Source organism: Callorhinus ursinus, unplaced genomic scaffold, assembly GCF_003265705.2.
Source record: "Callorhinus ursinus isolate GAN/ISIS: 27379988/994484 unplaced genomic scaffold, GSC_fseal_2.0 scaffold41, whole genome shotgun sequence".
Classification (NCBI taxonomy): Eukaryota; Metazoa; Chordata; class Mammalia; order Carnivora; family Otariidae; genus Callorhinus; species Callorhinus ursinus.
In genome coordinates, this window is record NW_027397103.1 from 148,681 (window position 1) to 214,810 (window position 66,130).

General features: G+C 55.9%; 2 protein-coding genes across 5 annotated transcripts in view; both read left to right on the top strand.

Moving 5' to 3' along the window:
- Nucleotides 1-14,593, top strand: part of GLTP (glycolipid transfer protein) — a 20,922-nt gene extending 6,329 nt beyond the window's left edge. The window contains exons 2-5 of the mRNA XM_025889343.2: nucleotides 7,458-7,516; nucleotides 8,498-8,631; nucleotides 11,357-11,507; nucleotides 13,394-14,593. Coding sequence (XP_025745128.1) covers nucleotides 7,458-7,516; nucleotides 8,498-8,631; nucleotides 11,357-11,507; nucleotides 13,394-13,576 — 527 coding nt within the window. The 3' untranslated portion in view covers nucleotides 13,577-14,593. The remainder of the gene's footprint in view (nucleotides 1-7,457; nucleotides 7,517-8,497; nucleotides 8,632-11,356; nucleotides 11,508-13,393) is intronic.
- A 9,662-nt stretch (nucleotides 14,594-24,255) lies between these two features.
- On the top strand, nucleotides 24,256-60,568 carry TRPV4 (transient receptor potential cation channel subfamily V member 4). Of its 4 annotated transcripts, XM_073880966.1 has the most exons (17): nucleotides 24,288-24,327; nucleotides 35,051-35,152; nucleotides 38,971-39,387; nucleotides 43,029-43,201; nucleotides 47,274-47,426; nucleotides 48,121-48,261; nucleotides 48,811-49,109; nucleotides 50,591-50,770; nucleotides 52,033-52,191; nucleotides 52,456-52,548; nucleotides 52,976-53,049; nucleotides 53,764-53,929; nucleotides 54,204-54,270; nucleotides 56,522-56,838; nucleotides 57,887-58,014; nucleotides 59,274-59,395; nucleotides 59,856-60,568. In XM_073880966.1, the coding sequence occupies exons 3-17, from the start codon at nucleotides 39,002-39,004 to the stop codon at nucleotides 60,011-60,013; spliced, it is 2,616 nt and encodes an 871-aa protein (XP_073737067.1). In that variant the 5' UTR covers nucleotides 24,288-24,327; nucleotides 35,051-35,152; nucleotides 38,971-39,001; the 3' UTR covers nucleotides 60,014-60,568. The 4 variants fall into 4 exon arrangements, with proteins under 4 accessions (XP_025745161.1, XP_073737067.1, XP_073737066.1 ...); XM_025889376.2 differs by lacking the exon at nucleotides 35,051-35,152 and having other exon boundaries at nucleotides 24,256-24,327; XM_073880965.1 differs by lacking the exons at nucleotides 24,288-24,327; nucleotides 35,051-35,152 and adding an exon at nucleotides 32,058-32,157.
- The last annotated feature ends 5,562 nt before the right edge of the window (nucleotides 60,569-66,130 follow it).

Here is a 66,130-nt window from a genome sequence, read left to right on the forward strand (position 1 = left end):
AGTTAGCAAAACCCCCATTTTGAGTGGCTCCCATGGGCCGAGCTTTGAACTAGCCGCTCATCATGACCCCAGGAATGAGGAGCAGTTGGTGCCATTTTACAGAGGAAGACACTGAGGTTCAGAGTGGTGAAGGGATTTGACCAGGCGGTGCAGCTAGGAAGTGGGTCCCCGGGGCTTAGAAGTGGGCTGGCCCTGCAACAAGGGAGGGCAGTCTTATTCAGGGCAGAGACAAGGCTCTTTTTTTCTGGCCCTTCCTCCCAGTTTGTGAGGGAGTGGGGACGCTAGGATTGTCCCACCTGGCATTTCCCTGAGCCCTGGGTTGGCAATGCAGGGGTTCTGGTTTTAGGTTTCATTGTTTCAAAAACCGGCCTGGGTGGGTGTTAACTCCTGTTGTTACCTTCTTACAGTGTTACTTGTATCCGGGGCCTTTTTTCTCTGCTGCTGCTGCTGCTTCTTTTTTTTTTTTTTTATTGTTAGGGTGTTAACTGTAGCTGAGTTTTTAAGTCATTACAGCTGATAAGCCCTCTCCAGGGTCCTATAAAAACCAGCCAGCTCACACTTCCCTGTGCTCGGAAATGCTTCCTTTTCTGCCTTGCTGTTCCCCCCAGTTCCGTACTCCACTCCCTTCTGAGATCGTGGTTTTTAACCGTCTGGAATACATCTGAAGTCATGATTTTATGACTGGAGGTTTCCTGCTAATTGTACCCATACCCATCTGTGGAGACCCCTTTCCTCCTTCCCTCTCTTCCTCTCTTTGCCCTTTGATTTCTCAGTCATTGGGATCATTCTTTCGTGGATTTCCTGTGCCAGTTGAAAAAGATGGAAATGATGTTATCATTTATGATAGTAATAATAATAATAAGCATAAAGAATACTTCCTTTTTTCTGGAGCACTTACTAGGTGGCAGAGACCATGCAGATCCCTTCATACAACCTGATTTAAGCCTCACAGCGACCTGATGAGGTGGAGTCCATTACCACCCTTGTTTTACAAATGAGGAGGCTCAGAGAGGCTAACTGCTTTCTCCCAGGCCACACAGCAAGAACAACCCATTTCCCAACCACATTCCCACTTCAAGGCTGTGGACAAAGAGAGTTGGCATGTCATAGGGGTGATTTTTAAAAACAATGTTTTCGGATTGTTTTGTAAACATTCTTTCCTCCTTAGCCAGGATTTTTTTAAAAAATGGCAGTCCACAGAACAACAACAATAAAGTGCCTTATCTCAATAATAAGTTTTAATTTTAGGGCTCCTGGGTGGCTCAGATGGTTAACCATCTGCCTTTGGCTCAGGTCATAATCCCAGAGTCCTGGGATCGAGTCCCACATCGGGCTCCCTGCTCTGCAGGGAGCCTGCTTCTCCCTCTGCCTCTCTCTCTCTCTCTCTCTCATGAATAAATAAATAAAAAACATTAAAAAAATAAAAAATAAGTTTTAGTTTTAGGAAGGTGGGCATTCTCAGCGTTCTTATTCTCAAAATAGGCCTTGTTGCAAACTGAGCCATCACACACACACACACACACACACACACACACACACACACACACACACCACCCCACATACCTGTGGATTAATAAATGATTCATCTCCATCAGCTGTAATTTGAGTGCCTCTCATTATGGTCCTTGTAACCTAGGACCTGTAAAGTTAATCTGCCCCACGTCTTTAACAACAAAACCTTATTGTCTGGCTATTGGAAAAAAGAATTGAACTTGAACTAGAACCTTCCCAAACCAGGCTCCTAGCATCAAGGACACAGGCATCCTCTTTCCTTTCTGGAGTAAGTATTTATGGGTTGGGCTAGGTGTTTTCCGTCCTGAATCACGCAGGCTGAAAGTGAAGGCGCGTGTCTAAGAAATGGAAGGCTTTGCATTCCTGAGAGGCAATGAGAGGGTGGGCTAGGGAGGGCAGTCGGGTTACCCTGGTGTCCAGCGTCAGGCAGGTCTTGTGGGGCAGCATGCGTCGAGCATGCTGTGGTCTCGCTCAGAGCACAGCAACTGTTGCTTTCCAACCACGTTGAGGCCGGAGAAAGCAGAAATGCGTCTGACTCTGGGTGGCATAGGGTGACTGCTGGCTCATGGGGAATTCTGCTCTCTGGCAATCTCCCTCATCTGAACTATGTTGAAGACCCAGGAAGGAGGTGGTCCAGCCAGAATCGTCACAGAGGTCAGGTACAAACTGCTCACTTGGTACCCACATTTTGCAGGTGATGCTGACACAGTTGGCTATTTATTTTCCAAGTATCTAGCAGAATGAAAGCACTGCAGAGAAAGCAGGAGGAAGTGACCATCACCCCTCTAGACGAGTTTCTTTTAAACTGTGCAGAGCCATTTAGTGAAGGGTCGAGGGGGTCTGTGATGTTACTGGGTCACACCTTTATCATAATTCATATTTTCCATGATGACCCTGTTTAGAAAACCGTGCATGGTGTGCTGTTCAAAAGCAGGGACGTTTGTGTTACATTTTGATGAGTTCCATACAGAACGGTTGAACTAGAGGTCAGTGCGTTCATAAAACTTGGTAGAAAATATTTCATTGCTTTAATTTTATTCTCTTATTACTGAGATAAGGCATTTTATTGTTGTTCTGTGATTTGCCATTTTTCTGTTGAGTTGGGTTTTTTTATTGATTTGTTAGCGCTCTTTACATATTAGGGATAATAATCTTCAGTCCGTGGTTTGTTTCACTGATCAGCACCCCCAACCATCAGTTTGTTGTTGACCTGTGATCAGTGATGAATATCTCGTCATGCCCCATACAGGAGGTCTCTGGATTTTGTAATCAGATTTTTGGTATTTTCCTTCATGCCTCGTGGGTTGAGTAGCAGGCTTAGAAAAACCTTCCACACCAAACAGAAGGGGCCATTTGCCACATATTCCAGATAACCAAGGCTTATCTGTATTGAGAATCTGCACTCATTAGAGTTGGTCCCATGGAGTAAAATCGTGGAGTTATATCTGATTTTTCTTTTGGTTTTTTGTTTGGCTTTTGTTTTTTTAAGACTACTTCCTTTCTCCCTGGAGGTTGGAGGAGAAACCAGGAAGCCTTCCAAGCCCCCTCCCTCCCTCCTGGCAGAAGGGCTTCTGGATGGCATTTTAAAGAGCCTATTTGCTGACAACAATGAAAAACAACTTTGAGGTATCTGCCAAACTGGTAAAACAAGAAAGGTAATTTGGGGGCAGGGTTGCATACTATAGGAAAGGTAAGCTTGGATAGTGTCACGTTCTGTCTGGAGCAGGGGCAGGCCTGAGTTTAAACTATTCGAAAGGCCACCGTGTGCTTGGTGATTAAAATCATCTTCTGGTTTTCCTGTCGGAGTACTCCCCCTTTGGTTGAGTTCACACGGGATGGAAACATTCTAGAAAGAAAGGCGAGGGAGTGGTGGAACCAGCCTTGGTCCTGTAATTATGTCTGAGTGCCTGGCTTCCTGTGTGTGACCCTAGGCAGCTCTGTTGGCTTCTCTGGGCCTGGTGGCCTTGGGTGGGTCACGGTGAAGCAGGTGTCAAGGTGTCAGTTCAACTACACCCGGAGCACACCACCCCCCCCACCCCCGCCCCGCCGTTCACCTGGCTCCTGTGGGCTGTGGCCAGCAAGCAGGGGCCCGAGTCTGGCATGGCTGAGTCACTGATCCACAGTCACTCCAGACCTGAGAGCTGAACCCCAAGCGGCAGACTCCCGAGCTCCACACTGCTCCTTCCGTGAGCCCAGGTGGCCTGCTTCCAGGCGCTCCTAAACCCACCTCTGCTGTAGGGTCCACAGACATGCCTGCCCTGCTGGAAGTGGATTCTGGGGTCTGCCCCCCACCCTCCGCCTCCCCCACCCAGCTCCCGCTCGGCTCTCGGCCTGCATTCCTGCCCCCAGTGGAGCAGAAGCTCTGTCCCAGCGCACCGGCCAGGCCACACAAAACCGCTGCTGTCAGGGCCCGGCTCCTGCTGACCACGCGGCCTCGTGACCCGCAGAGCGCACTGGCAGGGGAACGGGGAACAAAAAGCCTTTCTCCGGCCACCAGGGCCGCCGGGCCGCTCCGAACCGCACAAGAGCCTTTTCAGAGCCCAGGAGGCCGGAGGCTGTTTCTCTGCATTTCTGAAATGCACGTCGAGTGCCCCGAGTCACCGGCCGCGCCAGTCTACCGCGCAGGCACGGCTGACAATGGCCTCTGGCGGAGGTGCCCCAGGCTTTCTCCTTCTCCCCTGGCAGGTTTGCCCTGCAGTCAGCCTGCAGCCCGACGAGCCTGGCGGGAGGTGCCCCACCTCATCCAGGCCACAGATGCCGCCCGAGTGCCCGACGGGGTCCGGCCACTTGCTGGGCGCTGGGGACACGGGGCAACCCAGGCGACCTGGTCCCTGCCCTCTCAGAGCTCAAGTCCAAGGGCTGGAGACAGAGGGTAAACAGAGTTACATGCAGGATCACAAGCACTGTCATGGTGAAACGGTCTTGGAAAAAAAGGAAAAGGAAAATACATGACTTTAGGAGCGACAACCAACCAACCACACACAACAAAAAGAACCCTGACTTTTCCCCAAGCATTTTATATGACCGTTTTCAAACATAGGGCAAAACTGGAAGAATTTTACGGCGAGTATTTGTATACCCACCACCTCTACTCTGCTGTTAATGTTTGACTGCCCCTGGCTCGCCATCCATCACTTCACCCAGTATGTTTAGACAGTCTGCCTTTTTGGAAGGTGGGGACCTGAAGCCGTCAGCCAGCGCTGGGGAGCAGCCATGCCTCCAGAGGGGCTGTGCCGGTTCCCACGCGGCACATCCATGGCGGCCGGCTGGCCCCAGTGAGGATCGGCACTGGTGGCCCCTGGCTGCACGGGCAAGAGGGGAACAGGCACCGTGGGTAGTGGTGGGGGTCTTGGCTCGCTTGGATTATTCGTTAAGTCTAGAAGGCCTTGTCCTTTGTGGGACCCAGTAGTAACGCGCCGCAGGGCACGCAAATGGCACAACCTCTCCAGGTTGGCTTCTGCTGGATGATGTCAGTGGCTTCCCGGGCAAGATTAAAGAGCAGGATGGAGTAGTCGGCTCACTTCTGAGTGCCCTCGGCAGGTGGGTCTGTGAGGCCGGAGTGCTCAGGATTGAGTGCCCAGAGCCCTGGCCCAGCACCTCGGAGCCACGGCTGGCACGGCCCCCTGGAGGGAGGTTTGCCCGCACAGGCCAAGTGGGTTCCCATTCGGCAGAGATTCTGCAGGGCCTGGTGGCTTATAAGCACAGTTGGGTGACATCTGGGTGGCGTTTGCTGGACCATGGAGCTTGAGGTCCCAAAAATGATCAAAGTTCATTTCTTGAGTGTTCATGCACCAAGCACTCTCCTAGATGCATCCAGTGCATGGTTTTTAATTCCTGTGACAACCCTATGAATTGAGTACTATTATTGCCCCTTTTGATGTGAGAGGAAACTGAGGCACACAGGCAAGGAGACTTGTTCAACGGGGGCATGGTTGGGGCAGGATTCGAACCCCACCTGGCTGGGTGCCTACCGCACTTTCTTTCCCTTGGGCTTTGGGGTATTTCATTTCTAGTGTCTTCAAGCTGTTTCCCCAGTGCACCTCCTTTAACAGCTGTGCTCAGACTGTTCCAGATGGTTGGCCAGGTGTGCTGGGTCACCTTGGGTGGAATGCAGCTTGTGGATGTTCCCTCCCGCCCCCCAGTCCTCTGCTCCTGTGCGGTCAATGTGGTGTGCACACCGAGGCCCCGGCCGGGCAAGGAGAGTCTAGCACTGGCGTTGACCCTCCGTGGGTCTGGTACCCACGCCCGGCCTGCTTGGGCGTCTTTGTCCCCTGGGCTCTGGATCAGGCGTGGCAGGTGTCTGGACGCAGCACTGAGGACAGGGAGAACGTGTTGGGGGAGCTCAGCTGTCTTCAGACTCTGAGGGTGCAGTCCATGTTGAGCCTGCTCATCTCTGGTCCTCGTGACAGTCTGCCAGGGGGTCACAAAGGAGGGAAGTGGGGCGGGCAGCCCACAGGCCGCTCACATTTCAGGTCTACCAGTTTCTAGGTCTGCCTTTTCTCAACTCAGAGGTGTCACTGGTAGCCCCAGGAATGGGACCACGAAGGGAAAAAAAAAACCCTCCAGTTAAGAACATTCTGATTCCAGAGATACACAAAACACGCGTCTTGGAAGTGGACTGTTTCAAGTCCTGCCCATGGCATGTCTGATTGGGCCTGTTGTCCCACTGGCCAGATGGGAAAGCTGAGGCCGGGGGAGCTGAAGGGACAACACCCCAGCCCACACTGCCCGTGCGTGCAGAGCTGGGGAGGGGGGGGTCGAGCCCGCATTCCTTATGTCTGTTAAGTGATGGGGATGCCATTGTGGGCATGTTCTCCTGGGCTCTAAAGCAGGGTCTCAGAACCATGGAGCCTCTGAGTGCCCAGCTCGTTTCTTTCTTAGAAGCTGGTGAATGAGAAGGTCATTTTTATTTTTTATTTATTTATTCATTTTTTAAAGATTTTATTTATTTATTTGAGAGAGAGAGAATGAGAGAGAGCACGAGAGGGAAGAGGGTCAGAGGGAGAAGCAGACTCCCTGCTGAGCAGGGAGCCCGATGTGGGACTCGATCCTAGGACTCCAGGATCATGACCTGAGCCGAAGGCAGTCGCTTAACCAACTGAGCCACCCAGGCGCCTGAGAAGGTCATTTTTAATAAATCTGGCCCCTCCTCTGCCTCATAAGATTCCTCAGTGTGCATACTGGGCAGCTGCTCAGTGATCTGCCTTATTGACCACGATGGGTTTATCAGAGCATTGGTTCTGCAAGGTACTTTACAGCTGTGCTCTTAAGTACGGGAGCCACGGGCCACATGTGCTGTTCACATTTCAGTGGATGGAAGCCAAATAAAATCACAAATCCAGCTCCTCAGTCACACCACATTTCAAGTGCCCGGTAGCCACATGGGGTCCATATTAGTGCAGATACAGAACATCTCCATCACTGCAGAAAGTTCTGGACAGTGCTATCCGAGGGAGAAAGGGCACTGTGGACGAAAGGGTTTGCCCCCTAGATATTCTAGTTGCATTTTATTTTATTTTTTTAAAAGATTTTATTCATTTATTTGACACAGAGAAAGACAGCCAAAGAGGGAACACAAGCAGGGGGAGTGGGAGAGGGAGAAGCAGGCTTCCCGCGGAGCAGGGAGCCCGATGCGGGGCTCGAGCCCAGGACCCTGGGATCCTGACCTGAGCCGAAGGCAGACGCTTAGCGACTGAGCCACCCAGGCGCCCCTCCAGTTGCATTTTAAAGGCTCTGACAAGTCTTGCAGCAAGAAACTGGTCTCACCTGGGGCCCAGCACTCAATCTTAACTTGCCCATGAGCCTTTTCAACACCAATGAATAGCTCGGCTTTTCCCGCAACACACCAAGTGACCCTCCTTCCTGTTCCTAAGCCTCCGTGGCCTGTGGCGTTCCTGAATCTTCATCCTGGCTGGGAATCTGAATCTCTCTTTTTTTGTCCCCAGATTGCCTCGGGTCCCCAGTGTTTACTCCCATCAAGGCAGACATAAGCGGCAACATCACGGTATGTACTTGGCCCAGCAGCCACAGCGTGGAGCCTACATCGGGAATCTAAACCAGCGCTGGACACCAGTGCCCCGCTCCCCGCCACAAGCTTGAGAAACAGGAAGGAGATGTGGAAAATGGGCTTGGCCCTCAGCTCATCCAGCTCAGGGCTCAAGGTTCCCGGTCCTCTTTTGCAGTCATGCCCCCCAATCACAACCTGACAGGGACCACAGTCTGAAGGGTTGACCTGAGCAGGAACCTGGTTCTTGTATCCACCCCCACCAAATAAGAAATAAACTCCAAAATCCACAGGGGCATCGGCTTGGCCCTTCCCTTCCCTGTTCCTGGGAGCTCCCGCTGCCATCCCCCCAGCCACTGACCCTCTCCCTGTGAGCATCCATGTAGGGCCTGGCCTGCAGGCTTGGGTACATCCCAGCAGCCCTTTGGGGCTGGTCTGTCATTATCCCCATTTTACAGATGAGGAAGCTGAGGCTCACCTAAGGTCACACAGCAAGGAAGGGGCAGAGGTGGGATTCTGATCTGAACTGCCTGGCTCCAACTCAGGAGCCTCGTTCCTTCACACCTGTGAATCCCAAAGCACTTGTCCGCAGACGCTCGGTGTCTGAGGGGCTCTCAGTGGTGAGGGTTGGAGGACATGGCCTCTGGAGCCCGTCTGCGCTAGAACCCATGGCTGCCTGTACCAGCTGTCAGTGTCCCCTCTCTGAGCCTTGGTCTCCTCATCTGCAAACTGAGATAATGACAGAGCAACATTGGGATCGCTGTGCGGACCAAATAAAGCAGCACCCATAAAGCATTGGCCCCTCTCGGCCCACAGAAGGTGCTTGATAAATGCAACCAGCCACGGCAGTTAGTGGTCCCAGCCCCACTGCCGGGCCTGGCGCTGGTGGGAAGGAGAGTGGTGCTCCCCGACTGAGCACGTGGGCCGGCCATCTGGGAAGACAGCTTTTCCAAGGGGAAAACTCCATGTGCTCCGTTCCAGAAAATCAAGGCTGTGTACGACACCAACCCGGCCAAGTTCCAGACCCTGCAGAACATCCTGGAGGTGGAGAAGGAAATGTACGGAGCAGAGTGGCCCAAAGTCGGAGCCACGCTGGCGCTGATGTGGCTGAAAAGGTGACAGGCTTGGCTGGCGGGTGTGTGTGGCGGTGCAGCCCGGGGGCCCTGCTCTGCAGAAGATGGACGTCCGGCCCTAGTCTTGCCCTGCGAGGTCACCTCCATTTCTTTCACATAGGCTCCCTTGTGTGATGCTAGTTAGTAGCTGAGGAAAAGCGCCCACAGGGCCAAGGCCCACCCGATGGTGACACTCCCTGTTCCAGCCCCATCAGAGAGACCTAGCAAGTGAGTGCATACTCTGGGCGTTGTGCTAAACATTTCCTGTGCCTCATCCTATTTCATGTGCTGGGAGTTAGGAGTGGTGGTTATCCCCATCTCACAGAGGGAGGCCGCTGGGGCTCTGGAGGCCAAATCATGAGCCAAAGTCACACGATCAGAGCTGGGACTCAGTGGCCAAGCACAGTTGTGCAGGTTGTGCACTGCACAAAGGTGTTGTATCTAGGGCTGGTTACATCATGCACGTGGTAGATTCGTATATTATGACAGAAATACAGTGTCTTGAGGAGAAGGAACTCTATCTACCTTGCACAGATCTGTCTCCTGGGCTGGGGGCAGGGTACCCTGATATGGGATTTAAACCCAGACAATCTTACCCTCGACTTGAGAATGCTCCTAATCTCTCTCTATATTGTCCTTCCAGCAAATACGTGAAGCCAGATACGGTTGTATCCGGCTTACATTTTACATACAAGGCCACTGAGGCTCAGAGAGGCCAGGCAGCTTGCTTGCTGCCTTCACACTGCTCTCTACCAGCTACAGAATTCTCTTTTAGCTGGGCAAACACCACTGGCAGCCACTACGAAGCCAGGGATGCACTCTTGGCCCCACAGATGTGCCCAGTGTTGCCCTCTCTCGGGCCTGGAGTCAGGCGTCAAGAAGGGTGCTCCTCTCCTGTCTCTCCTCTCACCCCCTGGAGCTAGTCCCCTCTCCCCACCACACACTTCTGTGGTGAAATGGAACAGGAGGAGCCAGCTCCCTGGAGGGTGCAGCCTAGTGGGCGTCAGGGGGGAGGTGGGCTATGATTAACATCCTTACAGCATTGCAGAAACTGCCCCCACTGAGCTGCCCACTTTGGTCTGTCATCAACAGGAGACTCCCAGGCCCGGATGAGAACTGCCCTGGTCTACCCATCAGCACGCTCTGTGCGTTTCTGGGGAGGAGCAAGGCAGATGGTGATGTTCAGCTCAGTTAGGTTGTTCGTGTCCAGGTCAGATGGACAGAGCCAAGTGACTGGGAGGGCAGGTGAAGGCAGATGCCAACAGGCTGAGCACGTAATAAGCACCTGCTGGGTGTGGGGGATGCCACATTGAATGAGGCAGGGCCCCACTGGGGGTATCACAGCCTGGCCAGGGCATCAGGCTGGTGGGTGGATCCTGACAGCAGGATAGCAGAGCCTGGAGCGGAGAGAGATCAGGGAAGGCTTCCTGGAGGAGGGATGCCAAGCAGAGTCTCTAGGACTGAGCAGGAGGGTCCCAGGAGATTGAGGCCTTTGAGAGGTGGGAGGGCAGGAGAGGTCCGGTGTGTCTGCTGCTCTGGGAGGGTCTGGTCCAGCAGGCTCTGGATGCGAGGCAGGAGCAGGGAGGGACCAGGTGGGATTGGACAAGTGAGTCCCAGCATGATCCGGGGTCCTGGGGAGCCACCGAGGGCCATGAAGCTGGTCAGCAACGGGATCAGATGGCGCTTCATCCCCTCTGCTGGGGAGAGGGGTGGTCATTAGGCCTGGGGGAAGGCAGGGGCTCAAGAGAGGTGGCTGACCCAGGGCAGGGCTGGGATTGTGCCCTGGGCTCAGTTCCACAGCTCAGGCTGATCCCTGATGGCTACGGGTTCTGATCCAGGTACAGAACACTTCCCTTCACCTCCTAGGTGATAAAGTTAGACCCTTCAGTCCCAGTGCTCCTGCCCCTGAGAGCCCTCCAACCCGATCCCTACCTCCCTGCAGGGAAGGAGCAGAGCAGCTCATCCAGGGACGCTGGGGGGACAGTGAGGGATGGCAAAGGAAGGAGTCCAGCTTAGGGGTGAGGCAGCTGGGTTTGCATCCTGGCCTTTGCCCAAGACTTTCGGGGGCGCCTCAGTGTTCTCTGTGAAATGGGCTGATTGTGGGGCTGAGGGAGTGGGAGATGAAATGCTGTGCATTAAAGGACTAGCATGTACCCATCTCTGACGTAGTCACCCTGCTGTACCCCATGGCCATGGCTTTCTCCTGGCTCTTAAAGCATTGTTCTTCCCCTGGAGGAAGGGCCCAAGTGGCCGCTGGAGAGTGCGGACAGTGGCTTGGGGCCGTGGTGGGGGTGGGGAGCCCGGGCACAGGGCCAGGCTCGTCAGCGTGCCCAGTGTGTCCAGAGTCCATGGTCCGTGAGCCCTGGGAGGGCCAGCGCTGTGTCTTCAGTCCTCCAGCGCTGACAGCTGCCTGCCGAGTGCCAACCCAGGGGAGGTCACGTGGACACAGAAATGGGCAAGGTGGGCCCAGACCTGCCTCGCAGACCTTACAGCCCAGCGGGGACGGCAGTCAGCAAGGTGCTGGGGAGAGGCTGCGTTGAGCCGGGTGGTCACATTACACGTAAGCCGGGTTCAGGATAACACCTGAGGAGTGACCGCCGCCGAATGTGCACGGCACGTGCCCGAGTCCGAGTGCGTCAGGGTCTGCCACACGCAGGGGTGCGCTGGCGGGGCGACGGGCAGGAGCGTGCATGGTCCTGAAGAGCTGTCTCTCTCTCCTGGGCCGCAGAGGCCTCCGCTTCATCCAGGTCTTCCTCCAGAGCATCTGCGACGGGGAGCAGGATGAGAATCACCCCAACCTCATCCGCGTCAACGCCACCAAGGCCTACGAGATGGCCCTCAAGAAGTACCACGGCTGGATTGTGCAGAAGATCTTCCAGGTGAGCCAGCCCCACACCTGCCGCTCCTTAGCTGTGGGCCCCCCGGGGCTCCAGAAGGTCTCCCTATCTGTGTGGCCCCACCCTGTGCGCTTGCCCCGTCCCATCCGTGGCCGCAGTGGGTGCTACTATAGATGCTCCGTGGGGTTTCTGTGTCCCGTGAGGCCCAACTGGGGGGCCATGGGAGAAAGCCTGGCAGAGACTCTTGCTGGTGGGCGGGCCTGTTTGGCCCCTTCGAATTCTGCCCAGATCCTCACCCTGGGCAGGGAAGAGAAGAAAGGCTCCCATACCCCCTGGGGCATCTGCTGAAGAGACACTGGCCCACGGGGGTCTTGGTGGTTTATGTTGGGATGACACTGGGCGGGGTTTCTGGAAAGGGGGACCCCAGGGTCGCCAGGCTGAGAGGCCCACTCCAGCGATGAAAGAGCCCTTGGGGTGCCCTACGTACTGTTGCTGGCCACCCTGCCTCTCTCGGCCCGCTCATCTTGCCCAGCCGGTCCTGGCCCATCCCCGTCCCCCTGTCACCGGGGTCTGACAGGCTGGCCTCTTTCCCGCAGGGCACAGGCTGGGCCGGCAGTCAGTCTGGGTGTAGGCAGGAAGGGCTGGGCCACCTCTGGGTGGGCGCCATGAAGCCCGGCCCTCCCTGTGTGCTGCTCCCTTGCCAAGTCCTCACACCCAGCACCTGGGTGACAACGGTGTGTCCTGCGCACCTGGCCCGGGGCGGGCTGCCCACGGGTTGTATTCTTCACAAAGGCACCATGGAGTGGGTGCATCCTCACCCGCATTTCACAGATGAGGAACTGGTGCTCAGAGAGGTTAAGTGTCTTGCTCCAGGTCACACAGTAAGCAGGGTCTGGGATTCTACCTCCCTGAGCCTTCGCATCCTCATCTTTCAAATGGGTGTAAACTCGGCCCCATCTCCAAGGGTCGTAGTGAAAACGGCACAAGTTAATGTGTACAGAGTGCCTGGCGCACGGTTTACACTCAGGTCCTCGGGGTCTTGCCGTCGGCATTCGCCGTGTGACACTGTTTATAGGTGCCTCACCCTGTCAGACTCAGCCCACGCTTCTCACCCAGCTGCACCCTTCTTTCCGGTTCTGCAGTTCTGTGCATTTCTGGTTCTCAGTTCCTTTTTTTTTTTTTTTTTTTTAAGATTTTATTTATTTATTTGAGAGAGAGAATGAGAGACAGACAGCATGAGAGGGGGGAGGGTCAGAGGGAGAAGCAGACTCCCTGCTGAGCAGGGAGCCCGATGTGGGACTCGATCCCGGGACCCCAGGATCATGACCTGAGCCGAAGGCAGTCGCTTAACCAACTGAGCCACCCAGGCGCCCCAGGTTCTCAGTTCTTTTCACGGATCCGGGAAGCCCTGAAAGTTAGGGAAGCATCGTCCCCTGAAGGACAAGAGAAGCCACGGTCCATATTAGCAGTCACCTCCCAGGGTCTGCCTTCTCCAGAGCAGGGGACCCAGAGGCCAGAGGCTGCTCGGCGCTGGGCAAGCTTCCCTGTGCCTGGTACCATGCCGAGCACCGGGCGCCACCCCCTTGATCCTTTACAAGAGCAACCTGACTCGGTGGGTGCCATCATCATCCCCATTTTACAGATGAGGAAACTGAGGCTCAGAGAGGCTAAGTAACTTGCTCAAGGCTCACAGCTAGTCGGCGGCACAAGCTGGAATTTGAACCCAGGTCTGTCGGCCCCCAAAGCTCGTGTCCGTCCTGCTTTCCCTCACGGGGGTAGACGGGCACGCACATCTCCCTCTTCCTTTCCCTTCCCACGCCACGAGGAGCACGGGCCCCGGCGATGTCCCCGGCCCGGCGGCCCCGCTTGGTGGCCCCGCCGGTCCCCTAACGCCATGCTGCCCCCCCCCCCCGGTTGCCCGTCTCAAGGCAGCGCTGTTCGCGGCACCCTACAAGTCCGACTTCCTGAAAGCGCTCTCCAAGGGGCAGAACGTGACGGAGGAGGAGTGCCTGGAGAAGGTCCGCCTCTTCCTGGTCAACTACACGGCCACCATCGACGTCATCTACGAGATGTACACCAAGATGAACGCCGAGCTCAACTACAAGGTGTAGGCACGTCCGGCGGGGGCAGGGGGGTGCTCGCAGCACCAGTCGAACCGCATCACTGTGAAGCCAGCCAGCCGGCCGCCCCGGGAACTGCCTGGAGGCTGGGGGCGGGGGGCGGGGCGGGGGCTTGCAGGGCACAGCCAGCCCTGGTTCTCTTGTTTAAAAGTCATTTTGGGGGGTTATCCTAACGGAGCAATAAACAACGATCTTACTTCCGAATCCCCTTTGAACTTCACAACAGCACAGACTGCTAGCCCTCCGTTTCAGTGTGGTAAAAATCAATTAATGTTTCTAATCAAGTCCGAGCGGTTTTTTGTTTGTTTGTTTGTTTCTTTTTCCTTTCCTTCCCCCATGCGGAGCATAACTCTAGGGGGAACCGTGTGTCGCACACCTCACTTGAAAAAGAAGCAGCACGTGTCCTCAGGATCTGGCCGAATGATGTTTTGGGTATTTTAAGGACCATGAGGAGTTTGATTGGAAATTATACAGGGCCCCTGTGGTGGGCATTCTTTTTTTTCTAAAAAGCAAACTGGTATGTGTTCTCATGTGGTTTGCACGGCCCGACCTCACAACTCTTTCATTAGCGATCCCGCTCCTTCTTACTGTCTTTTGCCAGACAGTGTTTTTATAGCTGAAACCAACCAGCAAGCCTTTGATGGCCAAGGGGAGGGGGGTTATTTTAAAGCTATCAGGCACAAATAAGTGACCACAGATGACTATGTTTGCATTCTTCTGCATAGTTATCTTCTTCAGGGACAGCTTTTCCAACCTAAGAAACTACCTACCATGTGTATTCTCTCAAGGGGGAGAGGGTGAACCCTCCATCTGAGACCCAAGAAAATGCCTCGCTGCCTTAACTGTCCTTCCTGGCGCTGAAAAAGAGCTGTATTTTTTAAAGTGTTGGGGTAAACAAAGCAACCCCAAAAGAATTGATGTGTGTTCAAAACCCAATGAGGAACGACTGGTGATTTTTATGCAAGAAACTAAATGATCCTTAATAAATAAATCTCTATTTTGGAATCACATCGGTGTGCTGTTTTGGTTCATGATTCCTCCCCCCGCCCCCCACCCCCCACCCCCGGCCCTGGAACAGAGGTTACAACTGGGGACCAGCCAGGGACCTGTCTTCTGGCCTCCATGGTTTACAAAAATAGAAGTGGTGGCCACGTTGAGAAACGTGGGAAATTTCACACACAAATCTTGATTTCTAGCAGCTTTTGAAAAAAAAAAAAAACCAGACTGCGTGGCAAGCGCTGAGAAATGACTGCCCCCCCTTGGCCGGATGGGACAAGTGGACAAATGTATTCTCCACTTCGCCCCAGTCCCCAGCAATCCCGATTGCCTCCCTAACCTGCGGAGTTATTTGCACTTTCTCCCAGGCTGATGCTTCCTCCAATACTAGCCTTAAGTGGAGGGAGCAGCTTGATCTTACTTCATTCCTGCTCCTCCAACGGGGGGTGGGGGGGGGGGGGGGGGGGGGGGGCAAGTTGGGCCAGCAAATCAACAGTGATGACAGTCATCAGTGCCCGGGGCCACAGATGAGGGGCCACATCCTGGGATGCCTCTGTGGAAGGGGCGGGGGGACAGGGAAGAGCCTGGCAGAGGGGGAGAGGCAGGTACACTTGAAGGTCTAGGCAAAGACCTGGTGGCTTGACACACAGCAGGTTGTGTGCGTGCATGCACGCACATAATCATGCTCTGAGGGGATCCGAATGTGACCCTGAAAATGATGGAACGCCTTCAAGAGTCTCCTGCTCAATGCAGTCTGGTAGCCAGTTTGGAAGGCTGCCTCTGGCATGACCCAGGGTTGGACACCTGAACCAAGTTTCTTAATGTCTCCGATTTCATATTTCCCACCCTTGCTGGTCTAGGAATGCTATCGGCCTTTCTCAGCTGTAACTGCTTTTTAGGCTTTTTTTCACTTCGGGTTTCCTAGAAACACAAAGTTCTGCCAACACGTAAAAAGAATTCTGCATCTTCCTTTTAAAAACAGCCTTTCTTGGGGCACCTGGCTGACTCCATCGATAGAGCATGCAACTCTTGATCTTGGGGTTGTGAGTTCGAGCCCCACTTTGGGGTTAGAGATTACTTAAAAAAAAAAAAAAAGAGGGCCGCCTGGGTGGCTCAGTCGGTTAAGTGCTCAGGTCATGACCCCAGGGTCCTGGGATCGAGTCCCGCATCTGGCTCCCTGCTCAGCGGAGAGCCTGCTTCTCCCTCTGCCCTTCCCCCCCTTCCCCCCGCTGATGTGCCTGTCTGTGTGCTCTCTCTCTGACAAATAAATAAATAAAATCTAAATCAATAAATAGCCTTTCTTCATGTCTCCAACATAGCACAATGGGACCGGGAAGGCAATGTCTCTGTGCAAGGTCGGTATTTTCCCAGGCCCAGCCTCCTTCACTCCTGGTACCCGCTGGGCCCCTGGGAACACTTTGGGTCCCCAGAGACAAAGCCAGCACTGCAGCTAGGACCTCCCATTTCATTTTCGTCAAGGTGGGACTGGTTTCTGCCCCCGGGGCACAGAGGGAGGAACACACATTGTGCACCGGCTGTATACCTGGCCCTTCGCAAGTGCTTTACAGACACCATCTCACAACCCTCTGAGCTGCAGGCATCAGGAGCCCCATTTGTCAGATGAGGAAACAGAACCCCTGACAACAGGGCAAGAGGACTTGGGTAGGTTGACCTGGCCAGGCCGGGAGGGGCACCGGGGTTTCACATCCGACTCTGTATCTCCCCTGAGCCGTGGCCACTTCTGTGCCAGCAGAGAGTGAGCCCACCTTCCAACACCTCTTACTGCCAGGACAGTCCCATCGTGGGGAGTCGCTCATCGGACTCGGGTTAACCTGACAGTGCACAGAAGCCTGAATGAGCCCAAAAGTTTGACACAGTTTGACCTGTTTATCCACCTGCTGGGTTCATCCCACTAAAACCTCACTGAACAACAGTTCAAGCCCATCATAAAATGTTTCAAACCCCGGGGCGCCTGGGGGGCTCAGTGTTTGGGCGTCTGCCTTCGGCTCAGGTCATGATCCCGGGGTCCTGGGATCGAGCCCCGCATCGGGCTCCCTGCTCCGCGGGAAGCCTGCTTCTCCCTCTCCCACTCCTCCTGCTGTGTTCCTTCTCTCACTGTCTCTCTCAAATAAATAACATCTTTAAAAAAAAAAAGTTTCAAACCCATCATAATACATCTCTCTTATAGACAAGGAGCAGAAACTCACTTCTCCCTTAAAGAGCCTCAGTTTCCTTTTCTGTACCACAGGGGTCTTGCTAGTACCCACCTCACAGATTGTGAGGTTTAAATTAAATGCTATTATTTGTAAAGCAATTAGAAGTATAGAATCACAGAAAGCTTAGCTAAGTGTTACATTAAACTGCAAGGATATATTTATGCAGCAGGGTGCGTATAAGGATGTGACTGGGCATTGGAGTCCTGGCTCTGCTGTAGCTGAGTTGCCACGGACAAACCTCTCTGAGCCTCAGTCTCCTGATCCGTACAATGGGGATATAACAGTTCCCAGCTCACCGAGAGTCAATGAAACTGGTCGGGCGCTGCGCTGCGTAATCGTCCGGTGTTGGCCCACTTATCATTTACGGAGCGTTATAGGAGAAGAGAGGGCTATTCCCTTCCTTGGGTTTGGTGGGTTCGTTGAAGAGCTCCGCGGGTTGACACGGGTCCCCCTTGGGGCCCCGCGCCTGCGCGCTGGCCGCCTGCGGCTCCCGCGGGGCCCGGTAGGTGGCGCTGTGGGCCCTGAGCCGCCGCCGCAGCCCTGGGAGGCTGGGCGTCCCGGCCTCCGGACCGCGACCCGCGACTGGTGGTCGGGGTGGCTTCCGAGGGCCACGTGAGGAGCCCCATTTGAACAGTGTTGGGGAAGTTTGAAGGCTCTCAAACCGATGTGTATCCTGTTGCTTTGACTTCTGCCGCTACTACCGGTAGCAACATCACCACCGCCACCGAACACATTTGGGGTTCAAGTCCAGGTTCTATAACTGTAGCTGCGGGAGCCAGCTCACCTCTCTGAGCCTCAGTTTCTGCATCTGTAAAATGGGACAGGATCACCTCCACCTAGCAGGAGTCCATAAAATCATGTGTGTAAAGTGCCTGATGTGTTCAATAAAGGGCCTTTAGTAATTTATTAGGAGGCTATAGCATCCCAGGATTTGGACACAATAGCATTATGAATACAAATCACGGTCTCCTGAAGGGGCATCCCGGCCCCTCATGCAGTTAGACCTCAGGGTGTTCACTTACCTCTTGTTCTTAAAGACACAGCAGGGCCCATGTCAACATATCAACAGGAAAACCCCAGAAAACATAGGGCAGTCTGGCTACTTTTCTCACTCCAAGCTGATCTGCTGTGGGACTTTGGGCAAGTTCCTGCTCCCCTCTGGGCTTCAGTTTGCTCATCTATAAAGTCAGGAGACTCCCGGCTCTGTCAATCTACAGCAGACACCTCATGTCACTGTAAGGAGCCCCTGGTTTGTATTCATAATTCCCCAGTGAAATCAAAACTACATCCTCACGTGGGGACATTAGTCCTTCCTTGTGACACCTAGGGGGTGACATATGCAAAGCACTCACACAGGGCCTAGCACTTGGAGGGTGCTTGAGAAAGGACAGCCTATGGTGATGATTCACCCTTAGACAGCCCTTGAGCTAGCCCAGAGAGGACTGTCTGGAAGGCAAGTCATTCAACTGCTGTTTGCTGAGCACCTACTAGGCGCAAGGCCCTGAGCTTGGCTCAGGAGCTCTTTCAGGGACAAGAGAGATAAGGCCCTACCCTCCAAGGGGCTCATGGACCACTGGAGGAGACGTAGATGGGGGAGGTCAGGGAAGGGCTCTCTGAGGAGGTGACATTTGAGCTGAGATCTGAAGGGGGAGAAATAGCAGGCCATGAAAAGAAGCTGGCTACAGCTAGTGCAAAGGCCCTGAGGCAGGAGAGAAAGCAGCATGTTCTAAGGACAGACCGAGGTGAAAGTAGCTGGCGCCTGGAGACTGAGGTGGGAGGACAGAGAGGGATGGAACCAATGTGACTTTGGAGCAAGGGAAGTCTCTGTGAGTAGAGGGTGACAAAGCCGGTTCACAGTTTACAAAGCTCTTCTCTAGGACTTTCACGGGTCCTTTGCCTGGACTCCCTGTCCCCAACCTGCGCCTCTTCCTGGCTGGGAAGATGGAGCCCTCGTCACACGTGTGGGTGAGCAAGGTAGCATCCCAGGCCTTCGAGAAAGCCTTGGGCCTCTCTCCAGAAAGTGTGAGTTCACTGTGACGGTTTCACTCATCACTCCAGGGACCTCCACGAACCCCGCCAGCAGCCTACCCAGGGACCCCAGTTGGGAAGGCCTGGGTTACTCAGCGCCTACTGGCGTCAAGGCCTACATGCCCCCCTCCCCGCGCCCCCCCCCCCAACGCCACAACTTCAGAGGAAGTTCATCTCTGAAATGCCAGTGGGCAGCTGTGACCCAACCACACCCACAGGAGGGTGTCTGTGCCCCTGGCAACGGTCATCTGAAGGGAAGGGCTTCCTTCCCACCTGCTCTCAGGTTTCTGCCCCAGGGAGAATTCCAGAAGAGCCTCACTGAAGGTGTCTGGCAGGGCCAGGCCTTCAGTCTCTGGGCCACAGCCATATGCGGGACTGAGGCGGACAAACCAGCTGATTTGTCTCCAGCCGCTTGTATCCTGTCTCGGTGGCTTCTTGGTAAATGTGATTTCATGGGGGGCCTGCTGTCTACTGGGGAAGGCTCCCAGAAAAGACTATCAGACACAGAGCCCTCCTGGCTGTGTGACCTCGGGCAGGTTGCTTACCCTCTCTGGGCGCACTTCCTATCCCATAGCTGTGGGAAATCCAGTATCTGGCACACAGGGAGGGCCATGTAAATGCCTACGTGCTAGCCCCGGCCCTTCCTCAGCAACTTTCCCCAATTGTTTTTTCTGTCTGTCCTTCTTGAGCCCATCCACGCCGCGCACTTGCTGGAGAAAGAGCAGAGAGGCCAGCCAGAATGTCTCGCCCCAACAGCCCCACACTCCCCAGTCTCATCCAGGTGGGAATGAGCAGACTTCCTATGTGCGAGGTGAGGGGACTGAGGCACCCGGGGTTAGGGCCAGGTGGCTGCTTTAGGGGCCGCAGGGTGTCATTTGAATTCAGACGGTGCCGGGTTCAAATCCTGACTGCATCGCTGGCATGGACGTCAGGCCAAGGGTTCCACCGTTCGGAGCCTCAGTTTATCCAACTGCAGAAGGGGCTGGAGAAGACTCACCCCCTCGAGGCTGTGCAGAGGAGAGGGGGAATCCACCCGCACCTGGTGGTTTCAGCTTTGTCCGTACTTGGAGAACCACACCAGGCCCCCAGGGACCCACCAGCCCTTGGCCTCAGCCAAGCTCTGGAGCTGTGAGGCCACCAGCTGGGCTAAGGCACCGCCTGTGAAGAGAAAGAGGAAATATGATTTGATGGGGCCAGAACAGCGAGGGGTGTGCGGGGAGAGGAAAGAAGTTTCTGCCTGGGAATGCTGGGGGGTGGGGGTGGGGGAGCTGTGCCAAGGATACTGGCTCTCTCCTGGCCTCCATAGTTGTCATCCGTAAAATGGGAGCAGCAGTGCCAACCTAACCAAGATTACTGAAGGAATCACAAGGAGGAAGATGTTACCGTAACGTGAGGGTGGACGTTGGGTGAACGTCGGAGTGCTTGGCAGGGGATGTTAAGTTGGTCGGGGGCGGGGGGGGGGGGAAGCGTGGGGACCTCTGGGGACTAGTTACTGAGCAGCTACCCTGCCCCTACCCTGCCCAGCCCTCCAGAGCACTAGCAGCACAGCACGAATCTTCCCAACACTGCGAGGTAGGAGTGGTTACTGTCTCCATTTTATAAAGGAAAAAGTGAGGCTCAGAGAAGCAGGGTCCTCTGCCTGAGGTCACACAGCTAAGACACAGGGGAGAGCCACACCCAGATCCCCCAGGGACCACATCTTTTTATTTTTTAAATTTTATTTATTTATTTTTAAGGTTTTTTAAAAATTTATTTTACTAGAGAGAGAGAGAGCACAGAGGCAGAGGGAGAAGCAGACTCCCGCTGAGCAGGGAGCCAGATGTGGGGCTCCATCCTAGGACCCTGAGATCATGACATATGGACACTTGGCTGCACCATGGATGAGCCTGGAAAAAGGGATGCTAATGAAAAGAGTCGGACAGACGTCGAAGGCCATGTGTTGTGTGATCGCATCTGTTGTGTGTTGTGTGATCACATTTGTACAAGATATCCGGGAGGTGCAAATCCGTAGAGACAGAAAGTAGATGAATGGTTGCCAGGGGCTGGGGAGAGGCGGGCCTTGGAGGGTGTTACCTAAAGCATCGGGGGTTTCTTTTTGGGGTGATGACAATGTTCTCATCCACGGTGCAGCCAAGTGTCGATACGTCACTCCTATTGTTGGATAATATTCCATTGTATAGATATACCACATTTTATTCATCCATTTGCCATCTGCGTCGTTTCTATTTTGGGCTCTTACGAATAATGCTGCTATGAACATTTGTGTTCAAGTCTTTGGTGCGGCCGTATGTTTTCATTTCTCTTGGCTTTATCCCTGGGACTGCAATCGCTGGCTTATATGGTAACTCTAGACATAATATTTTGAGGCTCTGCCAGACTGTTGTCCAAGGCGGCTGCACCATTTTACATCCCGCTGTAAAATTACTCCCGTTCCTCCCCATCCTTGCTGACACTTACTACTGTCTGCCTTTTTGAGACCATGTCCACCCTGAGGACAGTCCGTCGGGCTGGGGTTCAAATCCTACCGACTGTGGGATCTCAGGCCAGTGGCCTCTCTGTGTCCTTTTCCAGAAAATGGTATAAGAATCTTTCCCTTCCAGGCTGTGAGGAGATGAACCGGGTTGGCCGCCTCATCAGAGTTATGCCAACTGTCAAGTGAAGTGCACAGCCCTTGTTTTTGTAACGGGGCCACCCCCCCGCCCGGGGGCTGGGGGCAGGTGTACCAGGTGTAATAAAGCCCCTCAGGGGCTGACCCCTCTGGCCCACCGATCTCTCTCTCCCCAGCGCCTGGCACTGAGCCTGCCATGCAGTAAGTGCTTGCTAAGTGCGGACCTCGGTGCAGCCCAGGACCTCCCTTCACGGTGGTGGCTGAGCCCCAGTGGGGCGCTCCAGAAGCTTCGTGGGCCAAAGGGCTGGGCCGGGCGGTAGCCTCCACAGGATTCTGCCTGTGCTAAAGGCCTTACTATTTCGTTCCTTCCTTAAGAGGAGCGGCTCCTTCTGTCCGTTAGGAGTCTCTTGTCCTGGGACGCTTGGGTGGCTCAGCTCGTTAAGCGTCTGCCTTCGGCTCAGGTCATGATCCCAGGGTCCTGGGATTGAGCCCCAGGCAGGCTCTCTGCTCGGCGGGGAGCCTGCTTCTCCTTCTCCCTACTGCTCCCCCTGCTTGTACTCTCTCTCTGTCAAATAAGTAAATAAAAATCTTAAAAAAAAAAAGAGTCTCTCGTTCTTCCAGGACAGAGGCCAAAGAGCTTCACCAGTGACAAGAACGGTAAAATAATGACAGTCCCATTCCTAGCAGCGGCCCTTGTTCACATTCAGAAAATCCCCCTGAGCACCTCACTTGCTCTTCCTACTCACCCCTTCCCTGCAAGGCAGACCTTCACGCTCTCAATCAACCAGTAGTTCTGCCCACCCCCACCCCCGTGGCTTTTTTACTGTGGTAAAATGCCCATAACAGAATTCACCACGTGAAACCATCTTGAAGTGCACGGCCCGTGGCATGACATCGCCACCGTCCACCCCCAGAACGGTGTTCAGCTCACAAAATGGAAACTCTGTCCCCAGCACACACTCACTCGCCAAACAGAAGCTCTGTCCCCAGCACACACTCACTCCCCATCCCCACCCCTCCCTCCAGCTCCACCAGTACTTTTAAAGAACCTACTGACGGTGCCTGGAGCCGGTCCTGCAGCTGTGAGCAAGGCTGACGTGGTCCCTTGCCTCTGGGAAACCAGTACTACTATCCAGATGAGGGGACAGGCACTGGGGGCCGGGGGGGGGGGGGGGCGGTTTGCTCACAGCTTCCCATTGAATCAGCCAGTGGCCAAGGTCCAGTCTCCTGGCCCAAGACGAGTCACTTCCTTGCGTGGGGCCTCAGTTGCCCAGTCTGTGAAGTGAGGGTCAGGAGGGAGCTGGGCTAGTGACGCTGGGGCTGGGGCTCACCCCTCTTCCCCCTGACCTCGGAGGAGAGCGGGTACCAATCCTGGCCCCATCTCCTGCAGCCCTCTCCATCAGCCTCCTTGTAGCCGGGATCATCTTTGTCCTTTTCTTTTCATGGCGGGGGTGTGGGGGGGTGGGGGTTGTGGCTCTCAGCAGGAATGGGCCCTAGATGAGTTCTGCCTGCTGCCCTGTCCCCTTCCCGGCTGAGTCCAGCCCCAGCAGAGAGAGGCTTTGTGTCAGGAAGGCATGCGGGGACCCTCCTCTGTTTACATTCCTCACCCCAGCCAGATAGCAGCTTGTTTGCTCTAAGATCCTGGAGACCCAGAGGGAAAAGCTTCTCCTCGCCACCCGGCTGTGGAGGGAGCAGCTTTCGGAGAGGCTGAACTCCTCTGCAAGACTCAGATTCCCATCTGTAAAGTGGGCACAGCAATCCCCGCCTCACAGGGATTCTCCCCCTGTGCTCACCGAGTTAACGATTAAGATTTTTTGTTGTTTTTTTTTTTAAATGCTCTGCACTGGCAGCTTGAACGCATCGCTTCTGTTCAGATTCTCTTTCTCCAGCAATTTCAAAATTCCACTTCCTAGCTGCTGAACCAACACCTCAGGGGAGCTATTTCTATTTGCAGGCTGAGGGGGGGAAGGACCTACCCCACTGTCTTTGGGGAGTCAGCTCAATTTAATAAAAAAAAAAACCCCAAGAATGATAAAAGGGCTAAAAACGTTCCTGGCGCCCTGCACAGAGCTGGTGCTCCCAGCATCCCCGCTGGGACTGTGGGCTGGGGACATTGCTACTCCCCACTCTGCAGCAGGGACACTGAGCCTCAGAGGTGGAGAGGCTGGCTGCTCGGGGGATGAGTCCCCAGCCACAGCTTGGGCTCAGGGAGCCTGGCTCTAGAGCTCAGGCCCACTAGGCTTCCAACCAGTCCCAGCAGAAGTGAGCTGCCCGTCGTGTGGAGGCATTCAAGTGGCTGGAGTAAAAGGTGAGACTGCAAGTAGGGTCTCACCTTCGCCACCCAATAAAAAAACACACCGGATCACCTAGTAGGTCCTGGGCTGCGTGCTAAGCTCTGGGGAAGAGGTGAAGAAAGGGAGCTCACGTTTATTTAGCCCCAGACAGCAGGCTCTGGATCTACTCCGGTGTCATTCCTGTGCCTCCCCTGCGGGACTCGGAGCCACCTGAGGGCAGGCCCCCCCCCCCCCCCCCCCCCCCCCCCCCCCCCCCCCGGCGGCCGCGTCCCGGTGAACTGTCTGCTGAATGAATGAATGAGCCAGTGCGTCGGGGGACGGCCAGTCGCCCGTTACCAGAGGAGCGGCAGCCCCAGGGTGGCGGGATCAGGAGCTCGGGAGGGATCTCACCCCGGGAAGCGCCTGGCCCTCCGGCCCCGATCGCGACGCCCCGCTGCCCGGGAGGGGGGCCGAGCCCGCCCCTGCAGAGGCGGCGGGCGGCGGGGCGGGGGCCGCCGGGGGCGGCGCGCGGCGCTGGAACCTGAGCCGGGGGAGGAGAGTCGCGCCTGGCGGGCGGGCGCCGGGCGGCAGGGATTCAGGAAGCGCCGCGCCGTCCAGGAGGTGAGTGGGCCCTGGGCCCTCGGGGCAGGGATCCCGGGAGGGCCGGCCCAGCCGGGGTCCCCTCGCGCCCCTGGGGACGTCTCGGAGGCTCCGGAAGTCCCGGCCCGGGGCGCGGGAGGGAGACGCGGGGTCCCGCCAGCTCCCGCCACTCCGCTGGGTACCCTTGGGCTGGCCACCCCCCACTCTGGGCTTCAGTTTTATCACCTGTGAAATGGGCGCCGTCGTGGGCCTTGGGGGTCGTGGGTCTGCCGCACGGAGGTCCCGGGGTCCCCGAGATCCAAGCCCAGGAACCAAAAGCTAGGAGCCCCTGCAGCCCACCTTGGGGGTATCCCCATTTTGGGGGGCTGCGATGGGAGGGGGTCCTGAGGTTTGCCTTCCACCACGCAGGAAGCAAGCAGGAGGGAATTCTTAAGTCTGGAACTTCCAAAGGCCACTTCTTAGTTAGCCTTCTTTAGGCCCAGAGATGGCTCTTCCTCCAAGAGGCAGGACAATCTTTAACCTCCAGCTCTGTCTCCAGAGAGAGACCTCCCACACTCCCCACTTGCCTGGAGATACCAACCACAGACATGCCCTCGGAGCTACCTACCACCCCCGCCTGGCCCAGCCCCAGCCTGGCCCTCCCTGTGACCTCCCCATTTTGCAGATGAGAAAGCTGCTCAGGCCGGGGATGTAACCAAGTGAAATTTAAACCCAGGGCTACCAGGCTCCAGAATCCTCCCTGCCTGGTGCCCAGGGGGTGCCCAGGAAGTTACAGGGGCGGGGGTGTGCCTATGGGTGCTCTGGCTCAGCCTCCAAACTGGGCCTCTGCTGGGGCTGGGGACGTGCGATGTCCTGTGTGAGCTTGTCCTGGGGACGCTAAGAACCACTGGAGGATTTTAGCTTTGCCACTTTATCTGGGGGGCAAGGACAGGGGGTGACTCCATGACCACCAGTGAGGAAAGTGAAGAGGTGGTCCCTTTAGAGAGGTCAAGTAGAAGGGTCAGGTCCGGGTCATCTGCAGGGTTAGAAGTGGGGCCTGTGTGGCCCCCGTTCTGCCTGTCCCCACTGCTGAGTGACTTTGGGTTAGTCCCTGAAATGGGGGTGGACTGAGGGCCCCCCCAGGGCTGTGGTGAGGACAGATGGCCTAGCTCCGTTAGCACCAGCCTGTGTTGGTGGTTGTGCCCCAAGGGCCTTCTTAATGGAAGAGGTGAAAAAAGGTCATTGGTCATTCCCTCATTTCGCTAGTTCATTCTGTTTGACTAACAGCGGGGACCCTTCTTTCCCACCTTTGTTGGTAAATCGGAGGGGGAGGGGCTCCCAAAATGAATGGCCGATGGCGCTCCCTGGGCCAGTCAGGGTCAGGTGTGTAAGACGGAGGTGGGGTCCTTTGGCATGGAGTGTTCCCAGATGTAGGGAATGGGCGCCTGATGGCAAGGGGGTGATGGTGAGAGCTTCTGAGAAGGTGCCTGGGGTCCCCGGGAGCAATCCAGAGCCTTACTACTGGGGAGGCATCACGGGCGCCCCTGCTGCCTTACCTGGTGGGAGCGGGGCCTCAGCCACTTCCTCCTGCGTCCAGCAAGTCCTCCCCGAGAGCCCCCTGTGCCAGCCTCGGACCCCAGCCAGGCTCTAGCCTGAGGGCTCTGCCCCCGACAGCCGCCTCCCCGACCCTGGGATTGCGGGCTGTGGCCTCCAGGCAGGCAGCACCCACACCTGACCTGTGGGCCCCCGGCAAGGTGAGCAGGTATGGTAGATGCTTGGCATATGTATGCTGTCGAATGGATGGGAGCCAGGAGAGAATGCTGTGGGGTGGGACAGTAGTCCAGGAAGGGATCAGGGAGGGCTTGATCAAGGTTGTGGGTGGGGGGGAGCTTGAGCCACACGTTGAAGAGTTAAAGGCGGACGTAGGGGAAAGGGCATTCAGGTAAAGGGAAGGGCATTAGCAAAGACCTGACAATTACCTGTTGCCAGGTAGGTAAAACTAGTCTTTGTGGAGCCAAGACATGCTTCCGTTGGTCTGGAATGTGTGGCGTGGACAGGAAGGGCAAGGGATCAGGCAGGCAGGGGCTAGGTCAGACCCAGAAGCCCTCAAGTCCAGTCTGGGAGGGACATGCCGGATGTGTGGTCTGGAAGGGTCCTTCTGGCTGCAGAGTGGGGGCCAGGCAGGGAGGCCGGTCCCCAGGCTGGGGAAGTCATCCAGGCAGGAGATGTGAGGCCCGGGATGGGGACTGGAGCGGGGCAGCTAACAGGAGAGGTGGGAGGGAGAGGCCCGCTTGAGAATTGGCCTCACGGCGCCTGGCACAGGGCAGGTGCGCCGTAAATCTCTGCTGCACAGTGGAGTGACTGAACACGTCGTTTTGAGAGGGCCCGAGTCCTTTGAGCTCCTTCATCTGTCCCTTGGTGGGAGGGGGAGTTTGCATGAGTGGGCATCTCAACCGCTCACAGGCCCCTGACTTGCTGTCTGCCTCAGTTTCCCCCATTTGACTCTGGGAAAGACACTCCAGGCCCCTCCCCAAATCCCTGGCTTCACTTCTTGTCACACACCAGATCTGGGGAGCCAAAGGAACATTGCACGCCAGTGGGCCCTCTGGAATGCTCCACATCACCCATTTGGAGCAGAATTCACCTGTTAAAGATTAATTCAAATCTCTCGAGATACTTATGGCCCTGGGCCCCGCAACTGCTGCTCTGAGCACTGGGTGCAAGGTTCTGCCTGGCTTTAGCCAAGCCTGGGCTGCATTCGGAGTCCTTATGATGGTAGTGAGCATTTATCGAGTACTTCCCATGCGCCCGGCCCTGAGCCAAACACTCTTAGTACATTTGGATACAAAACTGTTATCGTCCCCATTTTTGAGAGGGAGGAACAGGGGTCTGGGTAGTGAAGTCTCTTGCCCCAGGGACTTTTAGTTGGGGAGAGGCAGAGCTGGGCTCTGAATTCCATTTGCCTGATTCCAAAATCCATGCCATTCACTTCCAAGGTGGCCTGTCCCCATTTGTCCTGACCCGGAGTCACGGGGAAGAGACTGCAGTGTAGAGAGAGAAGAACCTGGGTTGCTCAGGCCGGCCCCACCTTAAATCCTAGGTCCGCTGCTTCCTCCCTAGGGAAGCTCCGGCGAGTCACCTGGCCTCTCTGAGCCTCAGTTTCCTGGTCTGTCAAGTGGCGCTCCCAGTCCCTGCTTTGCCAAGACAGTCCGAGGCACAGGTCCTCTTGCTCATCCTGTTCCCCTGGCGTGTTCCTGGACGTGCTTTCCTCCAGCTCATCCCTGTGGCGGCCCCTGAGAGCCCCTCTGTGCCAGGCAGGCGGGCGGAAGGTAGCAGGGACAAGGCTAGACTTGCATTTGGAAAAAGGATGATGCCTTTTCAGCCGTGAGATATTTACGGAAAATTGACCAAATGCCAGGAACCGTCAACGTTTCACACTTTGCTGATTGTTTAGTGGATAGCCAGTGTCTGTCACCTGATGCTCACCTCGATGATGTCATGGCCTCGCCCCCACTGGAGGTGGGCAGAGGCGGGAAGGCTGGATCTCATTTTACAGCTGGGGAAACCGAGTCTCCGAGGGAGAAATAACTGACTCAGGGCTCCTGGCAGAGTTGGATCTGGAAGCCAGATCTGAGTGACTCTGGTCCCCTTGGGTGGGTCCCTGAAGAGCTTCCACCTTGGACTTGCCCCTCTTGGAGTCTGACCCAGCTTGGTCCACAGTCCAGCTCACTGCCTGCTGCCATGTGACCTCAGGAGGTAGCTTAACCTCTCTGTTTCTGGGCCTGCCACGTGGGCTTTGCAGGAGGTCAGAGCTCTGTCTGCTGGAGGGGGATTTGGGGGATTCTGGCCACTATTCTTGCCCCAGCCTGGACTCCCCCTGCCTAGGTTTCCCTTGGGTCCCATGAACAGGCACCCTGGCTGAACAGGAATGAGGAAGAGAGGCCAGCGCCCTACTTTCACTATGACTCCGACTTCCTTCCTGCGGCTGAGCCCCTTGCTGATCATTGGCTTCCCCTTTCTGTCCCGAGCCCTGGGGCCACCGCTGGCTGTGTGACCCCCAAGTAGGTCACCGCACCTCTCTGACAGGTTTCTTCACTGGCAAGGGAGGGCCATAGGAAGCCCTCCATAAATGCTCCTGGGTCTGCTCCAGATGAGATCAGAGGATGGGAAAGGCCGCAGAAGGGGGAGGGCGTACGGGGGACAGACAGGCAAGCCATTGACCAAATGGGAATACTCTTATTTTTCTTGGGGTGGTGAGTAACGGCTGCCTGCCCTGCCTGCCGCCCGCCCTGCCTCCCCCCTGCACAAAGGGCTCCTCAGTCTCCCGGGCGCCTGTTTTTCCCTGAGGGTGGAGTGGCCTGGGTTACACCCACTGGCCGGGAGGGCTGACCACCTTCTGGGACAGCTCCTCATGTTTGTGTATGGAGGGGGGTAGGCCGGACTTCCACCACATGCCCCGAGTGGGCCCCACAGGCTCAGGGGAGACCCCAGTGGGCAACGGGCCAGTTGACCTCAGGCGGGGGACCCATCGGACCCTTCTGTCTCCCATTGCAAAAGGGCTTGGGAATACCGGTAGATAGAGTGAAGGAAGGAAGGAAGGAAGGAAGGAAGGAAGGAAGGAAGGAAGGAAAGAAGGAAGGAAGGAAGGAAAGGAGGAAGGAAGGAAGGAGGGAAGGAAGGAAGGAAGGAAGGAAGGAAGGAAGGAAGGAAGGAAGGAAGGATTGAACAGACAGATCAACAAGGCAGGGGCATCAGAGGAAAGCACCTACTCAAATCCAGACTCCGGCTCGGAGACCAAGCGGGCCTGGGCAAGTGCCCTGGTCTCCTTGAGCCTCAATTTCCTCTTCTTTTTTTTTTTTTTAATTTTTTTTTAAAGATTTTATTTATTTATTTGACAGAGAGAGAGAGATAGCGAGAGAGGGAACACAAGCAGGGGGAGTGGGAGAGGGAGAAGCAGGCTTCCCGCCGAGCAGGGAGCCCGATGCGGGGCTCGATCCCAGGACCCTGGGGATCATGACCTGAGCCAGAGGCAGACGTTTAACGACTGAGCCACCCAGGCACCCCTCAATTTCCTCTTCTGCAAAATGGGTTCATGCTCGCTGTCGCCCTCATGGGGGGGCGTGGGTCTCACAGGTCAGAGAGCCCAGCACACAGTAGTTGCATAATAAATGACCTGTTAAAGGTTGGGAGCGAGAAAGGGCTGCCTGGGTGGCTCAGTCGTTAAGCGTCTGCCTTCGGCTCAAGTCGTGATCCCAGGGTCCTGGGATCCAGGCCCACATCGGGCTCCCTGTTCAGCGGGGAGCCTCCTTCTCCCTCCCCCTCCCACTCCCCCGGCTTGTGTTCCCTCTCTCGCTGTGTCTCTCTCTGTCAAATAAATAAATAAAATCTTTAAAAAAAAAAAAGAGGTTGGGAGAGAGGAAGGAAGTTAGCTAGCGAGCTAGTTAGTGGGACAAAAGTTCATTTGCATCCAGGAGTTCATTCATTCATTCAGCGAGTGTATCTTGAGCAGCTACTAAGTGCCAGGCCGTGTTCTAGGCCCTGGGCACTCAGTGGTGACTGGAGCAGAAGAGTTCCCATCATGCCCCACACAGTCCGTGGGGCCGCACTTTAATGAGGCTCTGACACCCACAATGACCAAACAACCCAGCGGTGGGTGCTGCGCTTAGCTCCCTTTTAGAAACGAGGAAACGGAGACTCAGAGAGGTGAAGTGACCTGTCGGGGAGCCCACAGCTACTAGGCAGCAGAGCCAAGATTCAAACTCCACGTCTGTCTGTCCACAGCACCCTGGCTCCTCCCCACTGCACCACCTGCCTGCTGAGCTCCCAGGCGTGTGGCGTTTAGAAGGGGGTGGCCCTGGAGAGAGGACTTTGGAGACCCCGAAGGGGTGAACTGACATGGGTTTCAAAGCAGATGGTTGGAACCCTAGCCACATTCCCTTCTTGTGGCGTTGTGACTTTGGCTGGGTCTCTTGTCTCTCTGAGCCTCAGTTGGTGCCCGTGTGACATGAGGACAATGATAGTGCCTATCTCAGATGAGGGGCAAATGCAAAGGTGCTCAGTGCAGGGAAGGTGTTGGGTGGATAGCCGCCCGCCTCCGTTCCCCCAGGACTTAGCTTACCCACCTGAGAATGGAGACAATAATATCTGACTTCTGGAGTCATTACTTGGGTTAGGACAGAGAGAAGGTGATGTGTGGAATGTTCCAGTGAGGGCAGGCCCTGCTAATGGTGGGATTTCAGGCACTAGCCTCAGCCACAATGTGAAGCAGTTAACCGGAGACTGTAAACAGGCTGCTGTTGGCATAGGCTGGTGGAGAGGTGGGCTGGGGCAGAGAGAGAGGATCTCAAACTGCTTTTTCTGCTGCTTCAGGCTTCCTTCCTGGGCTCCCGATGGACCCATTCACTCCCTGCGTATCTGCTCGCTCCTCTGACTTGGTTAACCTCGGGCTTGTTGCACGTGGGAATGAGGTGGAGGGATGCCAGCGTGGGTGGATGGGGGTCCTGTTCCCTCTGGACCTCAGCCTCCCAGCCGGGAAATTTGGCTCTGCCCGTCCTGGTGGCCTCCCGGAGATGGCGAGAGGGGGACATGTGGGGTGAGAAAACTCTTTGGGAGGTAAGGTCTCCGAGCATGGTCACCGGTCCTGGCCTTGGAGCCAGGAAGTCTGGGTCCCAGCGCCCAGTCCGCCGTGCCCTCGCTGGGCTTCATCTCTCCAGCTGTAAACAGAGGGCATGTTAACAATCCCCCAAAAAGCAGCTACCACTTGTTGAGCGCTTACTAGGTGCCAGGAACCGTCCCGAACTCTTAAATAATCTCATGCAATCCTCATACCAGCCCCTCTGGGGCCCGAGCTGTCGTTTTATTTTTTAATTTAAAGCTTGAATGTATGGCACAACAAATAATTCTAGAATTACTTGTTATTCTAAAAACAAATATGGGTGGAGGTAAATATTCCCCCCATTTTATAGATGAGGAAACTGAGGCCTAGAGTGAAGTGACTTGCTCAAGGCCACCCAGCCTGAGAGTGGCAGGTGGGGAACAGAACATTGGTCAAGCTGTTCCTGAGGCTAGAAAATCCTCTCTGGGAGTCTCTGGGGCTTGACTGTCCTCCAGGAGAGGGGCTGGGCCAGAGAGAAGCGGGTCCTGAGGTTTCGAGAGCTCCCTCCTCCTGGGCTGGAGCATCGGCCTGCGACTGTGCTCTGATGGGAGGGGGTGAGGACATGGAAGGAGGCAGAGCCTCCTGAGACAGGGAGGGCCTCTGCTCTGGTTCAAGCCCTGTGTTGGACCCTTTACACCTGTTTAATCCTCAGGACATTCCCATGTTGTGCCAGGGAAACTGAGGCTCAGGGCAGGGAAGCCACTTGCCCAAGGTCACCAAGCCAGGAAGGGGTATTGAGATGTAGTTCACATACCACACAACTCACCCTTTCAAAGTGTGCAATTCGGTGGGTTTTTTTTAGTGTATTCGGAGTTGGACAGACATTCCCACTGTCTGGTTCCAGTGCATTTTCATCACCCCAAAAAGGAACCGCGGACCAGTAGCAGTCGCCAGCCCCACGCTCCCTCCCAGCCTCTGGCAGCCACTGATCAGTTCTCTGTCTCTGTGCATTTGCCTATTCTGGACATTTCTTGTAAATGGAATCCCGCAGTGTGTGGCGTTTTGTGATGCACGGCACATGCTCTTAAAAGCATTGAGCCACACCACCTCCTGGTGGCTCCCGCCCAGGGCTCAGGACCCTTGGAAGCGAATGGCCGCCCGGGAAGGCTCCCGGGGTATTTGTGCGCATGGTCATGGTCGGTAGCCTTCCAGCCAAGGACCTGCAGGATGACCCAGCAAGTGACTGCAGTGGCCGCACCAGCCCCCCGTGGGGCCTGGTGAGTCACCCCGGCCTTGCCCCGCCTGGGTGGTGTGAGCTTGAGAGGGGCACTCTCCTGGGGGGGGGGCGGTAGGGGGACCTGACAGGACACTGGGGCTCTGTTTGTCCCGGACAGGCGGCCACTGTGCAGCAAACAGGAAGCGGGCTGGGCTGAGACCTGCTAGGTAAACATAGGCTGGCTGGGGAAGGTGCCTGGCATGCGTGATGCTCCCTGCTCCTCCACCCGCCGGGGGCCAGGGGGCCTCGAACGGCCTGCCAGGCCGCGGGCTTCCCCTGGCCAAGGGGCTGAGCTCCCAGCCCGCTGCACCCAGCAGGGACTGCTCCGAGGTGACTGTGGATCTCAGGCTCTGGGCCCGGCCACTCACTCCGCATTCCTGGGCAGGCATACCTTCCTTGGTCCTCCGTCTGGTTGTTCATCTACCCTCTGATAATAATTAATAATAATAATAATAATACAGTGATACCCATGATGCTAACAACAGCCTATCTTTATGGAGTGTGCATTCTCCCCCCGGGCCTGGGCTCAGTATTTTATACATTTATCTCATTTTTTAAAAAAGATTGTATTTATTTATTTGACAGAGAAAGAGAGAGAGAGAGCACAAGCAGGGGGAGCAGCAAGCAGAGGGAGAGAGGGAAACGCAGGCCCCCCGCTAAGCAAGGAGCCCCATGTGGGGCTCGATCGCAGGACCCCGGGATCACGACCTGAGCCGAAGGCAGATGCCCAACCGAGCCACTCAGGCACCCTACATTTATCTCATTTAAGCCCACAGCAGTCCCCATGGGGTAGGTGCTCTGACCACCACCATGTACAGGTGAGGAAACCAAGGCACAGGAAGGCCAGGTGACTTGCCCAGGGCCACCCAGCTGGTGAGCTGGCCATCTACCTCGGGGACCCGTGGTCCCCACCAGCCACCCAGCACCCCTTCCTCTGCCCCCTGCCTCCACCCCTCCCTTCTGGAGTCCCCAGTCCTTGTAAAGTGTCCATTGAAGGCACAGGTTCTGGGGACCACACAGGTGTGACTCCTGCCCACCCCCCTCCCCCAGGAGCTGGGCGACGCTGTCAGAGTGACTCGGCCTCTCTGAGCCTGTTTCCTTACTGGGAAGGTGGAGGGCGTTGGACAGAGCTGGTGTTGTCTCTGCGGCACCCCTGTTTTTCTAACCCCTTCCCCACCCACACCGCCCCTCCAAGACTGACCTGGAATGACAGGTGCTTGCAGTGTTGTTTATTCCAGGGGACCGCAGGAAGTGGGGGGGGAGGGGCAGCCCGCAGATTGGGCATGGAGCCCCAGGATGGAGGGAGGAAGAAGTGCCCTGGGTCCCTCTGGGAGCCCCACACCTCCCCCCAGGTCTACCTGCTTCCCACCCACCTACGCATGCCCCCTCCCCCACTCACCCATCTTTTCTTCCTCTGCCTTCTCTGTCCCAGTGCCTCAGCCCACGCTGTTCCCCAGCGCCCCCTGCATTTTCTCGCCGGACCCTGCTGCCCCCATTCCAGCTGTCCGGCCCCAGTCCAGACCCCCTCCTTCTGGTAGCTGGTCCCCGTCCCTGTCGGGATTAGCGCTGCTTGCCCATGCCTGCACCCTCCCGGGGACTTCAGAGGGCCCCTGCCTAACAGTTCAAGAAAACGAATATTTACAGACGCCCCATTCTGCCCCAGTGCGGGGCTGGGAGCTGGGGAGATAACAGACACACAGTAGTCCCTCCCTCGTGGAACCAAGACTCCAGAGAAGAGAGAAGGTGACTGACTAAAGGACTACTGTAAGTCAATGTACAAGTTTAATCACGGCAAGTGCTCTAAAGGGAGGTGCGTGTTGCTCTAACAATGACCAAGGGAGCCGGTTGAGACTGGAGGTCAGGGAGGCTTTTCACAGGAGGTGCCTGTGAGGGGACCCGAGCAAGGGAACCCAGCCAGGGGGAGGAAGTGGGGACAAGCCCTGGCAAAGATCTAGAGGGGGATAAAGCCACGTGCCCTCCCCCGACCCCAGACTATTTTGTGAGGTTCCACTCTTTTATGCTTCCCTGGGTGCCCTGCAAACAGGTGGCACTCAACAGATGCCTGTTGGAGTGAATCGATCCCAGGAGGTAGGGAATACGGAGGAACTAGCTCCCTGAAATCTGTCCCCCCGGGGTAGAGCCCAGCTCTGCACGCCCAGACTTGCCACCGGATTTAAGCAGCTTTCCTGGGTCATGGAGTCAGGAGGATGGGATTTGACGGCTATGTGCCAGGGTTTCCATGAGATCAGGCGAAGCCACGGGCGATGGTGAGGATGGGCCCCTTCTTCCACCCTCTGCATGGGAAGGGGGCGGGCAGAAGTTGCAGGAGACCTCCACCCTGTGTTGGACCCGAGATTCTCAGAGAGGGGGGGACCTGCTGTTCACTTAGGCTTGTAGTTCCCTGTTTATTGACTGCTTACTCTGTGCCAGGGGCTTGACTTGACTTGTACAATTCGCACAACGACCCAGTTAAGATCCCCACGGACAGGGGAAGAAAGCAAGGCGCAGGGAGGCTAAGTCACTTGCTCAAGCTCACGCAGCTCAAGAGCGGTGGGTCGGGGAGCCGAGCCCCTGATCTGTCTGACCAAGATGCACACTCTTTCCGTGCCCCACTAGTTCCCTCCAGGGGCCCCTCCAGGGGAGAGAGTGCATTTGGCTGTCCCGACTGAGGCCCCAGGTCAGTCAGAGCAGAATGAATGGCTTTTGGCTGCATTCCTGGCAAGCCCAGAGCCTCTGTTGGGGCAGAGAGGGAGGTTTGGGGACCCTGGCTCAGCACAGTGTCTCCTCACCCTGCTCGGGACCTCTGCACCCCTTAACTCAGTCACTCTTGCGCCCCTCTGGTCTATACCGCTCTGAACACCCCTGGACATTACTCTGCTTCTTGCTTTGTCCAGCCGTTTACTCTGTTCCCCACTGGAAGATCAGCCCCAGGCGGGCAGGGACTTTTCTCGGAGTCCCTTGTACCTGGCACGCTGAAGGTGCTCAGTAAACATTTGGTGAGTAAATGAATAGATGAGTGGTTTCTAATCTTGCTCCTTGGGCCCTGAGATTCAGATCCCCCTCCATTCATCCTGTCCAGCCACCCTCTGCTGTGGACTACAATCTGGTTTTTATGTTCAGAAGCTGCGCTTAGTGCTTAAAACACCGGGGGAAGTCCACGGCTTTCAGGGACACCCAGCGTGTGGGGCTGTCCCCCCTTGGGCCCCGAGTGCCCTGATGCCAGCCAGTGCTGCCCGCTGCGAAGGCCTTCCCGGGAGGATCGAGCCCCCGGGGGTTCCACACGGGGAAAGACATGGATGGGCAGACATGACATTCTCGCGCAGAGGCGGCCCACGAGGACTCTCAGCCTCTCTCCCTGCCTGCACCCTCCTTCCGTCCCAAGCCTGGCATGGGTTTGGAACGTGTAATAGCAGCCTACAGGGCAAATTAGAACGGGGAGGGAACTCTTTCCCCGACCACAGAGGACAGGGTAGTGTTTGGGGGAAGAATTGCCACAGGGCACAGAGCCGGCCGTGTGCGCACGCGCATGTGAGTGCGTGTGTGTGTGTGTGTGTGTGTGTGTGCGTGTGCGTGTGCGTGCATGCATGTGCTCCCCGGTTGTGTACGTGCTACGGCGGTGTGGAAGGAGCGCAGGCTGAAGATCCAGAGGCCGTCTTCGTGGCCATTCGCTCCCTGGGTGGCCTCTGGGAGCCTCAGTTCCCTTAGCTGTATAATGGGAGTGGGTGCCCAGCTTGGCTGGCCAGGCTCTCGTGGCCTGGGGCGGGGGCGGGGGGCCCAGGCTGCGGTTCTGCCCGCGCCCGTGCGTGGGGAGGAGGGTGAGCAGGGCACACGGAGGATGACGATGGAGGCATTCATCAAGTGCGTACTTAGGTGCCCGAGAGACCCGTGATCTGTCTCATGTCACGGCAGCCGTACGGGCCGGACGCTGTCACCACAACCCTCATTTGACAGGTAGGGAAACTGAGGCTCAGAGAGATTAGCATGGGCTGGTGGTAATAATCCTTAGCTCCAGTGTTTGTGCAGCTTGAACAAGACCCTGTAAGCGGTCGACATGGTGCCTGGCAGCCAGGCTGGGCCCAGTCAACCGAGGGGTTAGGGTAGCCCAAGTTTGGCAGCCAGCTGCTGGGATTTGGATCCTGGCTCTGTTGCTATCCTGCTATGTGGCCTTGGGCAAGTCACTTAGCCTCTCTGACCCTCAGGATCCTCATCTGTAACATGGGAATGAGAGCCTCCAGGGCAGGGTTTCTCGACCTCAACACAGTTGACGTTTTGGGCTGGACCAGTCCTGGTGGTAGGGACTCTCCTGTGCATTGTCGTAATTTTTATTTCATCATAATTAAATGCTACTAATGATCCCATATGCCTTGCCTAAGGCTACGAGCAAGGAGTGGGTGGCTGAGAGGAGATTTGAACCTGGGTTTGGCTGACTTTAGACCCCTTATCATGGAGCCCTCGGAAACCGTGGATGCCGTCTGGGTTGGGGTTCCTTAGGAGAGGGGGTACACGCGTGGTGGGGGGTTGGGAGCTCTCCGAAGCCGGAGCTTTCCTCACTGGGTGCTCTAGTGGGGAAAGGGGTATGGTAATTGGGAGGGTGTTGACAGCAGAGGCATGTCCCCCAATGCCTCCCCTGCCCTCACCCCTGGGTCCCCAATGAGGTGGACAGGGCTGTGCCCTGGGAAGTGTTATCTTCCCCCTTGACGCCTGCACCCCCGTGGATACCTGTCCCTGCCTCAACATGCTCCCCATTCTTGCGGAACAAAGCCATCTGACATCTCCCAAGATCTCTAGGAGGAGGTGTGGTCACCCTGGTTTTGGGGGGTGGAAACTGAGGCCCAGAGACAGGAAGTGATTTGTCCAAGATCACACAGCTGCTGGTGTCCAGGGCCAAGATAGGAACCAAACATATCTGATTTCAGCACCTGTGCACCTAACCCTTCCTTCCTCCTTTGATTAGAATCATCGACAGCCCCCAGTTTATTCCCAGGGTTGGCACGGGAAATGCCTGACCTCATTGAATTCTTCCTGCGAAGCTATGAAAAGCTGCTGCCTTTGTACCCATTTTATTTTATCTTATTTTATTTAAAGATTTTATTTATTCAGTTTTAGAGACAGAGAGCAAGGGGAGGGGCAGAGGGAAAAGGGAGAGGGACAAACAGACTGCCCTCTGAGCACAGAGTCCGACATGGGGCTTGATCTCATGACCCTGAGATCATATCCTGAGCCGAAACCAAGAGCAAGATGCTTCACCAACTGAGCCACCCGGGCACCCCTGCACCCATTTTAAAGGGGAGGGACCTGAGGCTCAGGGAGCTAAAGTAACTTTCCCAAGGTCACACTGCATGTCAGTCACTAGCAGCTGAGCCTAGAACCCAGGCCTGAATAACTCCGGAGTCCAGGCTCTCCCTCCCCACTGGGGCCCAGAGAAGGGCCAGTCCCCAGCAGGAGTGCTGATCCTCTGTAAGCCCCGCTGTACCCCCCAGGAGAGGCCTCTGGCGGTGCCCCCGCCTCTCTGGCCTCAGCCTTCTCTCTTGGCAGTCACAAAACCAACAAGGCAGGAACCAGTGTTTATTTGCTCCGTTGCTCATGTGTTGGTTTAGGAGAGGAAGACCTAGAAAAGAGAGCTTTTCAGACATCTCCCTGCAGGCCGCGAGGGGTGGCGAAAGTTCCAGGAAACTGGGCCTCAGTGCCCAGCCCCGCCCGCCCAGCAGTGTGCCGCAGAGGGCCTTGGCCTGCCAGCCAGCCAGCCAGCCCGCGGGGCCTTGCTTCTCCCTGTCCTTGCTCCTGGTTAACCGCTGGGCCCAGAGCTAGGGAGCCCTGGGTGCAAGTCCAGCTCTTCTCCCTAGAAGCTGTGTGGCTGCCCCTTGTAAAGCTCCAGTCTCTCCATCTGAGAAACGGAAACAAATCATACCTCTGTCTGTGTGGCACCCTTCTAGGTGATGGGGACGTGGGAGTAAACGGGACAGAGGCATGCCCTGCCTCCTGGTGCTCATGGCCCGGGAACGAACTAGTCCCATGGACAGATGGTCAGGGAGGGCTTCCCGGAGGAAGGGACAATTGAGCTGGGAACACAGGTGGGTAGGAGTTAGCCAGACCAACAGGGGAGGGAAGGGACCAGCAGCGCTTAGCCTTGGGGAGCTGAGGTTTTGCACTGTGGCAAGTCAGCTATAGTTTTGGGAACTCAGTTTCCTCCTCCTCCAAAGGGGAGTCATAAGGATGGCGCTAGGAGAGCTGGAGGAACGCTGGCTCACACAGTGCGTTCGCGCCTGTGTTCTCTGAGCACCTGCTGGGCCCGGAGCTTGCGTTTAACGGTTATGTTTTAGTCAGTGCTTCCCGGGCGCCGGGCTGACCACAGGGATGCATGCTCTCTGTTTGGGCGCCCCCATGTTACAGGTGAGAAAACCAAGGCTGTGAAATCAGCTTGCCCAATGCCACGCGGTTGCTGAGTGTGGAGCCCGGATTTGAACCCTGCTCTGTGGGGCTCGGAAGCTGGCTGGGTCGGGCAGGAGTAAGCCCCAGGCTCCAGGTTTGGGGGCCCAGGGGTGACTCTGAGGCCCTTCTTCCTCCAGCTAATGCCCAGGGTGGTTGGACCTGAGGCACATTTGCGTTTCCAGGTCCCTAAAAGAGGCGCCTGTCGCAGCCCTCGCCCGGGGCCTGCAACCAACCACATCTGGGAGTGGTCACTGCGCACCCCTGTCATTACGAGGGTGGCTTTGAAGCTCTGGCAGCAGTGCTGTTTGCCCACGTGGGAGGGGGGCTTCCTGGACCCCCCACCGCCGGCCAGCCTCCGCCCGACGCCCCTCCCGTTCCCTTGCAGGCCGAGCAGTGCAGACGGGTCCCGGGCCGGCATGGCGGATCCCAACGAAGGCCCCCACACAGGGCCCGGGGAGGTGGCCGAGAGCCCCGGGGATGAGAGCGGCACCCCTGGCGGCGAGGCCTTCCCCCTCTCTTCGCTGGCCAACCTGTTTGAGGGGGAGGATGGTTCCCCTTCCCCCTCCCCGGCTGACACGGGTCGCCCTGCCGGCCCGGGTGACGGGCGACCAAACCTGCGCATGAAGTTCCAGGGTGCCTTCCGCAAGGGGGTGCCCAACCCCATCGACCTCCTGGAGTCCACCCTGTATGAGTCCTCGGTGGTGCCTGGACCCAAGAAGGCACCCATGGACTCGCTCTTTGACTATGGCACCTATCGTCAGCACCCCAGTGACAACAAGCGGTGGAGGAAGAAGGTCACCGAGTGAGTATTGCTGGCCCCCTGCCAATGGTCTCCTCTGTGTTGAATCCATCCACCCATCTCTCCATCCGTTCGCCTGTCTGTTCACGCACCTGTCCACTTTTCCATATACCGGTCTGTTCACCCATCTGTCCATCCATCCACCGTCCATCCATCCGTCCACCGTCCATCTATCCATCCATCCACCGTCCGTCCATCCATCCACCGTTGGTCCATCCATCCATCCACTCACCCATCCATCCTTCCGTTCACCATCTACCCATGCACCCACCCATCCAACTCATCCATCCATCCATCCACCGTCCATCCATCCACCGTCCATCCATCCATCCACCGTCCGTCCATCCATCCACCGTCCGTCCATCCATCCACCGTCGGTCCATCCGTCCACCGTCCATCCATCCATCCACCGTCCGTCCATCCGTCCACCGTCCATCCATCCATCCACCGTCCATCCATCCATCCATCCACCGTCCATCCATCCACCGTCCGTCCATCCATCCACCATCCATCCATCCGTCCACCGTCCGTCCATCCGTCCACCGTCCATCCATCCGTCCACCGTCCGTCCATCCGTCCACCGTCCATCCATCCATCCACCGTCCGTCCATCCATCCATCTACCCATTCATTCATCCAGCTCCCCGTCTTTCTACCTGCTCATCCACTTGTCCAGTGCATCCGTCCATCATCCACTCACTCACCGCTCTCTCTACCCTTCGGCCCTCCTCGATCGCTCCAGCCATCCACCCACGAAAACCCCTAAGGACCCCTCTCAGTCCTCTGTGTGTATCTGGAGGATAGTCTTAGGTCAGGAGACGGCCCGCTGTTGCCTGATCCTTGCCTGTCCCCCTTGACGATCACAGACTCGTTTACGCCCTTGGATGAAGCCCTTGCTTGGTCAGGAGCTGTCTCCTTTCTTTATTCACTGAGTCACTGATGCATGTAGTGTGTGTTTCTCAAGCACCCACCCTGTGCCCAGGCAGTGCTGTTGGCCCCGTGGCTCTAGGGGTGAGCCACACCAGATCCCGCTCCGACTGAGTTTAGACCCTGAGCAGCCTTCACTGGCACCTTCATTTTGGTGGGTGAGCCAGGTAATAAGCAAGTAAATAGGCACGTGAACATACAGTTTGGGTTGGGGGAGGTGCTGAGGCAGAGAGAAGAGCTGATACAGGAAAGGTAGTCCAGGAGGGCTTCTTGGAAGAGCCAGCATTTCAGCCCAACACTAAGGGATGAGAAGCAGCGGCCACACAGGCTGAGGAAGGTGTTCCAGTGGAGGGACGTGCACGTACCAGGGCCCGAGGCTGGAGGGGCTGGGCATGCCCAGGGAACGAGGCCGTGCGGTCATCCACACACTGCTGGACAATGTGCTCCCCATCTGCTCAGAGGACAGCAAAGCGCCCCAGTGTCCCCATTCCTTCCAGGTCCTGCCGGAAGCTGGTGGGCTCCATGCTCCCTCTCCCCTCCCTCAGAACCCCTCCTTCATGCCCTCACCACACCCCTACCCCACACAGGGCTAATAGCCCACAGGAGGGGCTGTGCAGGAACCGGGGCTGTGGCCATGGGTGGCTGAGGTCTTCAGAGACCCCGAACACCACCTAAGGAGGTATGGGGGGTGAGGGTGTTCTTTTCGTTTCGTTTTTTGGCTCCAAGTTCATGATTCAGGAGCAGATAAAATGGGGGCTGCCCAGGTGCTCTCATTGGGGTTGTCGCAGTCTGCGCCTTGTCCTCGGGAGGGCGCCTCTTCCCCTGGCACCCCACCGCTGGAGGCCCTGCCCCAAGTGGGGAGTGTGGGGCCCCGGGGCCGAGGAGGGAAGGAGAGCAGCTGGCCACGTCCCCTGGCCTGCTACCGGCTCTCTCTGCCCCTGCGCCCCCGCCTGACTCAGTCTCCCCTCCCTCCCACCCAGCGCTGTCACTGTCCCCCCTCGGCCCCCCTCCGCTCTCCTCTGCCCCCTCCCTGTCTTTGTTTCTGTCTTTCTCTGCTCTACCCTCCGGTCGGTCATTGAACAGGTTCTTCCTGTGCTCCATATGCACCAGCGCTGGGTGGGTGGGGACGTAACAGAGAGGATTCTAGCTGCTCCTGGCCACTTGTCTCTTAAAACCTAGCGCACAGTAGGTGCCCAAGTGGTGTTGGTCCAATGCCCAAGGGAATATCCATTTTCTTCCTTACTTTGTCTCTCAGCTTCCCCAGTCCCAGCCTCTGTGGGTCGAGTCCTTTCTCCATCTGCCTCTGTAGTTCAACATTTCTGCCCCCCTATACAGGCTCCAGACGTACAGTGGGCGCTAAATAAGAGCCTCAGTGTCAGCTAACATGTGCTGTGTCCACTGTGTGGGGGGCCCTGAACCCCCTGTGTGCATGGCCTCATTTGTCTCAAATGTTTGTTGAATGAATAAATCAGTGAGTGAATGGCTGAATAAATGAATGAGTTGCTTTATCTTTTAGTCCAGCATTCCTCCTTTCTTTTCTCACTCTCTTTGTCTCTTTCAGTCTCTGGCTTAGGAAGTACTCAGTAACTGACAAATGGAAGAGTGTATGGGTGGTTGGAGGGGGTGGATGGGCAGGTGGTGGATGTCTGGTTGGGTAAGTGGGTAGATGGATGGATGGGTGGATGGATGGGTGTGTAGGTGGGTGGGTGGATAGATGGATGGATGGACAGATGGATGGACAGATAGATGGATGGACGGATGGGTGGATGGATGGATGGGTGGATGGGTGGGTAGGTGGGGGCATGGATGGGTGGACGGACAGATGGATGGATGGGTGGATAGGTGGATGGATGGGTAGATGGATGGATGGGTGGATAGGTGGATGGATGGGTAGATGGGTGGATGGGTGGATAGGTGGGGGGAATGGTTGGGTGGATAGATGGGTAAATGATGGATGGGTGGATGGGTGGGTTGGTAGGTGGGTGGATGGTTGGGTGGATGGATGGACGGACAGATGGATGGATGGATGGACAGACGGATGGATGGATGGGTGGATGGATGGATAGGTGGGGGCATGGATGGGTGGATGGGTGGGTAGGTAGGTAGGTGGGTGGATGGATGTGTGGTGGGTGGATGAGTGGGTGGATGGATGGATGGACGGATGGACAGACAGATGGATGGGTGGACGGATGAATGGATGGGTGGGTAGATGATGGCTGGGTGGATGGCAGGGTGGGTAGGTAGGGGCATGGATGGGTGGATGGACAGATGGATGGATGGGTGGATAGGTGGGGAGATGGGTGGGTGGGTAGGTGGGTAGATGATGGATGGGTGGATGGGTGGGTGGGTAGGTGGGTGGGTGGGTGGGTGGATGGGCCAGTGGTGGATGGGTGGCTGGGTAGGTGGATGGATGGGTGGGTAGGTGGGTCGACGGACAGGTGAGTGGGTGGATGGGTGCGTGGGTGGATGGATAGGCAAGCTTGTATGCCTCTCTTTGTCCATGTGTTTCTATCCAACATACAGTAGGTACTAGGTAGAGTGCGCTGGGATAAAACATTCCTTTGTTTCTCCAGCTATCCCTCCCCTCTCCGTCTGGTCCCTCCTTCGGGCTCCAGCTCCCTCCACCTCCCCGCCACAACCCCGGGGCCTCTCAGGCCAGAGATGGCTGCGGGGGAGGGGGATGAGCCCTCCCGTCACCCTGCCTTCCCCCACTTCCAGGAAGCAGCCGCAGAGTCCCAAAGCTCCCGCGCCCCAGCCGCCCCCCATCCTTAAGGTCTTCAACCGGCCTGTCCTCTTTGACGTCGTGTCCCGAGGCTCTACTACCGACCTGGATGGGCTGCTTCCCTTCCTGCTGACCCACAAGAAGCGGCTGACTGACGAGGAGTTCCGGGGTGAGCCGCTTAGGTGGGGATGGTGGGCAGGCCAGCCAGCGGGTGAGGGAGGCCTGGCATTGGGGGCCCCCTTTCCTCTCAGCATCTTCCCCCGAGTCGGTGGGCTGTGTTGGCCATGGAGAGCACTGGATAGGGAGTCTGGTCCTGAGTGTCCTTTGCCATATTACTTAACCCCTCTGGGCTTTTGCTACCATCATTCATTCATTCATCCATTCATTCTTTCAGCCTTTATTTATGGAAAGGTCAGTGTTGTAGCTAAGCAGATTCCACTCACCTGGGTTCAAAGCCCACCTCTACCACTTAAGGGATGTATGGCCTCCCTGAGGCCCAATTTTCCCACCTGTCAACTAAGGAATAATAATAATAAGCATAGTCCTGGCAGGGGATTCCTGCTTCTGCTCCCAGGCTCTGCCCCACCCGCACCCAGCTCTCAGGCTCCCCTCCCTAGGCTGAAGCCCAAGTCACCACCGCCCCGACTTCTCCCAGCCCAGAGAGCTCACCCCCCCAGCCTTGTCTGGCCTCCAACCTGCACCTCGGAGCATCAGCAGCTTCCTCCACCGCCCCAAGCCTTCCCTGCAAATTGGCAAAGTTGGCCTCTGAGCCCCTTGACCCGAGTCAGTCGCCTGCTATGTGCCAGGCACCAGGGTTAGGAGCCATAATTAACTGGCCAGACGACCCCACAAATCAACACAAAATGTTAAGAACTGCAGCACGTGTTACAGAGGAGAGCCTGTCTCGAGAAGGCCGGCGGCAGTCTACCGCTCGGGGCTGACGAAGCTTCGGGGAGGTCGGGGGTGGGAGGGGTGTTTTTGAGACTTCAGGTATTTTAGCCAAATTCAGTGCTAAAGCAGGGGGACCTGGCCAGTGGTATATTTTTCACGTGTACCTTTACCAACCAGATCCTTTGAACACCAACACGATACAGTGCAGTATCGTGACTGTCAGAAGAGAATTCCTGGATTTAGCAAAAATATTCCTTCACGGCGGGCAGCCGGACGGTGTGGCTTGTTGGCGGCAGAATTGTGGCACCCCGGGGCTCCTCCCTGCCCTCGGAGGGTCTCAGTGACTACGGGAGCCATTTCATTTGGAGGTGACCCCCATTCAAGCCGTTGGCCAAATGGCCCCTCCTGACCCTCAAGTGCAGTCGGCACAGGTGGGGACAAGCGTGGGGTAGAGCGAAACCCTCCCCTGTGTCTTCAGCGGGACAGTACAGCTCCGGGCTGGGCTTCCAAGGCTCCAGCTTCTCCCGGGTTTATGACTGAGTCAGGGGCTTTTCGCCTAGGCCAGTCGAGTGTATCTGTGTGCCTGAGCAGGGGCGGCGGACCGGGGGTGGGGGTCCCTGAAACTGCAGAGAACTGTGCATATTATTGGGGGATTAACCAAGAGGCCCATAAGGCTAAGTAAGCTGTAGGGCTGCTCCCTTGCTCTGGCCCCTTCTAAGGCCCTGCAACTAATTTGGAATTCATAATTGCATATTTGATTTCATAAACTGTACCCCGAAATCGTGTAAATCTGAGGCCCCTGAAAAACCTGGATCCACCCCTGCGTGTTGTTCTAGCCAGAGGTTCATGAGCTCATCTGATTCTCAGGGGAGTCTGTGACCGCCACCCCTCAAAGTTTGACACCCTTCCAATTTGGCATTCATTTAGGGCGCCTCCCCCCTAGCAGTTCCCGTGGGCAGAGCCACTTCGCCACCTGGTGGCCGAGTCCTGGAACTGCGTGTCCCTCCCCAGTTCTGGGAAGATGCTGCTCTCGGCATTTCATCCCAGGACCCAGGCTGGCAGCCTCCCACCCCGCTACAGCCTGGGTCTGGGGGTGTGGAAGCCCAAATTCAAGGTCTGGTTCCACACCCCGCACAAACCACTTTGGGTTATCTGTGGTTTGGAATTACCTGTGGTGACCAGCTCATCAGGTGCTGTGCTGGGCATGGGGTGAGCAACAGTGAATGAAGCAGACACAACCCTGTCCTCAAGTTGCTCGCAGTTTCCTGGGTGAGATCAACATTCATCAAGCAATCACAGAAAATAAAAACAGTTATAAACTGTAACGTGTGCCAACAAGCGGCTGTGTTGGAGGATTTGATCTAGTCAGGAAAATCTGGGAGAGCTTCCTGGAAGAGGTGACACTTGCGCTGAATCGGAATGAGTTGCAGTTAACCAGTTAAAAGAAGAGGAGGAAGGACCAGGGAGAGGGTGAAGGGACAGCATGTGCAAAGGCCCTGTGACTCACTGCAATAGCGTACTCTGCGGTCACCCCTCCAGCTGCTATGAGGATTGAAGGAAACCCAGAGAGACTGGTGGAAACCAGGCAGGTGTCTTGGGCCAGGGTGGTGACAGTGGAGATGGGGAGTGGGGGAGGGATTGAATAGGACATGCTGGTGGGGGAGGGATGTGGGGGAGAAGAGAGGCCAAGGACAAGGGTGACACAAAGGTTTCTGGCTGGAGGGGGACACCATCCTCTGAGGAGGGGACATATGCGGGCTGGGAGTGGGCTTTGGGAGGGAGCACGGAGAGTTGCAAGCTGCCTGGATTAGGAAATGGACTGACACCTCCTCGAGGCTAGAGCCGAGCGTGGGTGTGTCTGGAGAGAATCTCCAGGGCCCTTGGCCGGCACTGGGGGCACCCCCACCCTGCACTTACGCAGATGAGGAACTGGAGTCCGCTTTTCCTTCAATTCAAGGTCCAGCTCCTGGGTGACTCTGGGCTGGGCGCCAGGGGTACAGCAGGAAGCAGCTCGTCGGGGCCCAGGCTTGTCCAAGAGACCTCAGTCCTGGGGGCACCGGGACTGGAATTCAGGTCTCTGTGAGTCTTTCTTGTTCTCCCCACTGACTCCTGGCATCTAAGGAGAAATTCCTAAAGCACCTCTCGTGGAATAATAACCGCAACAGAGTATTTACTGAGGACTTTTACCTGCCTGGCGCTGGGCTCATCAACAAACATCTATTAGCTCTTCGATTTCCTCTGTGGCCTCAATTTAGCGAGAAAGGAAACTGAGGCAGAGGAAGGGTCACACAGGAATCGGGAGTAAAGCCAGGATTCGAACCCCAAGGTGCCTGGCTCCAGAGCAGGCGTCTCCACTCACACCTGTGTCTCCCACCTGCCTCTCCCGTTCCTGATCCCATTCCTGCTTCCGCCGTTCCTGAGCCCCCAGCGTAATTTTGCCCTGTGCCTGATACACAGGGACGTTCTCTTTCCATTGACTCACACTTTTTTTTTTAAAGATGTATTTAATTATTTGAGAGAGGGGGTAGGGGGTAGGGGTAGGGGCAGAGGGAGGGAGAGAGTCTCAAGCAGACTCCCTGCTGAGTGCGGGGCTCAACCTCAGGACCCTGAGATCATGACTTGAGCCCAAACCAGAGTCAGACGCTCAACCGACTGAAGCCACCCTGCCGCCCCTCATTGACTTGTTCTTTTAAGATATAAATCAAGTCGTGTCACCATAAAAATTAACGTAAGGGAAAAAATTGCACAGGGACCTTAGCGAGCGTCAGTGGGCAGCGTTAAGGACCCGTTTGTGCCACACGGAGGCTGGCTTCATTAGAGAGATTTGACATCGAGATGAAAAGGCTCATGGCGGGCCTTTGGTGTCATTACTGCGGCATCTGTGGGATCCCCAAAGCCCTCTCCCACCCCTCCTAAGGTAATTTTACTGGCGTAAATGCTTCATGGGAAGGAGATCCTCTGTTCAAGTAGACGGCAAACGCTGCCTGCTGGGTCTGGCTTTTAGAGCTTCCCAGTCACCATTAGCATATTAAAGGCTCTGACAAGTCCTGTAATAAATAAATAAATATGGTTGGCTTTGTTTAAGCCAGGCTTCCCCCCCATTTATTTGATTTTTAAAAATTCCCTCCAAATTATGCTTTGGTCAATCCCAATCTCTGTAGGCTGTAGCTTCCCCACATTTTGAAGAACTGCCCCCCTGGGTTTGTTGGACCCCCTCAGCACCATGGGGGCAGGTAGGGAATGGGCTCAGAGGGGAGGTGTGACATGGCCCCAGGGCCCTGTCCCCTGCTGCCCAGTGGTTCCATACCATGGATTGAACGCCCCTCATCCTGTATGTTTGTCCCCCCCAGAGCCGTCCACAGGGAAGACCTGCCTGCCCAAGGCCCTGCTGAATCTGAGCAATGGCCGCAATGACACTATCCCTGTGCTCCTGGACATTGCTGAGCGGACGGGCAACATGCGGGAGTTCATCAACTCGCCCTTCCGGGACATCTACTACCGAGGTGGGGCCCCACGCTGGGGCAGCGGTGACGCAGGGTGGCGGTGGGGCGCTGTGCTTGCTCGTCTGACCCCCACGCCACCCCAAGAGCTTCCACCTACGCCCCGGGTACTGGTGCACGCCCAGGGACTGATCGTTGAATGACTCCCCCTTCCAATGGTTCTAATGATCCGTGAACTTGGCATTTGGGACCTGAGATGCCGTGGTGCCGGATACTCCAAGGCTCTATGATAATAGTCGTATGGGCCAACAGTGCTAAGAGGCAAGCGTATCACCAGCCCCACCTCCCCGGGTCTAAATTCTGAGATTCTGTGACTCAGACTTGACCTTTCCGATTCCCAGATAGGAAGATTCAAAGTCTGTGAATTTTATACTTGAGTCCAAAATTCTGTGGGGCCACAATGCCTTTGTCTCCTCCTGGATTAAAGCCCCCTGTGAGTCAGACAGGTTCCCTGTGGGATCTCCTCTTGAGTCTGCATCCTGCCTGCACGAGGCAGCACGTCAGGCCCTCGCGCAGCAGAGATCCCACATCCGGGCGGCGTCTGGAGGTCCGTTGCTGCCCTTGGGAGGAGCCGGCCAAGGCCTGGGGCTGCAGCCCCCACCTGACTTCCACACTCCGCACCCCCCCAGCCCCTGCCCTCAAGCCTGGTCCAGTCTCTGCCCCGCCCCCCTGTGACAGTCCCTCACCCCCTCCCCAGGTCAGACCGCCCTGCACATCGCCATCGAGCGGCGCTGCAAACACTACGTGGAGCTCCTGGTGGCCCAAGGCGCTGATGTCCATGCCCAGGCCCGGGGGCGCTTCTTCCAGCCCAAGGACGAGGGAGGCTACTTCTACTTCGGTGAGCAGAGGATGGTGGGGGCTCGGGGGACGTGGTGGTGTCCACTGCCCCGGCCCCTCCCCAGATACCTAGAGCTCTGCTCGTATGTCGGTGTTGGTCCCCGAGGTCTTGCTTCTGAGGAGTAGAGCATCACCTGCCTCCTGGAGCCTCAGCTTTCCCATCTGTACCGTGGGGGTTGTGAGAGCCCCCGGGGCTGTGATGGGTGGTCAGCCTCTGCACCTGCGCCCGGCACCTTGTCATGCTCGACCTTTAGTCCCACTGCAGCTGGGACCAGGGGTCTGATTGCAGAGCCACCCTCCCAACACCAGCATGTCCTCGCTGAATTTCACCCCTGCTTAAAGGCACACATTATTTGAAGCTCAGGGACAAAGTCCCTCACGGCCTCCACATCGCAAGGCCACACCCCACCTCTGGCATGTCACCCACAGAAATGTGTGGACTGTGTCCGGCGTCCCCGGGTCTGTCCCCTGAGCATCCGTGGGCAGAGCCCCTCCCCATCCCGGGCGCCCCCCTTCGCTGACCTCCCCCTGCCTCCCCCCTGGCCTGCAGGCGAGCTGCCCCTGTCGCTGGCAGCCTGCACCAACCAGCCCCACATCGTCAACTACCTGACGGAGAACCCGCACAAGAAGGCCGACATGCGGCGGCAGGACTCCCGCGGCAACACGGTGCTGCACGCGCTGGTGGCCATTGCCGACAACACCCGCGAGAACACCAAGTTCGTCACCAAGATGTACGACCTCCTGCTGCTCAAGTGTGCCCGCCTCTTCCCCGACAGCAACCTGGAGGCCGTGCTCAACAATGACGGGCTCTCGCCCCTCATGATGGCGGCCAAGACGGGCAAGATTGGGGTGCGTGCAGGCTGGGGGGGGGCACGGCCAGCCCGCCCCCCCCGACTCTTGCCCCTCCACACACACACACACACACACACACACACACACACACACACACACTGGAAGGGTGACTGCTAGCATTCATTATTATTAATATGCACACCCACCTCCTATCATGCCAACCACATTGTCCTGCCCCAAGAACCTTCTGTGGCTCCCTATTGTCCGGCCAGGCTACTCAACTTCATTCCAGAGGCTCTGTCTTCATCCCATGCCACTGGATGATCATGCCCTGCTCCCTCCAGCCAGGACAAGCCACTGATAGAAATCCAAGTCCCAGGGCTCCACTCCTGTATACTCCCCTATAATCCACTCTCAGGGTCCTAGCTTAGCCCCTAACCTGCCGAGCAGCCCTGCACAGGTTCTCTCTGTCTCTAGCCTCACAGCACACGGCCTAGAGAGGATTTCTCAGCCCGGGCCCTGCCGACATTGGAGGCTAGCTGGTTCTGGGGTGTGCAGTCTGTCCGGTACAGTGTAGGATGCTTGCTGCATCCCTGACCTCGAACCCCGAGAGACCAGTGGCACTCCCTGCCACTGTGACAACCCCAAAAGTCTCCAGACGTTGCCAGATTATCCCCTGGGGGCCACCATGGCCCTGATTGAGAACCAAGCTTGCAGTGCTCCGGAGTCAGGAGTACCTGCGTCCAAAGCCTGGCTCAGCCGCTTCCCAGTGTGTGACTGCAGGCATCTCCCCTCGCCCCTCTGTGCCTCGGTGTCCTCGACTGCAAAATGGGGATGAAAATAGCACCCTGTGGTACCACGTGACAACTAGATAGGGTGATCCACGTAAAGCTCTTCAACGAAGACCCTGGGATGGGTAGTACGTGCTCAGCAAATGGCAGGGGTTATTATTGTTCTATTAAAAACATAGCAAAAGCTACTAAAGTTGCAATTTATGAAAGAGTCTTGAGGTAATGGAAAAAGCCTGGGTTTAGATTTTGGCTTTTTGCCCTATTAACCTGTGTGGCTGTGGGCAATGCCCACCCCCCTCTGTTCCTCAGTATCCCCTGTGTGTAAGCTGCAGATAAGTGGCATCAGGAAGGGCTGGATCTAACAATTATTCCTAGATTTAACATGTTAATAAGATCGATTCACTGTTGTTTTAATTACATGAAAAAGATACTCATTCCGATTCCGATTTTTAAGGCCGGCCTGGTTCAGTCCGGCTTCAGCTGATTGTGTGGCCTTGGGGAGTACCCTTCTTTTCCCTGAGCCTCTCTTTGCACATCTGAAAACCAAGACAGTAAGAGTAAGAACAAGATCATGTGAACACACAGGGCATGTTCTCTAAGTATTTCCTCCCCGCTACATGCTGCTCTCTTGGGAGGTGCCCCGAGATGGGCTGTGATGGGCCCCTGGGGTGCCTCTGATGTGAGGGCCCGAGCATTGGTGTCCCTCCCCAGGGCCCCCTGACCCTCCCTTTTCCCCCTGCCGTGCAGGTCTTTCAGCATATCATCCGCCGGGAGGTGACAGACGAGGATACGAGACACCTGTCCCGCAAGTTCAAGGACTGGGCCTATGGGCCGGTGTATTCCTCGCTGTATGACCTCTCCTCCCTAGACACGTGTGGGGAAGAGGCCTCTGTGCTGGAAATCCTGGTGTATAACAGCAAGATCGAGGTGAGTGCTAGGGCAGGGGACAGAGCCCTGGGAAGGATGGGGGTGGCTGAGAGCAGGGAAAGGACCCTGGCACTGGGAGGGGCCCTGTAACTTTTACATGCTGTGTGACTCAGGACAAGTGACCCAACCTCTCTGAGTCCCAGTTTCCTCTTTTGCAGAATGGGGGTAAGGATAGTTCATGTCCCATAGGGTTGTTGGGAGGACCAACTGAGTTCCTTTGAGAACAGTCTGGCACCGAATAAACATTCTATGTCAGCTATTATCATTAGTAGTCGTTAGATGCAGTTTTGAAAGCTTCTTTTCTCGCGTAGCAGTATTTCGTGAACATGGCTCTGCACCTTTAAATATTCTTCTGCAATATCATCGCTGCGAGTAAATGTACCACATTCTCATTAACCATTCCTCTCTTCTTGGTCATTTGGGTTTGTTTCTGCCTTTAACTATCAGGAATAACACTGCAATGGCATCTCTGTGGCTACATTGTTGCACAAATCCATGTTTATGAGGAAACTCAACTCATTAACAGAACAGGATGCTGTACAAATGGGGCAGAAAATGCTGGGGTCGGGGTGTAGGTCTCCCTTCCCTCCCTGGCTCCGTGAGCTTGGTCAGATGCCTTCCCTTGCTGGAGATTACTTCCCTCATCTTTGAAATTGGTTTGATTTAGGTCAGGGGTGGTGGGGGGTTTAGCATCTCTGGTGCAAGCTTTGATTGATTGGCAGTGTCTGCCCGGGGACCTGTATAGAGAACTATTGTGCGGGGCTCAATTATTGATGGCTTCCCTCCCCCTCAAGCCCCCTCCCCCTCCCGAGGGAGAGTCGGAGAATTATGGTGAATGCAGTGTCTGTCATCCTGGGGCTAAATTTCCCCATCCTGCTTCCTGACTCAGAACTTCTGAGGTTGAAGCCTGGGGATTTATATATTTTGACAAGCTACCTAGGTGATTTTGCCACCAGCAGCTGGGTACCTACCATCCGTAGGTTGGAGTGTGGGGGATCATGAAAATAGCTTTCCAGCTCTGGGTTCTCTGAGTCCAGAATAGTCTGGAAAGGTCAGTCGGGGCAGAATTGGGCAGAGCCTCAAATCCTGAGCCCAGGAGTGTGGGGGTGATCCGGAATCCCCGTCCAGGTCCCCATGGATCCTTGAGTGTCGCTGAAAAGTGGGTTAGGAGGAGAAGGTGCTCTCGGGGCAGAGGGTGGGGGCAGGCGTGTTGCAGTCAGCCTGCCTGGAGCCCATGTGGCCCCTGCTCGGGTCTCCCACAGAACCGCCACGAGATGCTGGCCGTGGAACCCATCAATGAGCTGCTGCGGGACAAGTGGCGCAAGTTTGGCGCTGTGTCCTTCTACATCAATGTGGTCTCCTATCTGTGCGCCATGGTCATCTTTACCCTCACCGCCTACTACCAGCCGCTGGAGGGCACCGTGAGTGGCCGGGAGCTGGCCGGGAGCCGGGCGCAGCTGGGTCCTCCTCTGGGGGGGCGGTCCCCTGTGGGAGGGACTGGAGAGAGCTTAGGAACGGGATGGGGAGGTACCCCCCCGCCCGCCGCCGCCGCACCTGGGGGGGGAAGAGAGTGAAGGAAGAGGATCCACAGGATCCAGATGTTTGGGGAGCATTGGGGATCATCTGGATCCGGGGCCAGACGTTGGAGGGGCCGGGTGAGGACCTGCGTGCCGTCTGCCCCCCAGCCCCCGTACCCTTATCACACCACTGTGGACTACCTGAGGCTGGCTGGCGAGATCATCACGCTCTTCACCGGGGTCCTGTTCTTCTTCACCAACGTGAGTGCCTGGCCCCCAACCGCACGCACCCTGCCCGTCCTCCTTCCTCCTTGTATTTCCCCCTTCCACTCCCTTCCTCTGTCTCCTCCTCCAGGCCTATACCCTCCTTCTCTGCTTTTTCCTCTTTCCGCAGCAGCAAAGAGCCCATCATCTTGGGGCGCCTGGGGGGCTCAGTCGGTTAAGTGTCTGCCTTCGGCTCAGGTCATGATCCCGGGGTCCTGGAGTCTGCCTCTCCCTCTGCCCGTCCCCCCTCACCCCGTCATTTACTCTCTTTCTCAAGTAAATAAATAAAATCTTAAAAAAAAAAAAAAAGAGCACATCATCTTGTCTCTGAACCACACTCTGCCTCCCTCTCTCCCCTTCCCTCCCTTCCCCTCTGCATTCCTGACAGCTCCACCCCTCTCATCTGCCGCCTCCCCTCTTCCAGATCAAAGACTTGTTCATGAAGAAATGCCCAGGAGTGAATTCTCTCTTCATTGATGGCTCCTTCCAGCTACTCTAGTGAGTAGAGGTCCCCTCAAATGAGTCAAGGTCCCCGGGCTGCTAGCTTCTGGGTGAGGAAGGTGGGATTGGGGTTGGGACGTCATCCAGATTTGGGGGCAGGGGTTGGGGGGAGGTGACTCTATTAGGAGTGGATTCACCCAGCCCGGATGGCTGTAGCCCAGAGTCAGGACAAGACCAATGTCAAGCAATAGAGTCTTCTGGTTAAAGCAAGATTCTGGTTGCCACAGAGTTATCGCCATATACACCTTACATAGAAGTAATGTAACCTCTTATGCTGGTGACTGATTGCTAATGTCTGCCAGGAGTGCCATGTGAAGAGTGCTGTGCTTGATTAATGATGTCTGCCTGGGGCACGGGATGAGTTGCTGCACGTGTACTACATCTTTTCCCTTTTTCTTAGAGAACGATGCAATCCACTTAGTCACAAAATCTCCCCTCAACACCACTTTCTCTAGCAATTCCAAAGGGCATCACTTTGGGATCTTTTAGGGCCTCAGGGCCCCTGCACACACCTTAGTGGCCAGCTAATTGAACGTCCTGGTTAATAGAATGCTGGGGCACCCAGTGAATCCACTTTGTTTCTCTTCTGGGGGGTCCAGAAGGCATCGGGATGTCCTGGTCCCCTGGAGGGCTTGGGGGCATGTTTCCCCCGCCGGTGTCTCATTGTCCCCTCTCCCCTCTGGGTCCTCTTGTGGTCTCTGCTGCCTGTAGCTTCATCTACTCCGTGCTGGTGATTGTCTCGGCGGCCCTCTACCTGGCGGGCATTGAAGCCTACCTGGCTGTCATGGTCTTTGCCTTGGTCCTGGGCTGGATGAACGCCCTCTACTTTACCCGTGGGCTGAAGCTGACGGGAACCTATAGCATCATGATCCAGAAGGTATGGGCTGTGGAACCCTCTGGACCACGTGTCCATGGAGGGAGCCACACACAGGATGTGTGCAGCTTATGCGTGGGATGGTGCCCTCGGCCCTGAGGACTTGCCACACCCTGGGGGCCACAGGGAGGGTCTGGACATCGGTGGAGGTGGGAAGGGACAAGGGTGGAGGTGGGAAGGGACAGGGTGGAGGTGGGAACCCTTGGGATGGAGAAGTCAGGAAAATGAGAAACCACGTGTCTCGTGTTTGTCTCCATATTCCCACCGGGGTCTTTAGATCCTCTTCAAAGACCTTTTCCGCTTCCTGCTGGTCTACTTGCTCTTCATGATTGGCTACGCTTCAGGTGAGCTCTGGGGAGCCAGGTGACCTGGTAGGGGTGGTGCAAGGACCAGAAGGGCAGCCTGCTGTGGGGAGGGCAATAACTAGCGTGTGCTAGGTTCTCCCTGCGTGCCAGGCACTGGGCTGGGTCCTGTTCCATCCCTGCCTCATTAGTCCCCCCGACGGGTCTGCAAGGTCAGTGCCTTTGTTGTCCCCTTTACAGGTAAGAAAACTGAGACTTAGAAAAGTTAAATAATCTGCCCAAGTTCCAAAGCTGGGAAATGGTAAAAATAGCATAGTAGTGATTATTGCAAAAGAAGGCACCCGAACTTAGGGCCTTAAAACAGCCATTGTTTATTACTGCTCACAAATCTTTGGGTCAGCTGAGCAGTGGCGCTAACCTGGGCCGGGTTTGGCCCATCTCCATGAGCTCCTGTGTCTGTGGCCGGCTGTGGTTCGGCGGCCGGCTGGCCGGTGCAGCGAGGATGGCCTCGGTGGGGGGTGACCTCGCTCTCTTCCCCATGGCCATCCATCCCCCAGCCGGCTTGGGCGTGTTCCCATGGTGGTCTGAGGGTTCTGAGAACGTATGTGGAAGTGTTCAAGGTCACTGCCCGGCATCCCTTCTGCTTCACTCTGCTGGCCAATGCAAGTGACAGGCCGGCCTTGATCAAAGGGTGGGGAAATAAATTCTACCTCTTGACGGAAAGACCCGCAAAGTCACATTGAAGGGACGTGGGTACAGGAAAGGGTGAATCTGAATACTTAATCTACCAGTTCAGGCCATTTCTGTCTGTCTCCAGTATGCCTTCTCCATAATGTCATGATGCCCAGGGACCTCAGTGGCACAGGCCATGGGTGAAGGGCCAGGAATGGGGATACTGACAGAGCCATTGGGCAGGTCCCCAAGAGGTGAGTGAGCTGCCACCCAATGCCTGGCATCCAAAAGGGAGCGGCTACCTCAGACTTCACCAGGCCACATTCACGTCTGAGGAGGCTGTTCTGGGGATGAGCACTGAATCAGGATCTGATGCTGGTGACAGTTTAACCCAGATGGTTCCGAGGCTCTGCATGGATTATTTGGGGGGAAGCAGAACGGTAGCCTCGGCTGGGGAGATAGGGACAGAACACAGCTGCCCCCTCCCAGGGTTAGGACTGGGAAGAACTAGACAGAGTGTCAGGGAATCTGCAATGGTCAAGAGTCCAGCCCTACTGCGGTCCTAATTATAGAAACTGAGGCAGGAGCTTAGGGGTTAAATGAGCAACAGAGTGGTCAGCTTGGTGGCAGGGCTTCTCCTGATAGGGGACACTAGATCCCTTCTCTGAGGCTGACCTAACACAAACGTGACACATGGGCCTTTTGTGCCCAGGGCAGACATTGCTAATGGATTGCAGAGTGATTTTTCTGATAGGTCCAGATAAGGTCTCAGAATCTTTCTTGGACACATGTGTCGGCAGCCGCTACACAACTGAACAGTGATAGCATATGGGTTGAAATGTGCTCACTGTAATCCCAGGATGAAGGCCCTAGGAGGTTGTATGCCCCGCTGACTGAGGGGCTTAGCCTCCGCATGCTTCCTGCCCTGGACAGTGTAGGGGCCGTTGTTGCTGCTGAACTGTGTTGAGAAGAATCTAGAAGCTTCACCTGGGCTCAGCGGGAAGGGATGTGCGCCAGAATCAGTTTGAGATGTCTGGAGTGGGGGCAAGGGCCTTAGCAGGCATGGCTTCTAGAACAATCAGGCCTGGCACCAGGTTTCAGCTTGCACCTTTCCTCTGTGAGCTGGTGTGGGCCGGGAAATGGGAGCATGACCGAGGGTCTGCCCTCTGGGAATGCTGACCTTCCAGGCTCCCAAGACCTCTACCAGCAATAGGCTAGATTAGGGTTTCCCAGCCTTGGCCCCTTTGGCCCTTGGGGCCAGATGATGCTCTGTGGGGGCCGTCCTGTGCATGGCGGGATGTCTAGCAGCATCCCCTGGGCCTCTCCCCACTAGGTACCAGTAGCGCTGCCTCTCTGGTTGTGACAGCCAAACATTGTCAGATGTCCTCTCCCTGGTTGAGAACTCCTAGACTAGATCCCGGGACCTTCTTCTTCGTTAGCAAGAGTCTGTGGAAAGAGCCAAGGCTTTGGACCCTTGGCTTGGCTCATACGCTGGGTGACCCTGGGCCGGTGTGCTCCCCTCACCAAGCCTCAGCTGTCCCCTCTGTTGAATGGGAACGCTGCTCTCCACCTGTCAACATGTGTCTTCACTCAGCGAATGTCACCCCACCCCCTCCCACAGCCCTGGTGTCCCTTCTGAACCCATGTACCAACATGAAGGTGTGCAGTGAGGACCACACCAACTGCACGGTGCCCACATACCCCTCGTGCCGTGACAGCGAGACGTTCAGCACATTCCTCCTGGACCTCTTCAAGCTGACCATCGGCATGGGCGACCTGGAGATGCTGAGCAGCACCAAGTACCCGGTGGTCTTCATCATCCTGCTGGTCACCTACATCATCCTCACCTTCGTGCTGCTCCTCAACATGCTCATCGCCCTCATGGGAGAGACGGTGGGCCAGGTCTCCAAGGAGAGCAAGCACATCTGGAAGCTGCAGGTGATGCCCCGGGACCCCCGGGACCCCAACCCTGCCAGCCACCGCCCCTGCCAGAACGGGGAGACCTGGCCCACGGCATGCCCCGCTTTGGCCTTCCGCTCAGGGCCAGCTCTGTCTTCTCATTCTGCCTCCGCCTCCCTGTCTGTAAGATGGAGCTTGGGGGCTGCCCAGGCTCCGCTGCCCCTGAGAAGCAAACGTGGCCGTGGGCCTCGTGGGCACAGGGGAGCTGCTGCCTTTGTTTCCCACAAGTGTTCTATTCAGTTCTAGAAAGCAATGGCCCAGGGGGTCACAGCCCTCTCAGGCCATGTATAGCTCATAAACTGGGGGGCTCACAACCAACAGCGCGAGCACAAGGCCCAGGAATGCAGCAACCACATTTACGGTGCATTTCAAGGAAATGGGGCAGTGAGAAGAAAAAAAAAAAAAGCCCCAAGGTCATCCTCCCAGTTCTGGATCTCGGGGGTGGTGGGGGGGACGTCTGGCTGCTCTTAATCTTTATGCGGACCGCTTCCTTCCCCAGGCCTCAGTTTCTCCATGGGGTACAACTCATAAGAGGCAAAGTGGCAACCTGTGGACTGGGTTTGACCCACAAAGATTCATGTTTTCTGCATCGCCATATTTTTAAAAAAAATTCATGCAAAATTTTAAAACGAAGAGATTTCCCATAAAAATCCAGCCTTCTGGCCTTTCTGGAAAGCTGGAAGCCTGGCGGGGCGGGCCCACATCCCTTTCTGGCAGTGCCTGGGGGGATGGGAGGCAGGGGCCTGCTCCCCACAGGGCTTGTGCTCCCGGGTGTGCCCCACTCCCTACCCCTCCCTGGTGCTTCCCAGCACCGAGTGGTGACATCGTGCATGTGTCATGGGGCTTCCTGCCTCTGATCCTGCTTCACCCATTTGTGCTCCTGCCGGGCCCCATGGATTTCTGAATGTATAACCCTACTTCCGGGGCAGTAGGGATGCGCATCATTTCTGCCACGAGGGCAGTAGGCGCTGGGGGGGGGGGCAGGAGGAGGCTCACCAATGGCCTGCCCACCCCTCCCCCCCTGCAGTGGGCCACCACCATCCTGGACATTGAGCGCTCCTTCCCCGTGTTCCTGAGGAAGGCCTTCCGCTCTGGTGAGATGGTGACCGTGGGCAAGAGCTCGGACGGCACCCCAGACCGCAGGTGGTGCTTCAGGTGAGGTAGGGGCGGGCGGGGCCGAACCATCCTGCGCCGATCGAGCCTCCTTACCTTTTCTACGCATTGCAACGTCCCGAGCCACTGAGGCCCCATGGGCCCGACCGGAGTTCAGTTCTTCTGGGTGATCTCGGGCAAGTCAGTTTCCTTCCCAGCCTGGGTCTCTTCCACGGATGACAGCACCACCCCTCGGGGCCAGCCGCATGGAATCAATGGACTTGGGCCATTACCCAGATGCACAGGGAATGCCCCCTTCTTAGGGGAACCCTGGGGTGAATCCTTTCTCTCAGGGTGAATCATTCTTTGTAAAGCAATTGCCAGCATAGAGTATGACCGTCACGTCTGGAGTCAGGCAAAGCCAGTTCCTCGTCGGTGAAGTGGGGACAATACCAGCACCCACCTCGTAGACCGGCTGGGCAGTCCTGTTCAGTTGGAACCCGAAGTTCAAATCCTGACTCTCTGAGTGCTTAGCTTTGTGATCTTGTATGAACCGTGCAACAAGCCCAAGTTTCCTCATCTGTCAAACAGGAACGGTGAACGTACCTTCCTTGCTGGGTCCTGACCTGTAGAAATGGCTCCGAATAGGGAGGTTGGATGAAAACGACAAAAAATAATTCTCCAAGGAGGAAATTAGATTGAGCCTGTTGGGGCACAAGGGGCTGCCTGCTGCCTTGGCCAGGGCGTCCCATAAAGTGGAGGAGAGAGCGTCAAGAAGCAGGGTGTCCGCTGCAGATGAACAGATAAGCAAAACGTGGTGCAGCCCTAGAAAAGATGATTCAGTTGCAAAATGCAGTGAAGTCCTGAGGCTCCAGCACGATGAACCTCGAAGACATAATGCTGTGTGAAAACAGCCACAGTCAAGGGGCCATGTGGTGTAGGATTCCATTTATATGAAATCTCCTGAATAGGCAAATCTACAGGGAAAGAAAGCAGAACACAGGTTATGGGGAGGTGGGGTAGTGAGACCTACAGCTCGATGGGCACAGAATTTCTGTTTGAGGGTGATGGGAAATATTGGGAATAGACAGCAGGGGTGGTGACCTGACACGGGGGGCAAGGGGGATATGTTTAATCCCCTGAATAGTATCCTTAAAAATGGTGAAAGTGGCAAATTGTATGTTACGTGTATTTTACCAGAATTTTTAGGGAATGGAGAGGTTGTGCTGAAGGGCTGGAGCGGGGAGGCTGCCTGGGGGTGGGGAAGGGGTACGGTCGGGGGGGGCTCCCCCTGACCCTTTTGCCTGCTGTGGCCCCGCCAGGGTGGACGAGGTGAACTGGTCTCACTGGAACCAGAACTTGGGCATCATTAACGAGGACCCGGGCAAGAGTGAGAACTACCAGTACTATGGCTTCTCGCACACCGTGGGCCGCCTCCGGAGAGGTGAGTGCAAGGCGGCAGGGGGTTAAGTGGGAGAGATCCAGGGGTGCAGAGGGGAAGCCCTGGTCATCCTCGCCCCTGATTTGCTTTGAGCAGTCCTGTCCCGTTTCGGAGACTCACTGTTCACGTCTGTAGAATGGGCCAGCCGCTGAGTTGTTGCCCTTGCTGCTCATGAATGTCTGGGGCACCTCCCTTCCCCTACACTGGGTACATGAGACACAGGGACGTGGGCCCTCAGCCATTCTGACCCAGGTTTGAATTCTGGCTCTTCTACTCACTCCTGTGTGCTCCTGGGTTTGGCGTCTTGACCTCTCTGAGCCCCAGTTTCTGCCTCTGTAAAATGGGGATGATAATCCTCCCCCTTTAGATGGCTATGGAGTAACCCGGTGCACAGGAGGTGCTCAGTACCTGTGTGTGCATTCTCCACCCGTCCTGATTCCTCCCTCCGCCGTGCTCTCGACAGATCGCTGGTCCTCGGTGGTGCCGCGCGTGGTGGAACTGAACAAGACCTCGAACCCAGACGAAGTGGTGGTGCCTCTGGACAACATGGGGAACCCCAGCTGCGACGGCCACCATCAGAGTTACCCCCCCAAGTGGAGGACTGATGACGCTCCCCTCTAGGGGCTGTGGGCGGGGCAGGGTCTCTGGCCTGCAGCCCAAGCCCGTCCCTCCACCCGCCTGTTTCTACCCCACCTGCATTTCAGCGGTGCCTCCCGGGGGCGTCCCTCACGTGCTCCTTTGACCTCCAGAGGCGAGGGCTGGACACAGATGAAGGGGAGGCCCCAGGACCCTCTGGCCCCCAGGCTCCTGCCCCCAGCTCCGCCTCCCCACCCGGGGCATGAGGCTCCTGACTGCCTGTCTCACTCCCATGGAGTCACATAAGCCAAGGCAAGGGCCTCTCTGCCCACGGGGGCTCAGTGCCCTGCCTCTCCATTATTTATTTGCTCTGCTCTCAGGAAAGTGGTATGATCCTTGCCCTCAGAGGGATCTGGCAGAGGCCTCGGGACCCCATTCCAGGTCACCGCCGTCCAACCCCAGCCCCAGCCTGGGCCCTGGGCTGCACACGGCACCCTGTGCAGCAGCATGCTGGCTTTGCGTTGGGGTGGGGCCGTGCCTTCAGTGTGTTCTGTAAATGGTCTGGTGTTTGTCGGTGCCCAATAAATGTTCATTCACTGATGGTGAAGATGGTAGGGATGACGATGGGGGGAGTGGTGATGGGCATGGGGATGACAGCAGCGAGACGGGGGAGCTCAGAAATGCTGGTGGGGGGCAGGGATGAGAATGAGGAGCAGTGGTAGTGACCAAGGTGGTGTTTAGGGTGATGGCTGGAGGCTGGACTCAGGGCGGCGGTGGTGGTGGGAGCCTAAGAGATGTGAGTGACGTTGGAGTGGAGGAAGAAGATGGAGTCAAAGGAAGAGGGGGAAGAGCAATGTTGGCTGGGTAGGGGAGTAATGCTGGGCAGAGTAATGTTAGTGGCGGGGAGAGAACAGAGGTGTAGGGAGAGTCATGTTGGCAGGAAAGAGTAATGTTGGTAGGAGAGAGTAATGTTTGTGGGAAAGAATAGTGGGGGGAAAGTAATGTTGATGGGAGGAGAGTAATGCTGGTGCAGATTAATGTTGGCAGGGGGATAGTAATGCTGGTGGCTAGAGTAATGGTGGGAGGAGAGTAATATTGGTGGAAAGAGCAGAGCAATGGTCGGGAGAGTAATATTGATGGAAAGAGTAATATTGGTGGGAAGAGTAATACTGGTGTGAGAAGAGTAATGTTGGTGGGAAAGAGTAATGGTGAGAATGAGTAATGTTGGGGGGAGTAATACTGATGGAAAGGGTATTGGAGGGAAAGGGTATTATTGGAGGGAGAGTATTATTATTCCCCTGCAGGTGGGAATAATGCAGGTGGAAGAGTAATGTTGGTTGGGAAAAGTAATGTTGGTGGGAGGAGAGTAATGCTGGGGCAGATCAATGTTGGTGGGGTGAGTAGTGAGGGTGGGTGGAGTCATCATGGTGGGAGGAGAGTAATATTGGTAGAAAGGGTAATATTGGTGGGGGAGAGTAATGCAGGTGGGCGGAGTAAGACTGGCGGGAAGGATTACTCCCCTCGGCTTGAGGAGAGTAATGGTGGTGTTGCTTCTCGTGTCCCTTTTTATGAGGGCGGAAACCTTTCCCGAACGACCTCCCCTCTTGTATTATTGGCCAGAATGGCATCACGTGTCTCCTGCTTCAGCCAATCAGCAGGCAGGAAGCTGCAGGGCCCTAAAGCTGACGGACAAATGGAGAAAGGTAGTTTCTCCTGCCAGGAAACCGTAATGACTGGGCCGGCGGGTGGATGTTGCAGGCCTTTTTCCAGATGCCCACCCTTCACCTCAACGACTTTACGACACCTGCTAATCGCTCGGGACCTCCGAGAGGCAGAGCTGGAGCCGGGGAGGGCATTGGCTTCCCCCAGGCCACAGGGACTGGAATGGGGGCCTTTCCCGAGGAGACTTGCAACGTCAGTACCTGTGCCAAACCGTGTCAATGGCCCGCTTCCCCACTCTTCGCTCTGCCCGTGAATTTGCAAGAGAGCCTTATGAAGTTCTCCCACTGTGGGCAAAGCACAATTTTGCATCCCTGGCTTGACTGTGAGATTTGTTTTAACCAATGGCGTGTTAAGGGACATACCTGGGCTAGCCCCTCCCCCCCCAAAGGAGGCTGAGAGATCCATGCAGCGCAGCAAGCCTGGGTGACATCAGAGGAACCCCAAAGATGCATGAGAAAGAATCGTTCTCCCATGCCAATGAGTTTTTGCAGTGGTTATTTTTTTTTTAAGGGCAGGCATCGATTTTGTGGCAATAACTAATGGATGCAGAATATCCACTACACCCCATGTTTCAGATGAGGAAACCAGGGCTCAGAGAAGTGAAGACTCTTACCCAGGGCACCCGGATGGGAAGTGGTAGAGGTGGGATTTGAATGCTTGTACTCTGCCCTCGGAGCCCATTCTGGAGAGAAAACACTCTTGACGCCTGAGGGGTGACAGGTGGAAAGGCCAGGTCGCCCCTCTGCCCTGTAAGACCCTGGCTGTCACTTGCCACTTTCGCGGAGCCCCCCGAGACTGTCGGCTCCCATTTAGAACCCTCTCTCTCTTTGAACATACCCCTAACTTTATTCCAACCCGGATTTCTTATTATGTGCGTGTATGTGTATTTAATAATGATAAAGCACTTGTATGTCATATTTGACAGGAGGGCTTTTTTCATCTCAAGTTTAAAGTACTACTGGGAAATAATTAGTGCTACTAGAGTCAAAAACAATGGGACCCCATCAGAAAAGACAATCTCAGAAACTCTCAGATCTTAATTGAACAATTACCTCTTATGCCTATGAATACTTCATTATTACATGCCCTGTTATTATTAGCTGTTATTATTGTTTTAGATGAATGCTGGGGATTTTTTAAAAATCAAAAGCCATTTTCAACCACACTGTTCATCTCCCCGGAACGCACACTCCTGACATTTCCGAACGTAATAACGCCGTGGCCAGCAGCCTCCACACCTCGCCTGGAAGATGTGTGTTCTGATCATTTCGGTTGTTTGGACGGAGCCGTTAAAGACTCTGGGCCTCTATTCATACTGTTATTAATTGTTGACTCCCTGGCGAAAGCATTGGCATGAGAATCAAGCACCCCCTACCTTTTCATTTTCAGGAGCCCACAGCCATCGTGGGCAATGGGGAGATCTTCGTTCACCCCAGGCTTAGGAGATGAAGCAAAAGGAGGGGTGGTGGTGAGGGCAGAGGACAGGATGGAAAGAGCACTGGCCGCAGAGACCCAAGCCCAGGGAGGGAGGATGGGCTGGGCATCTTCTCTTCTTGGAGGGAATCACGGAGAGGAGGAAGCAGGTGAACATGGAGTGGTAGGCACTGTGCTCAGTGTTTGGTGCTCGCGTCTCAGGAACCACGTGTGGGAACTGAAGGACGGGTGTTTGAGGCCTCTCCAGAAACCATGTCCCCTCTTCCCTCTTCACAGCACCTGTTTTGTTCAGAGTTCTCCACTCTGCTCCACAGTCAGGGGCTTCCCTGAGCCAACCACTGTGACTCTATTTCCCTTACTAGGGATTGGTCAAGGAACTGCCACGTGAACCTATGAATTCTGACCTATGAGACAAAAGGGGAAGTCTGTTGAAGGAGGGGGGATTCTGGGAAAATAAGAGAAATCTAGGAAGACACTGTCTTTGCTGGGCACTGCCAGGTTTGTGATGTGATGCCTGGAACTGCAGCAGCCATTTTGTGACCATGAAGGGGCTTGGTAGAATGGAAAGATGGAAAGGGGTCTTTGATGATACCATTGAGCTGTTGAATTAACTGACCCTGGGGCCGCCCTACCTTAGGGCTCCTTATGATTGCTGGAGATAAAAATTTTTCTTTCTCATTTAAACCAATGAGTCAGGGTTTCCTGATACCTTGCCCAAATCATGGAGATACAAGAATACATTTTGATCCCTATTTACAGATGAAGAAACTGAGCCCCAGTGAAGTAAACACACTTGCCTAAGAACACACAGCCTAGATGCAGTGGAGTCAGGATTTTCCCCCTCTGTCTTAGGAGGAGAACCCTTCTAGGGATTTGGCAGGATTTTTTTTACCTAGTGTTTTGGCCTTTCCAAAGCGTGCGCACATCCCTTTCTCCACCGTAAGAGGCTGTAATGGGTTCTAACAGGTGAAGACAGGGGAGGTTGGGTGGAGCTGGGACTGGAACCCAGGTACCCAGATTCCGGCAGAGTCTTCTCAGAATCTCCAGGTGCTCAGTGACATCAGAGGGTCCCGCTTGCTATTACCCCCAGACCCCCATCTCGTTTGGGGATGCATCCACTTGATCTCACCAATCAGCCTTTGGCCTATGCAGGGTGGGACTGCCGATCCTGGAGATTGGCCACCAGGGGCCGCTGTAGTCACACCCAGAGGCCTCCTCAGAAGAGGCGAGAGGGAACCTGGAACCAACCAACTTGGCCAGGAAGAGCCCCTAGCTGAGCTCCCCATTAGGTGCGCCCTGAGGCTCTAAGACTCAGGAATTCCCTCACCTCCCGACAAGGACAGAAGGTGGCCCAGGTCTGCCTCTGGAGAGTCTAGAACCTAGTTGCTGTGTGCCCTCAGGCAAGTTGCCTTCCTTCTCTGAACCTCATTTTGTCATTTTCAAAATCAGGGCACTCCCCCACTAGTCAAATGAGGGCTTCCTTCTCTCTCCTTTAGGGTCTTTTCCCTCCTTCGGGCCTAGCACAACACGGTGAACAAAGACCAATTAGGATGTGGTGGCCCCAGAATTGAGGCCCAATGACTCCAAGTCAGGGTTGGATTCCAGTCCTTGCTCCACCAACTAGGGAAACTGAGGGCCACACGTCACCAGAGAGAGGGAGGAACTTACTCAGTTTCCCTAATTGCAACACAAAAGGTAAGACTCGGTATTTCCTGAAGTATTTGTTCCTTGGGATGTTCATGGATAGAAACAAAAACTTAGGTGATCAAAAATATTAGGGAAATGCTGGGTTAAAGCTAAAAGGGTACCTTGCCTGCAGGATTTTCAGAGCCTTTAATATGATAATATTATTTATGCAACTCTAAGGTGGGGGGAGGGGGATGCATCTGTTTCTCTAACTCTTTTAACCTGGAAACCCATTTTCCAAGGTGAAAGCAGCTGGACCAGGTGATGACAGGAAATAACATGCCTGACTTTTGGGGCATCTTCTCCCAAGCAGGCTCTGTTCCCTAGGGGACTTGACCACCTGTTTCTTATGTTCAACCCCAAGTGGTTGTAAGGTGCTTGTGATATCAGTCTCTCTTGCGGTGGAGAAATAGGCGGCTCAAAGAGGGGTGGTCACTTGCTAAAGGCCACATGCTCATGAGGGGCAGTGTCAGGACTGGAACCAGGTCTGTCTGAGCCTCAACCGCTAGGCGCCACTGCCCTGGGACTGCCACGGGACTTGTTTGCCCTGTCATCCTGATCACACATCACCTGGGGACATCCCGGGCCTTCAGAGGCCACCACCTCCTTTGACAGATTTGAAATTGAGGCTCGGAGAGGCCCCACAAGTCCCCCCAGGGTCATATATGGAGTCAACCAGGGCCAGTTTTCCTGCCTCCTCCCCTCCCACTACTGCTGTCTTAGGGAGCTGGCCCCTCTGGTGATTTAAATAGAAATCCATGGGGCACCTGGGTGGCTCATTTGGTTAAGCGTCTGCCTTCTGCTCAGGTCATGATCCCGGTGTCCTGGGATCAGCCCTGTGTTGGTCTCCCTGCTCAGCGGGGAGTCTGCTTCTCCCTCTTCCTCTGCCCCTCCCGTGCCCGCTCTCTCTCCAATAGACAAATAAAATCTTAAAAAAAAAAAAAAAAAACAAAACCTAACAAAACCCAGAAATCCTTTTGGCCACCGCTGCCCCTGGCTGGGCCCCACTTGCCAGGCCCGCGCAGGCGGCAGGTGGGGCCCACTAGGGCCCTTGAACCAGCCCGGGTTGCGCAGGCGCGGTGTGACGTGGGCCAGCGTGCACGTGGGACCCACATCGGGGCGGAGTCTTGCCCAGCTGGCAGCCGGAGTGTAGGTTCCAAGTCAAGAAGTTGAAGTCGTTGGCTGTTGCCAGGCAAGTTCAGGGGTTGACCTTGTCTGCCTGCCCTCTCCAGGAGTGGGGAGGTGCTCTAGAGGCCGGCGGGTAGGAGAGCAGAGTCAGGAAAGCACAGAGCTACCCCGGAAAGGTGAGTGTCCCCCTCA

Bases quoted from the DNA above. Each gene is read 5' to 3' on its own strand.
- TRPV4 (XM_073880965.1), top strand. From the start codon at position 32,108: ATGACCCAGCAAGTGACTGCAGTGGCCGCACCAGCCCCCCGTGGGGCC. The intron at 43,202-47,273 runs GTGAGCCGCTTA...TGTCCCCCCCAG, and splicing joins GACTGACGAGGAGTTCCGGG to AGCCGTCCACAGGGAAGACC. The intron at 50,771-52,032 runs GTGAGTGCTAGG...GGTCTCCCACAG, and splicing joins TGTATAACAGCAAGATCGAG to AACCGCCACGAGATGCTGGC.